Below are 69,672 nucleotides of genomic sequence, written 5' to 3' on the forward strand. Positions count from 1 at the left end.
TGGCTTCGCAGAAAAAGTAGTCCTGGAGAGTTTGTGTGTGTGTGTGTGTGTGTGTGTGTGTGTGTTTTCATGAAGCTCACTTGGCGTTTTTCCTCTCCTCCTTCAATCTCTCCCAGTTGGTGACCTCTCTAAACCTGACTTTCTTCCAAAGGGATTTATCAAACTCCCCTTAACACGAACAAACAGTTTACGGGAGGAAATGCCAGGGAGCCGGCTCGCACGGAGACGCGTGTTGTGCCTACCAGGCTGTCAGAGACCCACTGTGATCGCACTGCTTTGGCAGCACGTACATCAGAAATGAGGGAAGTGTGGGCATCTTTTTCAAACTTTAAAATGCATGTACCCTCTGACCAGGAATCCTATTTCTACAAAAAAAAAGAAAAATTCAGATATACACATACATGTGCACAGAGATGTCTGTACAAGGAGATTTATTACAGCAAAACACTGGAAACAAACTAAAGGTCCATCAACAGAAGACAGTAAAGAAAATCGAAGTAAATCCGTCACGGGGGTCCTTGGGATCCACGAGGCAGCTCCGCCCACCCCTCCCGGGATCGAAAGCCTCCAGCTAAGAGAAGCCGGGGCAGAACCATGTGTGCCGTGCCCTGTACACATGTGTTCGCAGAGTCTCCTTGTAGGAAATACAGTCCACCATTAACAATGCTCCCTTTGCAGAGAGCTGGGGACCAGTAAGAGCGAGGGGCGGGGGAACTTAATTTTCACCCATTGACCCATTTATGCCTTGAGTTTTATACTGTGCATAGGCATTCCCTGCTTGAATGATAGAAATTAAAGTTTTGGTTCTTTTCTCCTCACCCAAGGACATTTTTCTATTTTTTGTTCAGACAGGGCGGGAGGGAGAGAGAGGAAGAGAGAGAAACATCGACGTGAAAGGGGCACATCGAGTGGCTGCCACCCACACGACCCAACCAGGGCCGGGGACAAACTGCAACGGAGGTGCGTGCCCTTAGCGGGAACCGAACCCGGGTCTCTCCGGACTGCAAGCCGACGCTCTAAACGCTGAGCCAAACCGGCCAGGGTGAAATTAAAACCATTTTGAAACCGCTTTAGACTGCAGTTCAAAGGGAAAGTCAGGTTATGAAGAAGAAACAAAGGAGGCCGCAAGGGAAGGCGGCTGGGGCCCGGGCTGCGGACCCATGACCTCCCCAAAGCTGCCAGAACAGGGTTTCTCCGCTGCTCCCCTCATTCCATGCACTCTCCCTGACTCTTCCAGTCATCCATTCTCATCTCAGCCTCGTCCCTCCCTGGGGATCACCTCTCTCTCGTCCCCAACTTGGGGAGGAGCAGCGCCGCGCTGTTTCTGCTGCAGCCTGGTGGCCCGACGAGCCAGGTACACGCCGCGGGGCGCACGCAGCTGAAGCGGCAGCATCGCAGTGAACAGCCGCAGGCCAGCATCTTCTGCTGGAACCCGGCGCCGCAGAGGGTGGCGACCTTTAGCTGCTTCTCTAAATCCAGACAAACAGCTCTGACCAGGAGGCAGAGGGAGCATTTGGCACAGAATCTGGACGTCTGGACATGTCCCAGGGAGGGAGAGGACAGCAGGGCCGAGCTCCTTTGATCAGCTCCTTCCGATGACACGTCATTAACAGTGAAGCCAAAATTCCATTTGACACTGTTTACTAATTCAAACTCCACCAAACACCATCAAGTACTTTCATAAGCCACCCAGAAGCAGCGCTCGGACAGCAGGCGGATTTCCCAGCCCAGCTGACACACGAGCTGGCCGGCTCGCTTTTGTTTTTCGTTGGAAATGTTACAGATGATCCCATGCTGACCCAGCAAGTTTTACAAACTTCATCCATTTTTATGATGTTTGGAGTTATACTGGAAAGGAGGCAAAATAAATCGAAGTTATTTCTTGTTTGTTTGTTTGCTAATCCTCACCTGAGGATATTTTTTTCCATTGGTTTCTAGAGAGGGTATGAGGGAGAAGGAGAAGGAGAGACAGAGAAACGTTGATGTGAGGGAGATACGTCAATCGGTTGCCTCCTACATGCTCTCCAACCAGGGCCGGGGATCAAACCTGCAACCCAGGTACATGCCCTTGACCGGGAATCACCGACACTCTCTGGTGGTCAGGACAATGCTCTAACCACTGAGCACACTGGCCAGGGCAGTTACTTCCTTTTAAACAAATGCCTTTGTCAACCTCTGGTCTGGGAAAGTCCCTGTTTCTTTCCCCCAGAGGCACAAAGAGAAGGTCATACGTGAAGTCCTGCCGCACCCTGTGAGCGGGTCCCCAGGAGGAGAGGTGGTGCAGAACTGTCGGGACGGCTGGGTCCTCGTCCCTGCTCGGCAGCCCCGCAGACCCCTGCCTCCCTGCCCTCTGTCCCCAGACCCTGCCCGCTCTGCCATTCTGCAACATCCGTTCTCGGATAAAGAGGAGAAAGACCGCAGAAACAGAGGTCAGCGGAAGCCCGAGTTTGGAAACACAGTTCCACTGTCTCCTTGGTTTTCAAATGAGTTGAGAGACTATTTCACTGAGTGTTTTTGCCTCCCCTCTTCCACCTTCCGTGTAACTGCCTGCAATCATCTCAAATGCCCCCACCTGATTAGACGCTCCAGACTCCGTTTGGAGACAGCATTCTAGAAACCCAAGCTCAGCCCTGGCCGGTTTGGCTCAGCGGTTAGAGCGTCGGCCTGCGGTCTGGAGAGACCCGGGTTCGGTTCCCGCTAAGGGCACGTACCTCGGTTGCAGTTTGTCCCCGGCCCTGGTTGGTCGTGCGGGTGGCAGCCACTCGATGTGTCCCTTTCACATCGATGTTTCTCTCTCTCTCTCTCCCGCTCTATCTGAACAAAAAAAAATGGAAAAATGTCCTCGGGTGAGGATATAAAAAATATATATATATATAGAAACCCAAGCTCCCCTGAGGACACAGGTGTATCCTGAGCTGAAAACAGGGGCAGGTCTGGTCTCCGACATGACGGCCGCAGCCTCAGGGACCGGAGCCCCTCACGCAACAGGCTATGAGGCAGCTCCAGGACCGGGGCCCCGGGGAGAGGAGGCCACTCCTGCAGGCAGAGCGCGGAGCTGGGACCCTCCAGAAGGAGGTGCTGGAGTGGGGCCCGCCCCGAATAACATTGGAGGGCATATCTGAGTCGGGGTCTCCCTGCTGACCACACCCCAGCATTGCACAAAAGTGTCGGACGGGATTGATGACCGCAACCGTGGATGTTGCAGGGTTTCGAAGGTTTTTATTCCGCATTCAGGCGACTTACAGGACGCCTCCAGGAAGTGAGGGCGAGGAGGTGAACTGTGTCTCCGCTGGCTCCACGCCAACCACGTGGAGGGAAACTGTAATTCCCGGGATGCGCAGTCACACAGTCAGGAAGTAGGCTGACCCCGGTAAGGCCCAAGTCGTGGCCAACCACCCTGGGCTCAATTTAGAGACATAACTGTGGCCGTGGCCATGCCCAGTCGGTTATTAGGGGAGATTTATTGACGGATATGCTTGAGTAGCAGAGCCATTCATTGCAATTACCAGACAAGAGACTTTGTTCGTCTCAGGAACTGGATGCCAAATGCCCTAGCAACCTGAGAACCCCATTTGCTCTTGCTGGCCCCCACCTGCTTAGCCCCCGACACTGAGAGGACAGGGTGCACTCGGCACGGCCGCTGGGGAAACGCTGCAGGAACCCTCACAGAGCGGAGTGGGGAGGCCTCGCCTCCCGGTGCCCCTTTCCTGCCCACGGACACAGAGGGGCCTCTGCCTCCACTCCGCCAATCACGCTGGGCATCCTCTTTGGGACCCTCTGGCCCCGGCGCGCCCTCCACGGCGGGGCCCCGGCTCCGTTCTGCGTGTGGCCCCCGAGCTGGAACCCTCGATTCCTGGATCTCGCCCTTCTGGTCTCCCTCAGGACGGCCTCCCCCGAACACCCCACTTCTCCAAAACAGTGGCCGCCACCCCCACCCCGTACTCCTGCCCTCTCGTCTGCCCTGTTTCCTGACTGCAGCCGAGCTGCTGATGGACCTGCCTGGGCGCGTGTGAGGCCACAGGGCAGGTCCGCCCGCCACCCACTGCCGTAGCCCAGCCCCTGCACACAGCAGGTGCTCAGGAAGCATGCGCTGCATGGGCGGATGGGCTCGGAACACTCTGCAGCTGTGCTTGGGGAGCTCCCCCAGCTATATCACGGTGTTCCCTGTGGCACCCCTTCAGCACCGAGCACCTGAGAGGCTGGGGACCTCAGCTCCCATCCATGGGTCAGGCCGGCAACAGCACCTGGCCCTCCACTTCCTGGAGTAATCACCGCTACACGGACGCCACACTTCCTGCAGGGTGCACTCGCCCATGGAGCCACACGACAGGACACAGGTCTGGGCTGTTACTCTGCCTGTTGGATGTGAGGACTGGGCACAGAGGTGAGGGGCCGGGCACAGAGGTGAAGGGGCCGGGCACAGAGGTGAAGGGGCCGGGCACAGAGGTGAGGGGCCGGGCACAGAGGTGAAGGGGCCGGGCACAGAGGTGAGGGGCCGGGCACAGAGGTGAAGGGCCGGGCACAGAGGTGAGGGGCCGGGCACAGAGGCGAGGGGCCGGGCACAGAGGTGAGGACTGGGCACAGAGGTGAGGGGCCGGGCACAGAGGTGAGGACTGGGCACAGAGGTGAGGGCACATGCTCATGGCAACACAGCCAGTCAGTGACAGAGCCACAGGGCAGAGCCGGGCAGTCCAGCCCAGAACCTGGGCCGTAGTCTCTAGGCTGTGTTCTCTCCCGACTCTGAGATGTAGGCTCAATACCAAAACCGTCAGGAGAATGCCCAGGACAGGCCTGTGAAGACTGACACTATGTCCCCTTGAGCATTCCCACTCTTCTTTCGATGTAGATTGCACATGACCACTCTCTGCTCCAAATTGAGATGCCCCCTGGATAAAACAAAGTCGACACTAACGAGTCCCAGGAAGTTCCTTCTGCGGGGGAGGGAGACGAAGCTTGCGCCTCCCCAGAGCTGTGCGTGGGCAGCCCTCCCTTCCAGGGCTGCACCCGAACCTCGCCCGACGTGGATGGACTAAGTCCTCGGGGCACAGCTGGCCAACCAGGTGCCCTCTGCATTCCTGTGCTACTGTGCAGGCATAACCAGGCGGCTCAAGAAACTGGACTTTTCTACACTCGATCACTGGGGCCCAGTGATGTTAAATATCCACTTAAATCAAAATTCCCTCAGTGGGTCCTAGAACCTTGTATTTTTACCCATGTTGTCCGTCACCTACTTCTGTATTTTACACAATCAACTGGGGTCCTTTAGACTGATTGTTATGCCCCCCCCAAAATCCATATACTGAAACCTATCTGTGGGGGTGGGGTGTTTGGGAGGTGATTAGGTCACGAAGGTGGAGCCCTCAGGAATGGGAGGGACCTTTATAAAGGGGAAGCCAGAGAGTGTCCTGTCCCTTCCACCGGGAAGCAGACCTCGTCAGACTTTGAATCTGCTGGGGCCTTGATCTCGGACTCCCAGGCCCCAGGACTGAGAGAGAAAAACGTGTGTTGTTTATATGAGCCCCCGTCTGTGGTTTTCTGTGACAGCAGCCCGAACGGACAAGTCACAGAGGCTGGGTTCATGCACCTGAACCACCACAAGCATCTCAGTCACGGAGAGATCCCCTAGTCCTCATCCACTCGCCCACGAATTCATTCGGTCGTGGTTTCCTCCTCAGCACCCACGGGCGCCAGGCACTATGGGCGCCAAGAGCCCAGTGTGACGGCACGGGGTCAACAGCAATGCAGTGACCGCACAGACCGCAGCTGTGGCCGGCGCTGGGGCCTGTCACGGAGGTCAGGGGAGGCCCCCTGAACACTGGCCCTTTGCTGAGGCCGGAAGAGGAGGACGTGACAGCCACGTGAACAGGACAGAAAAGTGTCGGGAGGATCCCACTGGTGCAGCTGAGAAACCACAAAGAGCTCAGGCAGATGTGATGGAGCCTAAGCCAGGCTGGTGGCAGGGACTTCGCGACCTTGAGAGCTGGACAAAGGTCAGGATTTTGTTAGAAGCTGCTGCAGACTTTAGACACCATCACAAGGGGAAGGTTCGAGGGCAGTGCAGAAGGTGGAACGAACAGCCTAATGATACATCAGCCCTGCGCACACTACTTGCTAAGGCAGGAAACTGGACACACTAGAGAGAGGAAAGAGCTGAAAGGAAAATGATACCTGGCCCCTCTTCAGATAACTGGAAAGCTAAGTGGTCAGGGCGCATGTCCCCAGAGCAGGACCAGGGGCCAGGCTCAAAACCCCAGCTCAGTCTGCAGGCCAGAAACACCTCCCACCGAGGGTCAGCTCATGCTCACCATGGAGACAGGCGATGCTGCACCGCTCTCACTGGGACACACAGAAGCTACACTTCTTGTTCTGACAACAATGTTCCTATGCATCAGTATAATGGCACTAATTTTATTCTGCACAGAAATCAGAAATTCTCATGCTGAGAGGAAGCTTAAACATCATCTGAATCTTTGTGAATTTTTCCAGTAAGTTCATAGATATTTTATGTATAATTTATTTCCCTTTGACATGGATGTTTGGTGCCCTTTACATAAACATGTTTTTCACGGGCTTAACCCAGGTGTATTACCTTTCAGGTCCCTCTCATTCCCACCTGAACCCTGTGGGGGACGCACACACAAACAAGGCCGTACCCAGAAGCTGCTCAATGTACACTGTTGGTTGACTGATGGACCACAGACTACAGCTGCCTCTGAGTCTGACAGTCAAAGCCACAAAGTCAGGAGAATCATCCACTTAAGAGAATGTGGTAAAGCCCAGCTGGTGTGGCTCAGTGGCTGAGCATCGACCCTGCACCAAGAGGTCGCCAGTTCAATTCCCATTCAGAGTACTTGCTCAGGTTACGGGCCTGATCCCCCGTGGGGGGCAGGAGGTGGCCAATCAATGTTCTTTCTCATCGATGTTTCTATCTCTCTCTGCCTCTCCCTTCCTTTCTCTCTAAAATCAACAAAGGGGAAAAAAAATTTTTTAAAGAAAAGAATCTGGTAGAAACACGAGGTGTGGATGAGGTGAACCACCAGACTCTTCCCCTGGCCCATCAAAGAACGGAAAACACGGGGGAGCTGGAACCCGAGACCCCAGCTGTCTCCACATGGACAAGGTTTGAACAGGAGAGCTGGAAGGTGGCCGTGTCTGGCTAACAGGTTAGGGAAACGCACACACTCAGCGCCCCAAGAGCGACTGCACTTTCATGGGGACCGTCGCTTTCTTCGGTGACAGAGGGGCCGCCTCCAGCTTTTTCTTTCTTTGGTCCGTCAGCGTGGCCCGGGGCCACAGACCAACTTCACACAGTCCACACATTTCAGGCTGCACGGACGTGTTAGCACCCCTATTTTTCAAAATGTCGAGGATATACAGCTAAGATTAAACCTGTGGAAAACAAACCCTGGGTGTCATGGTTGCTGCTGAAATAGCAAATCATAAGCCTTTAAAGTTTTACAGCTGAAGAGACAAAAGTGTCCGTCTGAATAAGCCACTTAAATAATGCAAATTCAATTCACTTTCGATTGTTCAAAGCCAAGTCCAAAGGCTTCTGGACTTCGTAACCAAATGTGACTGAATCCCAGGGTGTTAGTGCGAATTCCGCTGCCAACACAATCTGCATGTCGGGAAGACAGGCTGAAACCCGGAGTCGGGCTGCGACGCGCCCAGCCGGCCTCACGTGCAATCCCGTGACTGACAGACGGTTTGAGAGGAGCGGGTGACTGTGGCTTCTCCTCCCCCGTGGGTCCCGTGGCATCGGATCCGTGCCCTGTCCCCCTGCTCGGGCCTGATTCTGGATGTGCCTATGGCTCGTTGGAGCTTCTATAGGCAGTTCCAATCCCACAAGCAGGAGGGATGTAAAAACCCCAACGTGGACCACCTCCAGGGCTTGTATGCGTTTTCCCTTCTCTCTCTCACTCACGTCTTTCTCAACGAAACAAACACCCCAGAAGGTCAAGCACTAAACAGTGCTCTGGTCGGTGTCCCTCCGCATGAGAGGACCTCCGGGCTGGAGGACATGAGCGGGAAGACGCTTGCCGTCTGTGGTTATCCATCGACTGGTGTCTTCAGGAAGCGAGAAGTGGAACTCCCAGCCAGCGGCGATGCCGCCAGGGGCTTCTGCAGTCTATCACCCGGGAGGAGCTGCCAACGTGACAAACGGCGCATTTTTAAGTCGTGGGATCGCCCCTTGGCCAGGCCCCCCTGGTTTGACGAGCGGTTACTTTTGCTCTTGGTGCCTTTTCTCATCTCCTCCTCCTTTTCATTTTCTCCCTCTGTGCCTCTCATCAATAAAGGTCACTGTGCTAAAGAAACGGCTTCCGTGGGAAGACTTTAACAGCATCCATTACAGGCGCGTTGTCTTGTTCAGAAGTAGGTGGCATCACCTGTCAGCCAGGCTCTGGACGCAGCAAAGAGCTGCCACCCAACTCAGCAGATGAGGCGGCCGAAGGAGGCAGCCCTCTGGAGGCTGCAAACTCTCATTTCCACCCCCGTGAGGAGACTGACTTATTGACAGAGACGACTGCAAATGCGTGAGCGTTCCAATAAGCAGCCTGCACTGAGGCAGACAGACAGTCTGGCGGAGGCGAGCTCCGTGCCCCACCGTGCAGCCCGGCCAAGCCTCACACAGCCACGCAGCCTGTGGCATATGCCAACCCGGAGCCTCCCGACACCCTCCAGCAGCCCCTCTGCACCCCCACTCCCAGCCTGCTGGTGCCTCTCCTGAAGCCCAACCACAGATCGACATGAACTCAGGGACTCTGCCAGAAACCAAACCTTCAGACTGATTCAGGGGCCCCGGGCTGGGCCTGGGTAACGCGCAGGGCAGTCTTCCCAGGGAGCCCTCTGGCCTCATGGCACGTTCCAGGTAAGCCACTAGATGTCACCACCATGGACTCTGGTGCTTGCTCCCAGGCCCTGGGTACCAGGCAGCGTCCCAGAGACTCAGGGAACTGTACAGAATTCCCTCACCACCTGGACGGCAGGGCTGATTCAGATGCTGCGACAGTCTGAGCTCCTCCGTGGGACTCTTCTAAACCAGTCAGCGCCTCAGACCCAGAACAGCGGAGCTGAAAGTTAAGCGAGACCCGTGTCAGCTAGAGCCAAGCCCAGCCCTCACAGCAGGCGCCCCGGTCTTCCTCCTGCCCTTCGTCGCCATGGGCTGCGGTGTGTCCTTCCGGCACATTCAGATCCGCAGTAAGAAACGAATGAACATGTGTGCCTTGCAGCACACAGCATCTTAGATGTCGGTGTGCTGCTGAAATAATGCAGGTCTGTGGCTTTTAGCCGAGAATGAATGACAGATGGGTAATTTATGATGATTCTTGAGACCCGAACTATAATTATGAAGTATTTCTAAGTGTACATTCAGGGTGCCAAGCGTAAAGAACCCAGAGCTAATGCTAATTTATTACTGATAGCTGTATATATAATAATATATCATGTCTTTTAATCTCACATTCCTTCTGACTTACATCAAGCCATCATTCCATTCATTAATAAAATCAAGCCTTGTCGTTATTTCTAATGACGAAGTCCCATTTTGAACCCGGAGGACTCCTGTAATTAAACTCCCTACTTCCATATACCAGACATCTGAAGAGCACAAAAAGGATGGATTGAACTCTTGTTTTACAGGCAGGAAAAAGACTCCAGAAACATGGAGCCCTCATGATCCCACGAGGCACAAAACAGAAAGTCAGGGAAAGTGTCTGTTTACCTTCTCAGCCACAAAACCACATTCTCTTTTCTCCCTTTTGGCCTTCCCACATCCACTTACTCTTCTACAATCTATCCTTTTTGGAGGCGGTATACTCAAAGTATATTTTTTAAAAGATCATGATAAAAATTACAACAAAAACAGATACAGGCTACCTTGTCTCCTCCAATTTTCTGTGCTGTGCCAAAGACTTACATGATTAATCCCTTCTAAAGAAATCTAATCTAATCTTATTACACCAAAGACAGGGTGTCCTTCATAACTATCATACCTGGAAACAAGTTGGTTTTCTAAGTTCCAGCTGATTCGGCATCTCATCCATCTCCCTCCCTGCACTGCCCTTCAGTGTTCCCCAAATTTAAACAGTGCTCTGGTTTGGGTTGTGAAGCAAACGCCATGTATTATCAGACTCCCCCACTCTAGAAGAGACAGACCCATGATGCTTGTAGAAAAAGTAAAACCTTTAACCTCATCAACTAATTAATGATCCCAAAGTGAAATAATGAGATGTGTGAAGATAGGGATTCAGTTGTCTGGGTCATTGCTCATGTAGAGACAGAATCAGATTCCACAGAGTAGGTGCTGATAATGAGTAAGCGAGTTTCCTATCTATGGCACTCAATCTTACTATGATTGGTTAATTAAATCATGATAAATAACATTGTGGCAAGTGGAAAGTGCTTAGAAGAGTTTCAGTGAGATATCTACAAGTCCAGTGAAACTATGTCTGAATGTCTAAATGTTTACTGTAATTCTCTGGACAGCTCGTGTATAGCAAAGAGAAATACTGAGGTGTGGCTGCACTGGCTTTTTTAAGTTACCTAGGTTTTTCTGTTGGACTCTGCACCTGATACCTTTCCTGTCTTCAGGGATGGAGGTGCTGATCCTTCCTTTAACATTCCTGTCTGCCCGGAATGGTTTCTTCCCATCAGTTCCACCTCTTCCAGTGGCATTGGTGAACAGGGGAGGCGTGTCAGCATATGGTGGCCATCACGCTACAGTGACGAACAGCTCCAAAACCTCAGTGACTTCTTCACCTTACAGATCCATCATCGTGGGTTGGCTGGGGCTCAGCTCCTCAGTGTCACTCTAAAATGTAGGCTGACAAGCCAGTGGGGAATGAGCTCTCTGGTTGAAATTGCACTAGCTACTGAACAGTCCAAGGTGGCACCCCTCACTTACATCACAGTTCATAGCCAGCACGTCACAGACCACACCTCAGAGCCAGGAGGGCCAGGGCTTTGGTCTAACCTGGTGCTGGATGGGGAGGTTGTAAATAGCTGGTGAGCACCAGAGATGACTCCCTAGACTATGATTTCTCTGCTGTGTTTCTGCACCACCACCACCACCACCCGACCACCCCACCACCCCACCCCGATCAACCAATTCTCTGATTTCTATTCTGCCCTCTTTCCGATTCATGGACATCACTACAGAAAAGCCTCTCTTTGGGATGTTATTAACTAGGGTTGTTTGTGTTGGCAGCAAAAGGGAAACGAGGGAGGCTGCACGTGGACTGTTGGACCTCACATTCTCCCTTTTAGGTATTTCTAGCTTGCCTCGATCTTCTTCCTTGCACCCTTCCCTGCTAGTCTCTTCTATTGAAAAAAATTACTTCAACCCTTCACTTTTCCTTCTTAGTCCAATTGGCAAAATATTCTCTTTTTTTTTCTTTTGCAAAATACTCTTTAAAATAGAAGAAGTATAAATGCTGGTTTCGCAACCCCCAACCTCAGATTGATGTGTCTGGAGACAGGATCTCAGGAAGTGCTGATCTGTCTGCACAGTGATTGTACGTCTTGTGGGCTCCTCCTCCCACGGACCAGACAGAGCCCAGCCTGCTGCGGAGACTCCAGTGCACCTGCTCGTCCCCAGAGGTGCTTCAGTCCATCACTGTGACCAAATCTTCCGTTTTACGGTCTCTCCACTGTTGGCGACCCGCCTGCTGAGTCCAGACCCAAGCACCCAAACCGTCCAGCGTCCTGGGTGGGGCGGAGAGCGACGCTGTTCTCGCCTCCCGCGTTACCCGACTGACCGCGGCGCACGGGCCTGGCCTGCTGGTCACGAAGCAGGTGCTACACGCGGTGCGCCCGGCAGACGGAGGGGAGGCGGAGGCTGCGTGGCGGGGTCGGAGGAGCTCTGCCCCTGAGCATCCTCCATCCCTCCCGCCCCCCTCGGGGCGCCCCTGGAGTCGACCTGGGAACCCAGCTGGACTTCGCTCTGCGCTTCAGCCACCAAAGGTCCAGCCCAACCAAAAGCCGGACCAAGTTCAGAGTCTGCGGCGACCTGGGGACACAGGCCACACGCGCCGACTGCGCCCCGACGACCCCAGGTCGGCGTCTGGCCTCGGGAGCCCCGCCCCGCACGCGCGCACGCCCCGCCCCCGCGAGCCGGTGGGCGTGGTCTGCGCGTCGCCCGCTCGCCCAGGTCGGGCGTGGGCGTGGCCTCGCGGCGCCCCGCCCCTCTGCCACCTGACCGCCCGCGGCTCACGTGACCGGCCCCGCGCCGCCATCTTGGAGCTCCGGTGAGGAGCGGAAAAGCGGGGGAAAAGGCGCTGAGCCGGGAGCGCGGCGGGAGAGGCCGAGGGCGAGGGCAGGGGGCGCCCGGCCCAGCCCAGGAGGCCCGCGGAGCAGCCGCCGCCGTCCGACCGCAGGTACCGCACCCCGGGGCCGCCCCTCGCCGCTGCGGGCGCCGCCGCGGGGCATGTGCGCCCCGCCGCCGCCCCCTGCGGTCCCCGAGCGCCCGCGGCTGCCCCGCACCGGCCCCGCCGCCCGGCCGCCAGCACTGCAGGTGCGGGCCCAGCGCGTGCGCAGCCTCCGCCCCAGAGCCGGCCGGGCGCGGGGCCCGGGGCGCCGCTCGTGCCGATGAGTGACAGCCGGGCCGCCTCTCCGCCGGAAGCCCCGCCGCCGGCCGCGCCCCGCAGTCGCCCGCGTCCCCGTTACCCGGCGGCCGCCGCTGGTCGCCGCACTTTCTCGGGGGCGCTCCGGGCCGGAGCCTGCGCCGCCGCTCAGACGGAGAGCCCGGCCCCGTGCCCTCGCCGGGGCGCCTGCTTTGCATGAGCTCCAGGGGAGGAGCGAGTGACCGTGACCCGCGTGGGGTGAAACGAACGAGCACCCGGCCTTTGAGAGTGTGTCCGGGTCGTGGAACAATCAGCAGCGAGGACACGTGGGCCCGGAGCCGGCCCTGCGTCGCGGGCGTGTGTGTCAGTGCGCCTGCGCCTCGGCCGGAGCCCCCCTCGCTCGTGGGGCCGTGGGAAGTGCGCGGTCACCCTGTGGATGGTCCCGAGTAAGGGAGTAGTTTGCAGTTCATGGTCCCTTGTCCGTGAGCAAGAGGTCTCAGGAGAACCAGTAGCACGTTCCGCCCATGAGATCAATCCCGAGCCGAAGCGGAAAAGACACAATCATGGGGGAAGTCTCCAGAGTTGTGTTTTTCTAACTTGTGCAAAGTCCTAACCTCAGTTTATTCGATAAGTTATGTAAATGCGCATCCTATAATTGGGTTCTTCTCGGCTTAGAATATTGAGAAATAGGTCACTGCCAAAAAAGTCATTACTTTGTTTCACCCAGTGAGAGAAAAGTTTGATAGAGTATATAGAATATATAGGTTCATTCTTGGCCACAGCTGGATTTTGAAGACTGAGCAATGGGACTATTAATTCAGGAATCGATTTGAAAGACACTGGCTCTGCCACTTAGCCATGTAACCTTGAGTAAGTCACTTAAAGGGCACAAAATGTTTCCTTCTTTGTAAAATTATTTAACACCTAGACCCTCCCAAGGACCACACACACTTACATGATTGGTAAAACCTAGCTGTGAAGGTCTGTTACTCTCTTCAGTATCACTACTTTTTTTTTCTTTTTTCGTCCTCACCCGAGGACACTTTTTCCATTTTTTGTTCAGATACAGCGGGAGGGAGAGAGAGGAAGAGAAAGAGAGAAACATTGATGTGAAAGGGACACATCGAGTGGTTGCCACCCGCACGACCCAACCAGGGCCGGGGACAAACTGCAATCGAGGTACATGCCCTTAGCGGGAACCGAACCCGGGTCTCTCTGGACCGCAGGCCAACACTCTGACTACTGAGCTAGACCAGCCAGGGCTCAGTATCACTACTTTCTACATGTTTGTTCTCAATCAGAAATAAGAGGAAATTGGTGTCTTAAGAAAGGATCGATTTGGAATCATATATCTTTGGATTCCAGTCATTAAACCATTTATTACTGTATATCTGTGAGTCTCGATTCCTCATCTTCATAAAAGAGGTTGTAGTACCAGGAATTACGTGAGTGATGCACAGAATCAGCACAGACACTGTCAAGGGCAAGGACCCCACCTACTCATCTTCACAGTCTCCAGCACCGTACTTGGCACATTGTAGGTGCTCAATAAATGTTATATCTTCAGTATTGGTTGACATTAGTTAGACCTTCTGTCTTCATTGTAGCTGCCAAATTACAATATTACCTCAGGCTAGATGCCAGCTAAGAAATTTTATACATATACTTGTGGTATTTATACTCAGTTTTGTCTTCATAGTAATTAATAATTACATTAAGCCCAGCTGGTGTGGCTCAGTGGATTGAGCATCATCCCATGGACTAAGATGTCCCGGTTTGATTCCCGGTCAGGACACATGCCCAGGTTGCAGCTCTGTCCCCAGAGGGAGGCATGTACACGCAGCTGATCAATGTTTCTCACATCAATGTTTCTATCTCTCGGTTCCTCTCTTTAAGAAATCAGTAAAAACATATTATAAAATAGTAACTAAACTAAGGAGACTTTAATTCAAATAACGTATAGCTGACATTAGTAAGGTAAATCTATAAATAATATGTAAGCAGTTTTGGGTAATTTTTTACAGATAAGTTTACAATTCAAGGACACAAATGTTCACCCAGCAACACTTTTGTTTTACATCTGCGTACTCTAAAACCCACAGAAACAGCCCTGGCCGGCGGCTCAGTCGGTTGAAGCATCGTCCCATACACCAAAAAGGTTTCTGGTTCAATCCCTTGTTGGAGCATATACGGGAGGCAACCGATCAATGTTTTTCTCTCTCTCGCTCTCTCCTTTCCTCCCTTCCTTCCCCTCTCTCTAAAATCAATTAAGGAACATATCCTCAGGTGAGGATAAAAAATAAAACCCACAGAAACATCGACTTCCTCAAGGTCACATAGCTAACCTCTTCCTCCAGAAGAGGAATCCACAAGTTTGTGTCCCTTGCCTTCTTTGGCTGAAACAAAAGCAATGTTTTTTATTTTAGAATTCCAGTAATCTAAGAGAATGGGGACTTGGCCGTTGTTTCTAGTTGGAAAGGAGCAAGTTCTTAGTCTGAAAAAGAGAAGGTTCTGTATAACTATTGAACTGTCTTTGTACATACATAGGAAAGTTACAGCCTTTCTCCATCCCACTGCCTGGAAGTAACTAATCAACTATGTAAATAGTCTGCAGCCATACTGCCCTGAACGCACCCGATCCCATCAGATATGTAAATAAACCAAATATGAGAATACAAGGAAGTAAAGACAGCTAAGCTAAGTTGGCTCTTTTCTTGCAGAAGATATTCGTTAAAAGCTTTGCCTGTGGAGTACTGTTCTTTGGGAGAGATTTGAGACTAGTGGAAAAGGTGGTAGAACTATTCTGGTCTGGAATACAACTTTTATTTATTTGTAATAATTTAATACATTTGATCTAATGTTATTATGTCTGAAGGCTGCAAACAAAACCCTGTTTGGTTGATGCCTCTAGTCTTTCCTCCTCCTGGCAAGTATTCCGATTCAGTCACATTGGTGTTTTCACCAGCCTCTCGATAACATGCTGCTTCTCACTCTGAGAATGTGGTGTTGCGGCTGCTCTCCTCATCACTCCCACCCTGTGTCAGCATAGCTGCAAGAGAGCGGACGGCACCTCGAACTGGATAATTCACGGAGGGTGTGTTTACAGAGATGCTCTAGGTGTAGGACTTGGGAATGCAGACCACAGGGATAACACGGTTACCCGGGGGCAGATCAGGAGAGGGAGAGGGACCAGAACCAGGATCCTGTAGAGCAGCCTGCCCAGAGGAGCACAGCCAGCTCAAGGGGACCTGGAGGAAGGCGGCTGGGAAAATGAGTATTTTGATATCACTCTGCTGCCTCCTGCTCTCCTGTCATGGCTCCCCATTGGTATAACTCCCCCAGAAACCAGAAGGCAGGGGTCCTAGTGATATACTCCCTCCTGGGACAGAGGGCCTAGAGGGACCAATGGATGACATCATTTGGAATTCAGTGTGTATTTTACCTCTTCAAGAAGCTTTTGCTTACCTTTCAAGATCAAAAGAGCTCTTCAGTCTCTTAGGATTTGGTAACTGACTGTGGTGGCCTTATGACATTCGACCTTGTGTATCGTTGCATTGTTTAAAAGCTGTTAATTCTGCCCTGGCTCAGCAGTTAGAGCATCGGCCTGCAGACCAAAGGGTCACAGGTTTGATTCCTGCTCAAGGGCATGTAGCTGGGTTGCAGGTTCGATTCCTCGCTGTGGTCAGGGTCATGCAGGAGGCAACCAATTGATGTGCCTCTTTCATATCAATGTTTCTCTCCCTCCCTCCCTTCCACTTTATCTAAAAATCAATGGAAAAATATCCTCGGTGAGGATCAACAAAAAAAGAAGAGTAAGAAGAAGCTGTTAATTCTTTTACACTTCTAAATAGGTGTCTTATTCACCCAACTCAGCTTTAAACTGTGAGTACTGTACATGTAAATTGCTCCATTCTTCCTGGTACTTTGCTTGGTGCCTTGCACATAATACTTTTTTCTGTAACTTTTTATTTTAAAATTTTAAGCATTACACAAGTAGATAGTACAGTGGACTCCTAGGTGCTCCTCACTCCAGTTACAAAATCTGCTCATCTTCCTCTGTCCTCTCTCCACTAGCCCCCCACCATGTAACATTTTTTACCGTTGCTTTTGCACTGATCTCCTGGAGACCACGCACAATATGCAGATTGTCATAATCCATGTTGCCATTATTATTAAGTCACAGATTGTATTTGTCATCCTTATTTTCACCTCTTATTATTCAAATACTTCACTTGACATGCGGTCCTGTTGGCATTAAGGTCTACTTAACGCCCTCTGTAAACTTTCATGAGCTGTTTATCTAACCTGTTTGACAGACACTTTATGTAAATGAGACTTAACTTTTGTGCTGATTTTTGCAAGTTCCCCCAAACTGGTTTTTCAGGTGTTCTTGGTGTATTTCATGTCATCCTGTCTGTTTTAGAGGTGCCGTTTCTGTACTTATCCTCAGCATGTGCTGCCCCTGCATTAGGGCACATGTGTGTCCAGGGACACGGGCAACGGCTGCAGGTTTCCCTGAGCACACGCTTTCCTCCTGAGCCTCTTGTCGGATTGTTCTGTAATGTGTTTTCCTTGAGGGAAGATAACTCCTCCTCCTCCTCATTTCACTTTGTTCTTGAGGTGTACACTGAAGTGACCACAGGGAGCAGTTGGCGTGCTCTGCCTCCCACCTGTAGTGTCATGGAGCAAAGAGGGACAGAGTGAGCCACCTTTGTGGCCGGTGGGTGTGCAGAGTTAATCTCCATGTTATCAGTCAGCCTACAGAGGTCACATCTTCTAGGAAAGAGGCCTTAGATCTGCTGTAGAGCACCAAGTCTTGTGCAAGAAATGGAGTGTTCCAGGATTCCTGATGTTAAGTAGCACCTGACCGGTGTGTAGTTAACAACTGAGCTAAAGAAAGAAAATCTTGAGTGAATTGCCCTGAAGAGGGATCAGTCGCCGTGTGAAGAGCCAAGCTCCCTTCACCCTAAAAGTGTGGAATTCACAGGTAGTAAAGTAACTTAGAAAGTCACAGTGGTTTTTTCTAAAAATTGTTCCCGCACTGGCCCCTCTTAGTAACTGAGGTTGAGTGCAGAGATTGAAGGTTGTTTTTTTTTAATCCTCACCCAAGGATATTTTTCTATTTATCTTCAGATAGAGCGGGAGGGAGGGAGAGGGAGAGAGAAACATCAATGTGAGAGAGAGAGACACATTGACTGGCTGCCTCCTGCACCAGAGATGAACCACAACTGAGGTACGTGCCCTGGACCAGAATTTAACAGCGACTCATTAGTCCACGGGCCAATGCTCTAACCGCTGAGCCAAACCGGCCAGGGCAAGTGTAGAGATTTAAAACACTTATTCTTCCTGCATGAGAAAGGTGTAAAGGAATACAGACGGCCCTTGGGCATGATTTTTCAACTTCGTGATGGTGCAAAAGCAGTACATTCGATAGACACCATGCTTTGAGTTCTGATCTTTTCCTGGGCTGGTGCTGTGTGTACGGTAGGTGCTCTGATTCTAGACAGCGGCAGCTCCTGGTCAGCTACGCTCGAGAAGGTGAGCAACCCAGACTCTGAAATGTAGCGTTGAGTGCTTTTCTGACTTGTGAGTCAAAGACCATCTGTGATATTTGGGGAGGTAATACCCTCAGGTTGTTCAGGGAAGAGGCACTAGCCCTGGATGCAGGATGGTCACCCCTGTTGTCACAGCTGGGGTGCATCCCTTCTGAGTGTGGTCAGGTGGGGAGGGTCATGGGAGAGAAGGGTACTAGAGAAGTCAAGAGTAAAAAGTTTGCACCTTCTCCTCCTGTGGTCCCAGACACAGAAAGTTAGTGTGCCTGAGAGAGCAGGAGATGAGAAGCCCCAACCTCTGCGAGTGGGTGTGGGAGACCGTGCTGAAGCCGTCTGAGCGCTGGGGTCTGGTGGGAGTTCGGGTACAAGTCTAGCAGTAGCCACGATTCACCTCCTGAAATACGAATTCAGAACCTGTGACTGGGGTTTAAATATAGTGTGGTCTTTGGTCTACAGCTAGTGCCTCTAAAAAGTTTGCTGGCGTTTATTGGATGTTGCATGATGCCAAAATGTAGAAAAACAAAACTTGTTGCTGGAAAAAAGGCTAAACCTAAAAACATAATCCAAGTCAACAAGTAATCTTACTTTAAGCCCAAGGGAATGTTTGAAATGAAAGTACTGTCGGGAAATAGTGTTTAGGCTGAAGGAGATTGTATTTTTTGTTGAATGACTTCCTTGGCCGTAACTCATCGCTGGGACGTGCACATGACACTCTGAGGGCGTGTGCCCGTGTGGAGCTGAAGCACAGCTCGTGTCCGGTGTCTTCAGGGCCCTTCCCTTTCAGGAAAAATACATGTGTGGTGATAGTTGACCACTAATATGACCTCTGGAAAAACCCACAATGTAGTTTGTGGTTTATCTTCAGGAAAATAAAGGAAGTAAAATAAGGAACTGGCTAAAGTTTCATTTGCATAGTACTTCTCAAAGTGTCCGTTAGGCCCTTTCCAATAAGTTAATTACTATATTTTCACAATTCCAAAGATTTGCAGAGAAAAAAACTACAATTCTACTTGGTATAAGAAGTTGCCTCAGTCATGTATCGGCTCCAGGGATGGTATTTCATAGTAACTTAGGTGGTTCCCATGCCCTGGGAATGGCTACGTTTGCTCAGTCAGTTGTGCAGAAGAGGGAGTACTGATTGGGTCCCACTAGATGTGTGGGGGGAAGGAAGTGAAGATGAAAGGAGGTGCAGATTGTAGTCTTTTCCAGAGAAAGAAATGAAGGTGGGGAGCTCTGCGTCCTCGGTCCTGGCAGGAGCCAGCGCTCCAGAGAGGAATTCTGCACAGTGTGCGTGTCTGGGGCAGCCAGGGCATGAATGCAGCGCTCCCCGTGGAGACTTGGGTCAGCTGACGCTCTGAGACTCGCGCGGTTTCCTGACTGCACACCTGTGACTGTCCTGTGACCTGGCGTCTCTGTTGTTTATCTCCCTTTCTAGATATGGAAGAGAGCAGCAGTGTCACCATGTTGGTGCCAGATATTGGGGAACAGGAAGCTATATTGACAGCCGAAACTGTCATCAGCTCTTCACTGGAAATCGATGAACAAAGTACAGCTAAGACAGATCCATTAATCCATGTTATCCAGAAGTTAAGCAAGATAGTGGAACATGAAAAGTCACAAAAATGTCTTTTAATTGGGAAGAAACGCTCACGTTCAAGTGCTGGAACTCGCTCCCCTGAAACCCAGGAGCCCTGTGAGATTCCAGCTAAAGCAGCCCAGCCGCCTGCTGCTGGCATTGGAAGGGCCGAGCTGCCGCAGATGCCTTCCAGCCCTGACTCTCAAACCCAGAGCGATGGGAAGGCTATGTCCTACCAGTGCAGCCTGTGCAAGTTCCTGTCGTCATCTTTTTCTGTGCTAAGAGACCACATCAAACAGCACGGCCAGCAGAACGAAGTGATCCTGATGTGCTCAGAGTGCCATGTGACGTCCAAAAGCCAAGAGGAGTTTGAAGCGCACGTGGTAAATGACCATGAAAATGATGCCAACAGCCACATTCAACCCAAAGCCCAACAGTGCATAAGCCCCTCTAGCTCCACATGTCCAAGACCCATAGAAAGGAAGAATGAAGCCACCCCTGACCTCCCTGTTAGTGCGAGCAGTCCACAGTCGAACGCCATCCCCAGCGCATCCGAGGCAGACATAGGGAGGAGGAAGTGGTATGCCTACGAACAGTACGGCGTGTACCGGTGCTTGTTTTGTAGCTACACGTGTGGGCAGCAGAGGATGTTGAAGACACATGCTTGGAAGCATGCTGGGGAGGTGGACTGCTCCTACCCAGTATTTGAGAATGAGAGTGAGCCCCTGGGCCTGCTGGGCTCCTCAGTGGCTGCTGCTCCCAGTGGGGTGGATGCCGTGGTCATCGCCATTGGAGAGAATGCACTGAGCATCCACAACGGGCCGGCGGTGCAGGTGCAGATCTGCAGCTCAGAGCCACTGTCCTTTGCCTCTGCTTTAGAGCAGGGTGCGGAGAGGGCCGCTGGTCTCGGTCCATCGGTGACCCTCAGCCCTCAGGAGGAGGACGTGCTTGAGGTGATTTCCGATGCTGAGGAGAGTCTGATGGCCGACAGCCTTCTTTCATCAGCACAGAAGATCATCAGCAGCAGCCCCAATAAAAAAGGTCACGTTAACGTGATCGTGGAGCGTTTGCCAAGTGCTGAAGAAACTGTGGCACAGAAACCTTTCCTCGTGAACGCTGAGGTCGAAGAGGGGAGCAGCCTGAGCCCGACACAAGCCCGGACGGGGTGTGAAGGGAGAGGCGAAGGGTATCGTGCTGATCAGTGTACTGTTGGTATCGGGGGGCTGATCATAGGCTGGAGCAGCACAGGGAAGAAGGAGAGTGAGCTAACCCACCAGGGACTGGCCCCTGACGAAAACGCCCCCCCAGGCCGGAGGAGGACAAATTCCGAGTCTCTGAGGCTACACTCACTGGCGGCAGAAGCCCTGGTCACAATGCCGATCCGAGCTGCCGAGCTCACCAAGGCCAGCCTCGGGCACTACGGGAACGGGAACCGGAACCTCTTAGACCCAGATACTGGACAGAGGCAGGTGGATAGCACACTGGCAGCATATTCTAAAATGATGTCACCACTTAAAAACTCTGCAAATGGATTAACTAGTTTTAACCAAAGCAGCTGCCCCTTGGTGGCCCTCCCCGAGGGCAGGCAGGAGCTGTCAGACGGGCAGGTGAAGACGGGCATCAGTGTGTCCTTGCTCACTGTCATCGAGAAGCTGAGGGAACGGACGGACCAAAACACTTCCGATGAGGACATCCTGAAGGAGCTGCAGGACAACGCGCAGTGCCAGCCCAGCGGCGAGGCGGGCCTGTCGGGCGGCAGTGTGGTAGAGTACATCCCGAACGCCGAGCGGCCCTACCGCTGCCGCCTCTGCCACTACGCGAGTGGGAACAAGGGCTACATCAAGCAGCACCTGCGGGTCCATCGGCAGAGGCAGCCCTACCAGTGTCCCATCTGTGAGCACGTGGCCAGCAGCAGCAAGGAGCTGGAGAGCCACATGATCCACCATTGCAAGGCCCGGCTGTACCAGTGCAAGCGCTGCACGGAGGCCTTCCACTACAAGGTGCGCATAGCCCCTCCCCGGGGAGGCTCGGCAGGTTCCAGCTGCCCTGCGTGGGGTAGATCAGACGGGCCCAGAAAGGTCTGGTAGTTAGTTGGCCAGAGGATCCCAGCTAATTAACATCATTGTTTGGACGGAGATCTGGGTCATCGGGACTTCTGGGGCACCTGCCTGCCACCTCCCTGACAGCCTCTGTCCTTGCTTTAGTGTGTCTTCAGAACATGTGAATTTCACAGCACAAGGGCATGTGCAGTGGAGGGCAGCACACACGCACACGCGTGCACAGATGTGGCCCCACATCAACAGTGCAGAAAGGAACAGTTTGTTGGGGTGTTTTTGCTCTGGCCAGTGTGGGTCAGTGGTTAGAACATTGGCCCATGCTCTGAAGGGTCTCGGGTTTGATTCCCGCTCAAGGGCACGTACTTGGGTTGCAGGTTCAATTCCTGGCCCAATTGATGTGATGGAGGCACATTGATGCCCCCCCCCCCCTTCAAATCAATGGGAAAAATACCCTCGGGTGAGGATTAACCAAAGTCAATAAATAAGATTCATCTCCACCCAGACTGCCCTTCTGAAATTTGAAATGATCCCAGGCCACCGAAGGAGGAGGGTGTTCAGATGGGTGTCAGGCACATTCCTTTGGTGACTGTTCGCGTGACTCCTTGGGTACAGCGGGAGGAAGGGGTGTCCTGAAGGAGCCCAGCAGTGACTGGTGGGATCATTTCTGTGGAATTGCTGAGCTCCGTGAGCCCTCTGCCCACTCCTCCCCTGAGCCTGTGCGTGGTGGTGAGCGTGCACATGCCACGCCAGGACCCGGACCGTGGCACCTCCTCCTGAGATCCTGGAAGGAACCGCCTTTCTGATTATCCCCCTGGGGTGTTTCTGTGAGCTGTCCAGTGTGTCAGGTGATCTTTTAGCACATTTGCTGTTGAAATACTGGTGTTCTAGGTTGCAGGCCATGAGAGCAGCTACTCCCTCCACAGCACCCGGTCTTGCGCGTGAAACTGCTGTTAATTTCTCTCAATTTTTAGAGTCAGCTGAGGAACCATGAGCGAGAGCAACACAGTCTTCCAGATTCCTTGTCAGTAGCGGCTTCTGCTGAGCCGAGGATTCCCAAGGACATAGCGGAGGTGAAGTGTGCCCAGGAAGGTACGTGTGCATTCCTTATGCAGGCTGCACTGACTCACAGACCAAGGAAAAAGCACCCTGAGTTGTCTGTCATGTGGGTCATTTTCAGGACTAAAGCTGCGTCTTTCCTCTGTTCTGTGCTGTGGATGTCAGCAGCTCTGGGCTCTGTTCCTGAAAGCTCCGAGTACTAAGTGAAGTACTCTAGCAAGTGCTCGGCTTCACCTTGTAGGCAGATATGACATTGGCATTTCTGCTGTCCTGTAAGAGCCAAGGGCCATATAAACCCTTAGGTGACATGCAAGCATGCCAGGGAAGCCACAGTGTAGAGACAGCCTGTCCCCGTCCCCCGAGTCCCAGCTGATCCATCAAAAACAGCTCACAGATGGCAAGCCCCCACTTCAGACTCTTAACTGAGGCCCCTGCTGTGATCTTATTGTAACAAATTCGACTGCCAGGTATCATCTGCACTGGTTTTTTCTGTTGTTGTTGTTTTTTTTGAAACATCTTTTTATGTACAAGTTATGTACCAGTCAGCCAAGTTACAGCTAATAGGAATATTAACAACCAAAAGATTTCATTGGAGCTCCATGAAAAGGCGGTTGAATTAGGGGTAACGCAGGCTGAGCCGAGCTTCCCTACACCCGCTCACTTAAATTGATCAACTTTAGTGTCTCCAGTGTGTGCATAGTGTTTATGGGAAATAAAACATCGGGTGACTTTCCTTTTTAGATTTCCTAAGAATTAAAGTTAGAAACAACTGCAGAGTAAAATGTTTTACTGTAATGTTCGCTAAATGATACCCCAGAATGCATAACCAACTCTAGAATGTTTCTGAAAGAACTGCTGTGACACCACTGTAACACCAGAATCCCTTGTAGAGCAGATGTCATCCGCGCCCACGTCTCCCAGACAAAAGGAGTTTATGACAGAGCATCTGCCTCTGCGGGAGACACTGAGCTGAAACTTTCCTCCGCCCAGAACAGCTCCGAGTGCTCCTCTCACTGCAGTTCCTTAGGCTGCACAGCCCTGTAGAGGAGGCCCTGAGATGTGGGACATTCTGGGACCGTGAGTCCCTGACGACAGGACGCAGTCGGTCCTCGGCAGCACCTGCGGTGAGCGCAGGGCTGGGATACGTCCTCTCAGCACCGTCCCCGAGGCAGTGATCTGACACTGCCTGAATGGGCTGTGAGCAAATGAAAACTCACAATCTTAATAAAAAGATTAAGATGTGGGCTCAGAATCCAAGTTCAGTATTTTATAGTGAGCTCCACAACATTAGTGTCTCCACCATGTTCCAAGTGGCAGCCACTGGGTTTGAGGGTGGAGCTTCCTCGCCCGGTCCCCTAGCTCGTCTGTCATCAGGGAGGAACAGTCCCGGTGGCAGGCGACCTCTACTCTCTCCATTCACAGTTAGAGCTTTCAAAGTCTGGTCCTCAAGCCAAAGAACAAGTTCTTCGCTCACAGAGAAGGGGAAAATTAGTCATTCGCGTTCACTAAACTTTAACTGTTTATAATCTCATTAAAGAAGAGGGAAGGCCTGTGCCCTGTTGGTCCCAGTCTGCCATGTTTTCTGCTCAGAGGCACAGGGGCATGGTACTCGGGCCATGCGCTCTGCCCAAGGCAGGAGCACCATCCTGAGCTGGATCTGGTCTCAGTGCTGGGAGCCCAGTGACCCAGACGGTGCCCAGCAGGGCCGCAGTGAGCACCTCCGTGTGCCCTTGTGAGAGCTGAGTGACCGTTCCTCACTGCGGACCTGCACTCCACCAGCCCTGCGGAGCCGCTGAGCACAACAGGCAGGTCCCTGCCCAAACGAGCCCACGGCCAGCGACATGCCGGAGACCTCACACGGAGGTCAGGGAACTGCCCCTGAGGTGGGGAGCAGTGCCCTCAAGTGCACCCAGAATGCACTCTGGGGCGCTCCGTAGTCGAGAAAACCAAGTCCCAGAGGGAAATGATTTGCCATGTCACGTGGTGCCGAGTGGCAGCAGGTCCTTGGTTGAACCAGCGCTTCCCTCTCGGAGCAGCCACCTGGGCAGCTCAGCCCCCGCCCCGCAGGTGGTTCCCGCGTTCCTCGGCTCACGCGCTGCGGTGCTGCCCACGCGGCCAGGCCCCAGCATCCACGCTCCTTTGTTAGCTGTTTGGAACAGTGCCGCTATAATCAAGTCCAGATTTTCAACCTACCAATTAAGAGTGATTCTTTAGATTATAATCATGATTAGTGTGTATATTAATGTGATAGATTTATACCGGGAAATCAGAACATTGTGTTCTGCCTGGCAACAGTAGTTACTAGCAAAAGAAAATTTCCATTTTAGAAAACTTAAATTTAACTTAAGGATTTTCTTTATTTTGTTAAAATTTCAGTGTGGGTTTGCTTTTGCACCTGCACTTCACCTCCGTGCGCCATGGCGTGCTGTCCCTAGGCTTCCTCCTGCTCTGCCCTTCCATGTCCATGCTTGCTTTGTTCTGCATACAGAGCAGCGGGGCTGTGGGTGGCTGTGGACTTGGTGCTCGCAAAGGTGGGCATCTCCGGGGCTTTTACAGTGCTCAGGTCACGCAGCCGTGTGGTTCAGCCTTTCTGGGTCCAGCTGCCCAGCCCTGTGCAGATGCGAGAGCGCACGTTCACGCTGGGTGTAACCTTTGTCCTCACGTCCTGCCAGGGTGCTGGGTGTCTGCGCAGCGTCCCAGGGCACGGACAGCACACAGCTGCTCTCCCCCGGCTGTATTGACAGCTGACCGTCACAACAGAGGAAGCCCACAGACTGAAAAGGCACTAGGCTGTTTGTATCCATACTTTGTGATACTGGATTCTGGTATTAAATTACAGCTTGTTGGTAAATCAGTGTTTCCTTTAAGGTAATGTATTTAAGATCGATTAGACTAACACCTTTCACGTGAACTGCGGCTCTCTGGTTAATTCAGCTGCTGGCGGTCATCAGGGCAGCTGGCATCAGGTTCATTGTATTAGAATCTTGTGCAAACCAGTGTCTCTGTCTACAGCTCAGGTGATGTTCAGTTTACATCTGCTGACAGTCCAGGTATAGGAGAGCCTGTGAAGCCACCTTCAGATGTGTTACTTGAGCAGAGAGAGCCTTGATTGAGACGTCAGTGCTGTGTTGTGCAAACATTCGTTTGCGGTGGGATGTAAGTGCTGCCATTGGAGTCTAATGAAAGCGTATCACTGAAACTCTGCAATGCCTTGTCTAGAGAGTAGGTCTTCAGTCCAGAAACAGTACAGATGCGACGTGTGTGACTACACGAGCACAACGTACGTCGGTGTCAGAAACCACAGGCGGACCCACAACTCGGACAAGCCGTACCGGTAAGTGTGACAATCATAGATTCGGATGCCCGTCTTAAAACACTTTATAACGAAGAAAAAAGTAGAAGTTATGAAAAATTCACACACTTGTTTGAATATAGGATAAGTGCTAAGAAACTTTCATGTATTGCTTTCATGAGTATTTAATTTGTTAAAGAATATGAATTTTCGCCCTGGCCAGTTTGGCTCAGCGGTTAGAGCGTTGGCCTGCAGTCCGGAGAGACCCGGGTTCGGTTCCTGCTAAGGGCACGTACCTCGGTTGCAGTTTGTCCCCGGCCCTGGTTGGTCGTGCGGGTGGCAGCCACTCGATGTGTCCCTTCACGTCGATGTTTCTCTCTCTCTCTCCCTTCCTCTCTCTCCCTCCCACTCTATCTGTACAAAAAATGGAAAAATATCCTCTGGTGAGGATTAAAAAAAAAAAAAAAAAAAGAATATGAATTTTGCCCTGACTGGTTTGACTCAGTGGTTAGAGCGTTGGCCCTTGGACCAAAGAGCTGAGGTTTTGATCCTCGGTCAAGGGCATGTACTTGAGTTGCAGGTTCAATCCCCAGCCCTGGTTGGGGTCATGCAGGAAGGAACCAATCGATGAGTCTCTCTCACACCGATGTTTCTCTCTCTCCCTTTCTATCCATTCCTCTCTGCCTCCCTCCCTTCCATGCAGTCTAAAAATCAATGGAAAAGTATCCTCGGGTGAGGACTAACTATATATATATATGTATGTCATATATATGTATATGTATATATATGAGTGTGCGTGCACACACACACATACGAATTTTAAGCTTGAGTCCTGGGCCTGCAGACATTTTGTTTGGATGGACCACGGGAAGATGCCTGCCTATCGGTTTCATACATTGTAGCTGTTTCGGTTATTGGGGCACTGAGTATTCAGTGTTCAGCGGAAGATTCTTAACACTTCAAAGCAGTAAAATTCCCTATGAAAGATTCTGTTAAAATTTTAATTAATATATTATGTGTAGAACAAGGTCACTTAATGTACTTTTGTTACTTGATTTTTCACAAAGGCTAATTCTAATATGTTTTCAGGAAATATCAGCATTCTCAGTTTATGGGTATAGACTGATAAATAGAAATTACTCCTAACTAAAGTTTGCCTCTTGAAAATAAACTGCTTGTATGTAGAGTAAGCTTGTCCAGCTGTCCCAGAGCAACTTGTTCTGCTGGTGGCTGTGCGGATACGGTCCCCACCTGAGCGAGCTGGGCCCCTCGTGACAGATAGCACTGACCCCTGGGTACGGACCCTCTCCCCTGGTGTCACGGGGCATCACTGGATGCAAGGCAGTTACTGTGTGACACCTAAATCAAACCTGGCAGAATATGCCTTAAGATGCATTGTTTCACCCTGCTCTGTGGCTTTCTGCACACATGGTTTCACATGCTAACATGTGCTCAGCTTGCTGACCAGCAGGCTTCATGACCCCCTCAGACAGCGTCTGCTCGCAGGGCCCACAGCCGTTGCTCCCGGAGGGTGAGCGCCTCCTGCTTTGTTTGTGCCGGAGGGAAGGACAGCTCTGTCCAGGGAGCACTCACGGGGTGAGGGCTGGGATCGAGGTAGCGTTCCAAGTTGTTTGTTCTAACTGAACACTGGTTAATAACATCATATAAGTTTCAGGTGTACAACATTATAATTTCATACACGTACACACAGCGCTCACCACCTGAAGTCTACCTTCTGTCCATCACCATAGATTTGGCCTTTCACCCACTCTGCTCTCTCCAGCTCCTCAGCATCGTCACATTGATGCCGAAGTTACTGGGAGGTTCCGTTCAGAATGTTCAAATAGCTGCCCTTGGTCTGGTTCACTGTTGCAGCAGCAGATCTCTGGTCTACATCCCCAGTGCCACGTGCATCCACACAAAACCTGCCCCCAGTCGCCAGGACTGCAGAGTGACCATGTGTCCTTCAGCAGGCGACGGACAGGGAAGTGTTGCTCAGTATGAGAAGAGTTCTCAAGCCACCGAGAGACATGGAGGAACCTGAGATGCACATGCCTACGGGGAAAAGAGTGTATGATTCCAACTTGTGATGTTCTGAAAAGGCCGTAATACGAGACAGTCACAGGGGCAGGGGTGGCAGGAAGGAGGGGTGAACAGGTGAGCACTGAGGATATCCAGGGCAGGAAATTATTCAGCGTGATGCTGTAATGGTGGGTACAGGACAGTGTGCAGTTGTCAAAACACAGAAATTGCACACAGATCGTGAGCTCTCATGTCAGCTACAGCCCACCCCGAGCAAGGCGGTTTGAGCTGCCCCGGACACGGGCATGCAGCTGGGGGTCCACATTTCTATCCCGTTCCCACCCCCGCTCAAGGGTCAGCTGTATAGACTTTGGCTGCCGATGTAGCAGTGTGGGCTGGCCGTGGGGCTGCCCACACTGATGCGGGATGCCACTCGAGGAGCTGAGTGACCCTAACAGTGCCCTGAAGAGTGTGCCTTTTCCTTATCCAGACGACCAAGTGCACCCGTGTGTGAGACCTTCTTATTTGGAGCATCTTTTTTTTTCATCCTCACCCGAGGACATTTTTCCATTTTTTGTTCAGATAGAGTGGGAGGGAGAGAGAGGAAGAGTGAGAGAGAGAGAGAGAAACATCGATGTGAAAGGGACACATCGAGTGGCTGCCACCCGCACGACCAACCAGGGCCGGGGACAAACTGCAACTGAGGTACATGCCCTTAGCGGGAACCGAACCCAGGTCTCTCTGGACCACAGGCCGACACTCTAACCGCTCAGCCTAACCGGACAGTGCTGGAGTAGCTTTATAAAGATTTTTAATGATCTGTTTTATTTATGAAATCAGTGTTGAAACTCTTCAGGACGACTTCCGTTTTCTGTGACATGTTGAAAATTACTTAATTACATTCTGCTTTCTTAAGAAATAGAGTGGTATAGAGTATTGATTTTGTATATTTGTGTGTGGTTAAATAATTTAGAGCATAGATTTAGTATATTACTAGGTTGGGAATCTTTCCAAACACTGTAATAGCTAAAGTAATCTAGGATATTTGTCCTGATTTCTGTACATTCTTCATGATATAAAATCCTCCATGGTTTGTAGCATGTCCTTTCCAGGACACTTTAGCCTCTGAAACCCTTGTGTCTCTTAGACTCAGTGAGATACAATGGCTGACGAGGCTTCCGGAGAAGGAATGCAGTCATGGGCATTAAACAGGCTGTGCCGTGTGGCTCCCCCCTCGCAGGTGCTCTCTGTGCGGGTACGTGTGCAGCCACCCGCCCTCCCTGAAGTCGCACATGTGGAAGCACGCGAGCGACCAGAACTACAACTACGAGCAGGTGAACAAGGCCATCAACGACGCCATCTCCCAGAGCGGCAGGTACGGACCCGCCCCGGCCCTTGTGTGAGCTCCAGGCCTCTTCCAGCCAGCTCATGGTTCGGTGCTTTTCTTTGGCCTTCAGGGTCCTAGGGAAACCCCCTGGGAAGACGCCCTTACCCAGCAGTGAAGAAAGAGCGGATCCTCCCACGGGAAGTTCCGACAGTGCAGTGTCAGCCCCGGAGCCTGTTCCCCAGGCTCCCACCGAGAGCGAGAAACTGAGCCCTGCAGGCCACACCTCGTGTGGCTCAGAGAAGACCCCCAGTGCGGCCCCCCCGGGCATGGAGTACTGTGTCCTGCTCTTCTGCTGCTGCATCTGTGGCTTCGAATCTACCAGCAAAGAAAACCTGTTGGACCACATGAAGGAGCACGAAGGTGAGATCGTCAACATCATCCTGAACAAGGAGCCGCTCTGAGCGTGGGCTAGACGCTCGGGGCTCACCCGACTCTCTCCCCGCTTCACACAGCTCACCAGACACGGGGAGGGGCGATGTATAGAGAGATGACAGGTGTGAGCAAATGTGTAATGTAATGAAAGGAATTCCAGATGGAGAGCAGCGATATTTAAATATTCTGAGTGAGGGGATGTGGGGAGCAAGCACAGATGCGATCCTGTATTGACCCTCTGTTACCTCGTTAGCATTGAGTATATTTATTATTAAAAGCTTATTACAGTGTAGAAATGTAAGCAAAAGTTAAGAAAGGGTTTTCAAGAACTAAAACTGTTATAAAAGTGTCACCGTCTCAAGCAGAGCTTGGTTTTCTTCAAAGTTTTACGGTAGCTCTGAAATGATCGGCCTCCTGTGGGCAGTGGGAGATGCTCTGGGCGGGCTGGGCGGGTGGTCTTCCAAGTGATCTGCCTAACCTTCCCCCAACTGGTAGGAAGTACTCAGATACTCAGTCTCAGATATGTTGCTTTACTCCTTAAAGAAAAAGGAAAAGAGACCTCTAAATCCAAATCTAGACTGTAAACAGACATTTAAGGAGTAAATTACTGTCTTAAATTTACAGGGGACTTCCTGTGGGCACAGGAAGATATAGGTGAACTCACAAGACTCCGCCAGACCTCAGGGTTTGTAAAACTGTGTCTCAGCAGAGAACAGTCGCTTCCCAGAGGTTCTGCTCTTTTTAGGGTTGGAGGGGTCACCACAGGGTCTCTGTAGTTACTTGGTTATCTGATCCTCTTCCGGACCAGACTGAGCTTTTACCTGAAGGAGTCTCTTAAAGCAACAGTCTGCGAGTTTGCATTTGATCATCCGGCCTTGGAAATAGTTTGATCTTAAATAAACACCATTTGGGAGAAGAAGGTTGAAATCCAGAATCCCCTTAAAATGAGGGCTGCTTTGAGATTTTACTTTCCTGGAATTTGCTAACTTAGCTTCGTACTCAGCCTAAGAGGTGCAGCTGAACGTGGCCGAAATACAGGGAAATTCATGTTGTTGATAGAACCTTCAGTGGCAGACAGCATGTGGCGGCCCGCAGGGCCCTCCCCCAGGATGGGAGCCCCTGGGGCAGCGCAGGAGCCCGGCCAGTGCCTGTGGCTTCTCATTGCACACCTCTGTGAGCTCAGTTCCGGAGTGAAGAGGGCGGGGCTCTGTTTGCATCTGTAGTTGGGTCTCTCTTTACACCTTTTTTGTTCAAGTGAACTCTACCCACAAGCCAGAGGCCCACCGCGCAGGCCTGCCTCATGGTGCTCTCTTGAGCCGCTCCCAGGACTGAGGGTCAGGGAAGGGGAGCAGGTTCTCAGTGTGATGCTCCAGACATATTGTAAGGGAGCATTCTCTCCCCAAAGTCCAGGCGCGAATTGAATGATTAGCATCTTTAAGTTACATTAGGAGCTGTTTTAGAGGGGCCAGGCATCTGGACACATGGATTTGTTTCTTTAATTCCATTTTTCGTGATTTTCAAACAAACAGAAGTCATTGTAACTTTGCATCTCTTTAATTTAGGTAGCTATAAGTTATTTATGGAAGTTACTCCATTTCTGGTATGTGGTTCTTACAAAGATAAAATGAACTTATATATAGTAAATTATATTCCCTAAGTCCACTGCATGTGGATTTGTATTCATTTTCTTCTGTTAATCAGAAGAAACAATTTCATTTCAAATTCAAATGAAATATTTTAAATGGTTCCATTGTCATCACATATTGTTACCACTCAGTCCGCTCCTCCATTGCTTGTAGCTATGACTCAGCATTTCTTTACAAAAATCGTATTCTGAACCTTACCAACTTTAGAAGGATATTGTTTTATAAATTTTTCTTGGCTTGAATTTTATGTAATTATTTAGAAAATACTAATAACCAGAAAAATCCCAAAATTTTCAACAGTAAATTTAAATCACCTTTCTTCATTCCCTTAAACCTCTCATTGATCGGCACTTAAATTTCTCATTTGGAATCATGGGTTTAAATTTTCCCTGGCTCATCAAATAAAAACTAACCCAGAAGTTCCAAATCTTTCGATGCTCATCTGGCCTAGAATGTCCTCATAAGCTTGCTGCTGGCCTGTGGGGGACCACGTGCCAAGGGCATTCTGCACCTTCCTATCATCATTTTGTGTCCAGCCTTAAGCATCTCTCCCAAGAACAGCTGAGTGTTTCTAAAAGTAATAAGACTAAGCATGCTTTGGTAACTGAGGAAGAAGTAGGATTAAAATAACCAGCAGGAATTCCCTTTCTAGGAATAACGTTTTCTTTACTGGCACTGACCTCTTGCCAGATGAAGCCTATAATATTTGTTTTCTACTCTGAATGCTTAACAATTCTAAGAGTTGATAGTCAGAATAGTTTTTCAAAGAAACTTCCTGGATAAGGCAAAGGTGGGGAGGGAAGATGGTGCACGGTGATCATTGTAAGTAACACTTCAGGCCCATCGTTTTCTCTTTCTCCAGTAATCAGAACACGGCTGGCTGCACGCGCCGTGCCGGCATTCCCGGTGGCCTCGCGGCAGTGCGGGTAGTGGCCCTGCCGCCGCTGTCCTGGGTCTTCATCTGTCCAGGCAGCTACCGGTGGCCTCGCTCTTCCTTCCGTCTTTCCTCACAAAGCAGGCGGAGGGCACCCAGGTTTACATTGTGTCTCCTGCAATGTGCTAGACTTGACAAAGAAAAGCAGACTCCCTGTCGAGACTCAGTATATTTTCAGTTTTCATAGACACTTATTTAATCTTTTTTTATTGTACAGCAAGGTGCTCTAAGTAATGTTCTATAAAATATATTTAATAGAAACTTGAGTTTGCTATTCAAGGACATGAATACATGTATTTTTTTAAGAAATAAGTATTGTGTAACACTATGGCATTGCTTCTGTAGCCAAAGTCTGAGAACTTCTGGAACACTGACATGTAAAGACTACAGTTAATTCTGACACTGTATCCTATTAAAAATAGGATGATTTGCATTTTGTAAACTTACCGCACAGCAAGCTGCCTGAACGCCTGAAACTCCAGACTGTCCCTGGCGGAGCAGCTCACCTGCTCAGCGTGGGCGAGCGCGGCCGCGCGGCCACTGCCTTTGGAAAGGCTGCACAACGTTAGAGTAATTTATTTTGCTTTATAGGAGTTTGTCACGCATTGAATTTAATATTGTATTTTGGTAATAAACTTTTTGTTAAAAACACTTGCCTCGAGGTTTTATTAACAAAAGGTTATATCCATGCTTACCTTGGAAAAATTAGTTTGATCACTTAGAAAGTTAGGTTTAGATCATGAACTTCCCAAAGGGTTCAGCTGAGGCTGTGATCACCCTCCGGTAGCCCAGTACACTGAAACTACTGTAAACATTCATTCTAACTCTGAAGCCTTTTCCTCCCCACATGGCTCTTGGTTCTGTCCTTCAGGTCACATCCTCACATGCTGTAAGCTCTTGTGCAGACAGATTACAGACGGGCTCTATTGATGACGATTAGCCCCCTTAACCGAAGGGACGCACCTGCCACCCCTTGGCCATTCTGTGGTCTACATCAGATGTTCCTTCACATTAGATCTGTTGCCTTGGGAAGTGACGCAACTGTCATCTGACTGGGTCGTTGGTCTGGTTGTCCATCTGTGCCTGAGTGTCCTGGGCCACCCGTCTTGACATGTCCGAGGCCAAATTTCCCTCACAGAAGCTGAAACTCGTCGTCCTGTGTCCTGAGAGCAACAGCTACATCCTGTGTCTCGAGAACCAAACTCCCCTGCGCACTGAGCTCCAGATTTCGTGTGGAAGTGCCAGCGCAGAACTTCCAGCCCGGAGTCGGGAGCCGCCAGCCACACGTGACAGCGGAAGGATGACTCGTCACTGAGTGCGAGACGGCTCAAGGACTCGGTCGAAAAATGAGCTAGCGCTCAGTTTTTATATTGCAGAAATGACATTTTGGATTAAATAAAAGATTATTAAAATAACTTCACCTATTTTTATTTTTTGACTGGCGACTAGGGCCCAGTTGTGCTGCTATCAGAGACGGTCAAATCTCAGCCCTTGGTCCAACCTGGCTGCCCCGTGTCTGTAAATACAATGGCTGGAGCACAGCCATGCCTTTGACGAATGTCTCGCCTGTGGCTATTTTCGAGGGACGGCAGCAGCTCTGAGAAGTCGTGACAGGTCATATGGCCGCAGGGCCCAAATTATTTACTGCATATTTGATGGTAAATAGTCCGGGAGAAAATTTGCAGACCTCTGAACTGGGGCAATGGTGTGATCTGTGCCTTGAAGCCCCCAGAAAGAAAGCTTTTTCTAGCAGTGTTTGATGACTAAATTATAGTCCTCCCTCTGTAATTCTTATAGTCTTCCTGGTCTACAGACCTCATCAATAATTCATAGCTCACTGCATCATCAGCTCTGCTATTTAGAGCCAAACACAATTTGTTTAAAATAACTTCACAGCACTGGCTGGATTGGCTCAGCGGTTAGAGCGGTCAGCCCAAGGACCGCAGGGTCTCGGGTTGATTCGCAGGTTTGATTCCTGGCCCCAGTCGGGTCGTGTGGGAGGCAGCCAATCGCTGTGTCTCTCTCTCATTGATGTTTCTCTCCCTCCCTTCTGCTCTAAAAAAAGAAAGTCAATGGAAAAATATCCTCAAGTGAGGATTAACCAAAAAAAATTTTTTTAAATAAAATAACTGCACAATTAAATAATAATGCTGTGAACAGGATCATCTTGTTTTCCCCCTGATCTCTGTGCAGCTTCAACAGTATGGTCCCCACCCCCAAAGGTCTAACTGGTGCAAGTGACGTCATAGCCTGGGGCACCATCAGCTTGAATAATCTAGCATATAAAGCAAAGAATCTTCCATGCACCTTTGTATGGTGAATGGCGTGTCTGAGTCAGCCGCCTCCCTGGGTCACGTGGAGGCTGCAGGTGGCTTTGGTGAACGGTTGATGACAGCGTGAGAAAATGTCACAATACTCTCCTTCAGAGATCTCTTCCCAGACAGCGTAGATGTCAAAGGAACATTTTTGGCCCTACACCTTGGAGAAGTCTCTGCTTTCCATTGGTGCCACACGATAAGCTTGTTTAGGTTGCGTGTTTTGGTTTATGTCTCAGAATCCAAGTAGCTACAATGACTGAATATTGGTCCCGATCCAGTTGGCCTCCTGTGCTGGCGGTGTGGGCCTCGATTTTCAGGGGGGTATGTCAATGAATATACTGTGCCAAGTGTCTTCATTCAAACTGCAGGTACTGATAAGATTGTGGCACGTTTGAATTTTTTACCTACTCATTTTTTTCACTAATGCTAATCACTATTTAAGTTGTTTGATTTACAAAAGTATATTATTCTAGCCTGGCTGGTGTCGCTCAGTGGTTGAGCATCAACCCATGCACCAAGAGGTCACTGGTTTGATTCCCGGTCAGGGCACATGCCCAGATTGTGGGCCAAATCCTCAGTGGGGGGCATGCAGGAGGCGTAAGTATGTTATTCTAGATCTTTCTTTGAATTAAGAAGTTTAGTTTTAGGCACCTTGTATAAACCCTTACCATCACATAAGGAAATCATCAGATATTAGTGTCTTTATTTCATAACTCACACCACATTTACACAGTGTGTCAGTGCAGATGGCAAAGGAGCCATCAAATAGCAGTTTGCAAAACTGGATATAAGACGGGCACTTCAGCAGTAATGTGAGGTACTTGGGAACTCTTTTGAGAGGACCTTTGAAGATGGGTTTTATTTACACAGATCAGGAAAGGATGACTTGACCATGAATTCAGACCCAATTAGTTTATCTTTCTGATTGCTCAGTGTTATCCTCTGTTAAAAGGAAAAATAATACTCAAAATTATCCATGCCGTTGCCACTGGCATCAGTACTAATAAAATGTTTTATTAATAAAGTATGCCATCTTAAATGTGTTCACAATGGGAAACTGTGACCTGCAGAGACCCTCAACAGAATAAAAAGTTACTCATTCTCAGGTCTTTTGTTGGGAATGAACAGCATCATTTAAAGGTGGTTCTCATAGCACATCTGCAGATTCTTGTTTTCCTTCTCATCGTGCCACTAATTTTAGTATCCACATTCCAGAAATAATGGGCTGCGTTTTCCTGAAATAGGCACATCCATCACATCTCACTGTTTTGTTTATATCTGCAGTCCTATTTCAGTCCAGTCTTCCCAACCACAAAGGTGTGAGAAACGCGACTCCAGGCTGATGAGAAAAAGCACAGCAGGTCTTGCTTCCCATCTGAAGTTGCATTTATTTATTCATGACGCTCTACTGCTAACCTTCCACAGAAACAGGTGTGAAAGGGGCGCACAGCAGGGGGCCACCAGTGCGTGCCGTGCCGGGTCCTCTCCCCTTTCCCAGCCATTTTGCACATGGAGCACGAGGCCACGGCTGGCGGGCAGTGCCTTTGTGATGACAGTGTGGGAGTCCATGCAGAGCCACCACACGGTTACAGACCAAGGCTCCTCGGACTCTGCTCCTGGCCGGAGCTCAGCGCAGATGTTGACGATGAGGCTTCAGTGCGCTCGCTGTGCAGCAACGTTTAAAACTCACTCTCTGCGAGGGAAGAAAAGTGAGCCTTCCTCACGGAGAAGCAGGGGCCTGTCCCAAGTGAGTCCTGGTAAAACCTAGCCAGTGAGATCAGATTTCCAGTTTCAACAAAAGAAATCTGTTGCCCTGGCCTGGCGTGGCTCAGCAGTAGAGCGTCGGCCTGTGGACCAATGAGTTGTGGGTTCGATTCAGGCCAAGGGCATGTACCTCGGTTGCGGTTCACCCTGGCCTGGTTGGGTCCACGCAGGAGGCAACCAGTCGATGTGTCCCTCTCACATCGATATTTCTCTCTCCCTTTCTCTCCCTCCCATTCTATCTGAAGATAAATAGAACAGTATTCTCTGGTGAAGATTTTAAAAATTAATTGATTAAAAAATCTGTTTTTCCATCAAGTGGGGGGGGGCTTACAACTAGGGAATCTGCATTTCATACCTGATCAGATGTCTTAGGTTGATTTGGACCGTTTGCAAACACTAATATCTATTAATTACTCTGTTCTGCTTGTCATAAGCCATCCCCACGCAACATTTATGAAAGAATTCTTATCATTGCTGTGCTTACAGCTTGTGATTGTCCCTGAGCCTGAACAGTGCACATGCAGCCTTACCCCTCAACACCCATTCTTTTCTCTTGGTGGTAGGGTTTTAGCTGACGCATCACAGCAAGACTAGTCCCCAGTGCACCTCATCGCTGGTGAGGGAGGCTATGCAATCCAATTATGGCTGATGGGATGAGTGCAGTATCTATGAAACTTCTGGCTTGTGCCCTTAACATTAAGGGGTGTTCTAGCCCTTCCCTTCTTTCTCTTTGCTGCTGCTGTTGTGCGAATGTGGTGATGATCCGCCACTGACCTACACTCACAGGTGTGACACCCTGGTGAGAGCTGAGCAGCAAGACACAGACACCTGGGTCTGACATTGGACCTGGACTGGTTCCGTGACTGAGAAGTAAATGCCTTGTTTAAACCCTTGTTTTTTGAGGTATTGTTTCAGCAGCCTGACCTGGATCCAAGTCGATTCTGAATCCTCGACATTATGTCTGGTCTGCCCCTCCCCCACATGTGTATAGTGAAAAGCCATTATTGGGAAACGTGTCTCCAGAATTCAGGCAGGGCTCCAACCACCAAATCTTAATATATCAGCATTTCAATCTTTCTTCATTATCACCCACCTTAGAAATTGTTTTTAGACATTTTTTTCATAATTAGTCCCTCCATGAAATTTGAATATCTTAGACATACTGTATATCTGTGCCCTATATGTAAAAATTTAAGATTTTTGCCCAGCCAGTGTGGCTCAGTGGATGGAGCGCCCTCCCATGGACTGAGAGGTCCCAGTTCAGTTCCCAGTCAGAGCACATGCCAGGGGTGCAGGCTCAATCCCCAGAAGGGTGTGTGCAAGAGGCAGCCGATGGATGTTTCTCCCTGGAACCAATGTTCCTATCTATCTCTCCCTCTCTCCAAAATCAATAAAAACTTTTTTTTTAAATAAGATTTCTTTCAACCCCAAAGCCAGTTTTCCACTGGGAGTAGGGGAAGACTGCTCTTACATAAATAACTGCTTGGTGACCGTCGTGTGTTCATTTCCTGGTTTCTTGACAGAAAATGTAAAAGGTCATCAAGAGACTGATTAACACCCTCAGAGTTGACTGTGGGCCTCACAGAACCCACCCACTAGTGTGCACACAGCTGGTGGAGTCGAGTCCTAGCAGCTTCCTGGCCTGGAGCGTTTGGATCAGAGTGCTTATGTACAGAGTCCTGCAGGCCGATTATCAACACCCCCGGGTGGCTCCAGAAGCTTTGGGGTTGGTGCAAACCCAGCCCAGGGTTAGATTAGCCATAATTTAAGGCATAAAACATTTGAATTTGAGAGTGTTAGAAACCCCTGTGTGTCTGGCTGGAAGAACCAGACAATCCAAAGCCAGACGATAGGCCTTGGCAGCTGCTGGTAGGAAATACCCACTTCTAGGATTTAGACACCTGTGAAGCATGTTTTTCCAAATGACATCAGAACAGTCTAAAGGAACCGGTCGGAAAGACCAGCCAAGGTCACCGGTTTGTGGACGAGAACAGCCAACACCCGGGAATCATCACCTTTGGCAAAAAGCTTACATGATAAAGTATCATGTTTTAACTGAATAACATGACTATTTGTGTCCTCACTCCAGAATATACATCTGTTATTCTAACCATGGAAAGGAAAAGGGTATCTATGGGAACCACCGATAGAGGTAAGAATACCAGATGTTAGCGAGGAAAATGAAACAAAATAGGACATGTTTAAGTACTCTGTTAACTTTACTTAATGAAATCATTGGATAATCGAGCACCTATGCTAATCGGCCTAGAAATGCCACTGCTCTACTCCAAATCTGGTTAGTAACAAAGTTGACCAAGGGAAGAGAAAAAGCAAGATGTTTCATAATGCCTTTTAAGAACCTTACAGGAGCCCTGGCCGGTTTGGCTCAGCGGTTAGAGCGTCGGCCTGCGGTACAGAGAGACCCGGGTTCGGTTCCCGCTAAGGGCACGTGCCTCGGTTGCAGTTTGTCCCCGGCCCTGGTTGGTCCTGCGGGTGGCAGCCACTCGATGTGTCCCTTCACGTCGATGTTTCTCTCTCTCTCTCCCTCCCACTCTATCTGAACAAAAAATGGAAAAATGTCCTCGGGTGAGGAACCTTACAGGAAATGTACTGACAAACATTTCAAAGGATGGGAGGCGGCCTCCAGTGTAATGTCAACCCCCGGCAGGTCTGGACGGGTCCCCCAGACCAAGCGCGCGGCCGGCTGGGGACCGGGCCACAGGGCACCGTCTGTGGTCTCCAGGGCGGGTCCTGCAGAACACGCCGGTCTTTGCACCGCGTTTGCTCCGAATGCGTGCACGGGTGTGTGCGCACAAGCGCATGTACACGCGGCGAGGGCGTAAGCTGTTCAATAAAGCACGAGGCCAAAGACCCGCGACGCGCCGGCCCTCGTGGGGAAGGCGGTGGAACGAAAACCGAGGCAGAACCGCTGGGAACCCGCGGCTGGGCCCGGCCGGGCAGTGCTTCCGCCGGCTCCCGGGCCCTCGCAGGGTCCACACGGGGCCGCCGAGCCCGCGGGGCGGTGAAGACACGGCAGGTGCGCGGCGTGGAGCCCGCGCTCAGAGGTCGGCGCTCCGGGGTGGCGGCGGGAACCGGGGACCGAGACGAGGGAGGAGAAAACGGCCCCAACACCGGCGGCCGGCGAGCCTTCCAGGTAGCTGGGCGGTAACCGAGCCCGGGGAGCACACCAGGCCCCCCACGCCCGGCCGAGCCTTCCGCACCCCCAGCAAGAGGTGGGCGACGCGGGCAGCAGGAACGGAGCCGCGCTCACTGCCGCCGCCATGGTGGCCGGAAGTGCGCTGCTCTCTTTCCGGCCGGCGCCTAACGGAGGGCGACCGGAAGTGCGCCGCTCTTTTCCGCCGGCGCCTCAGCGGCGGGGCGGGGCCGCGCTGACGGACGGCTCCCGGAACCTATGGGCGCGGCCGCAGCGGCCCGGCCTTCCCGGCGCGCCCCTTCCCGGGCCGCTGACGCCCGGGCCCATTTCCGGGGCGGCGCGCGACGCTCTGGGCTCCCGGTCGTCGGCGTCTCCCGGCCCCGTCCGCCGCGGCGCGAGGACGCTGAGCCAGGTCGGTGCTCCGCCCCTGCGCGCCGAGCCTGCCGGGCGCTGCCGTGGGCGGGACGCTCGCGCGGCTGGCACGGTGCCGGCCTAGCGGGGTCAGGTGTTCCGCCGCCGTGGCGCACGGAGGGCGGCCTCTGCGCCCGCGGGGTCCCGCTGCTCCGAGCCGCTGCCGGAGCTCGTCCGCGTGCCTCGGGGTCGCGTGGTTCTGCGTGAGCGAGCGAATGAATGAAGGAGCGGGCGAGGGTGGGCGCCTGAAGGGACGAGTGGACGGACGGACGAAGGAGGGACGGACGAAGGAAGGACGAGTGGACGGACGGACGAAGGGACGAGTGGACGGACGGGCGAAGGAAGGACGAGTGGACGGACGGACGAAGGAAGGACGAGTGGACGGACGGACGAAGGGACGAGTGGACGGACGGACGAAGGAAGGACGAATGGACGGACAGACGAAGGATGGACGGACGAAGGGACGAGTGGACGGACGGACGGACGGACGAAGGATGGACGGACGAAGGGACGAGTGGACGGACGGACGAAGGAGGGACGAGTGGACGAAGGGACGAGTGGATGGACGAAGGAAGGGATGAGTGGATGGATGGACGAGTGGACAGACGGATGGACGAAGGAAGGGACGAGTGGACGGACGAAGGATGGACGGACGAAGGAACGAGTGGATGGACGGACGAACGAAGCATGGACGAGTGGACGGACGGACGAAGGAAGGGACGAGTGGATGGACGAAGGATGGACGGACGAAGGGACGAGTGGATGGACAAAGGAAGGGACGAGTGGACGGATGGACGAAGGATGGACGAGTGGACGGATGGACGAAGGGACGAGTGGATGGACGAAGGAAGGGATGAGTGGATGGATGGAATAGAGTGGGGTCGATTCTTTCCTATGGAGCAAGTTGCCTTCAGGAGTTCTAACCCACCCAGAGCACCACAGCAGCACTGCTCACACTGGACAGATAATTAGGAGAGCGCCACCCACATCCTGAGGGTGGAGGCCCGTATTTGGGACCGGGGTCCAATGGACACCGCTCGGGGCGTGGGGAGCGCAGCATTGAAATTGAACCAGACACGATCCGTGGTTCAGCTCTTCACCAGCAGGCTGTCAACAAGCCTGCTCCTGGACACCTCTGGTGGCATGCAGCTGTGGAGGAATGCACGACACAGGTGATGCTGCACCGTGGCACATCCTCAGGAAGGGACAAGGGCAGCAGCTGCTGGGGTCTCGGCGGTGCTCCTGCCTCCTGCCAGGGTGCTTCACGAACACGGCATCCATAGGTTCTTGTGTTGGGTTCAGAGGAGCTTTGCTGTCTGGTGGAGATGTGAAGGGAAGACGGGAAAGCTGCTGAGGGGGTTGCCTAAGGCCAGGGCACACGGCGGGATGGTGCTGGCACGTGGGTGGCCATTCACTTTGTGCTGTCTCAGGTGCTCTCTGCAGGAGCAGCGGGAAGAACCATGCATGGGGGCCTTTGACACCATGATGTCCATCAGGCAAAGAAAAGGAGTCAGAACCACAGAAGTGTCTGAGGACGGTACAGCCCAGCAGGAGAATGTGACGCTGGAAAATAAACCATCATCCAGTAGGTGACAGATTAAAGCGGCATTTGGGATCGCTTTCATTTCTGAGTGCTACTGTCACTCCCACAGGATAAAAACTCAGTGCACCTTAACAGTCGAGGAAACTTGTTCTGACATCCTGACATTTCACTTCCATGAATAATTTGGTTGCAATTTGATAATATGGTTTTGCAGTTCTGATTGTACGAGTGATGGCACAGCTCGAATTGGAGCCCGTGATTCTCGCTGACCCTCAGTAGCTGGTGTTTAGGCCGGTTGGATCCTCCGGCTTGCTGGAGTAATACTCCCCTAATCTGGTCTCTGCTGTCCACATCAGACAGATTAATCTCATTAACATTGAAACATGAATCAAACATTTTTTATTCTTTCTTTTCGGTCAAATTCCTGGAATTTTCTTCTTTAAGTTTTTTTGGTGGGAAAAGGGGTCACAATTTGTAAGATGTTTATGTAATGGTGGAGACTCGACAAGTCTGTTTTCTGCTTCATCGCATGGCATTAACCACCAACCCCTTCCTCCAGGGGTCAAGATTTTTCAAGTGAGAACAAGAATTCCATGTCCGTCAACCACGTGGGTTCCAAACAGAAGTTACATCGGTTCTTACCAGCCACAGCTAGTAATTTGGGGGAATGGTATTATAAAAAAAAAGTAAGCTGTTTTGAGAAGCCAGGTCATCCAGCTCAGTTATAGCAATTTCAGACAAGAGAATACCTTCTGAAGACCTACGCAATGCAAATTCAAGTTTTGGGGGTTTTTTTTTTAAGTTTTTTTTTCTTTATTAGTTTTAGTGAGAAAGGGAAAGAGAAACATCAATGAGAGAGAACATTGATTGGCCGCCTCCTGCATGGGCTCCACTGGGGATCGGGCCCACAACCTGGGCATGTGCCCTGACCAGGAATCGAACTGGCAAACTCTTGGTGCAGGGTCGACGCTCAACCACTGAGCCACCTTGGCCAGGCTCAAGTTTGGTTTTGTTGTTGTTGTTATTTTTATTTACTTATTTTTATTTTAGAGAGAGAGGGAGATAGAAATAGAAACATCTATGAGAGAGAACATCAACTGGCCTCCTCCTTCATGCCCCCAGTGGTGATCGGGCCCACCACCTGGGCATATGCTCTGACTGGGAATCGAACCAGCGACCTCTTGGTGCATGGGTTGATGCTCAACCACTGAGCCACACCAACGGGGCTCAAGTTTATTTTTTTTACATTAAAACAAGTTTGAGGATGGTTTGTTTCACCAAAGCAATGTTTGTTTATGTTAGAATAAAACCTGAAAAGTAAACAAAAAAGGAAAGTAATACTCCCGCCTACCCATGTGTTCTGAGACTCCAACCCAGGACACTACACCTCATTGTCGAAACGTTCTCCACACATGTGTGCCTACACGTACTCCTGCGTGGTTTTACAAAATCAGTATCCTTCGCCCTGGCCGGTTTGGCTCAGCGGTTAGAGCGTTGGCCTGCGGTCCCTAGAGACCCGGGTTCGGTTCCCACTAAGGGCACGTACTTCGGTTGCAGTTTGTCCCCGGCCCTGGTTGGTCGTGCGGGTGGCAGCCACTCGATGTGTTCCTTCACGTCGATGTTTTTCTCTCTCTCTCTCTCCCTTCCTCTCTCTCCCTCCCGCTCTATCTGTACAAAAAATGGAAAAATATCCTCGGGTGAAGATAAAAAAAACAAAACAAAATCAGTATCCTTCATGCTGCATCTCTTTTAGTATGTTCTGGTCATGTCATAAGTCAGTCAACGGTTTAAAAATACTGCCAGTGTACAGTCATCGTGTGGCTATTGCATGCCTTGTTTTACCAATTCCATGTTGAACACTTAGACATTTTTCAGCCTTTCTCCTATACCAGCAGAACTGTGATAAATATCCTTGTAGCCAGATATTGGTTTAGAACTTTAATTATTTGAGAGGTGTATGCCTGGATTCAGTTACTGGTCAAATGGTAACTGGATCACAAATTGTAAGTAGATGGTTTATCTCCTGGACATGTAACCCATTATTTCTCCATTTGGCAAACTTTGTAGTAACACTGTGGTCATTTAACTGAGCCAAAAACAGGCTGTGGACAGAGGTGGGTAAGACTGGACTTCTCCAGAAGCCCACATTCTGCTCGGTGGGCAGTTAGATACAGCGGGGGAGCTGCAGCAAGAGCGTGGGACAGGTCTGCAGAATTGCAGAAGGAGCCTGGCTGTCCGCTGGAGGCAGGTCTGCATCCCCAGGGCAGGCAGCTGGGACGCAGCACATCTGAAGGTCTGCGGTAGGACTGTACAACCCTTTACCGACTCCATGATTGTCTGTCTGATTTTTCCAAAAGGTTGTACCAGCCGAAGATTATGGAAGATTCTGTCATTCACAGTTGGTGGAGCCATAGCCCTTTGCACTGGACTCCTGACTTCTGTCTACCTGGCCACTTTACATGAAAATGACTTATGGTTTTCCAATATTAAGGTATGGGAGTTCTACAAGCCTTGCACCAGTGTGTCCAGTGAGTGACCAACACAGTGCAGTTTCCCCACAAAGAATCCAGTCTCTTAAAAAGTTTGGCTGTGGAGTAAAAAGAGTTTGTGTTCGTTAGTTTAAAATAAGATCAGAATGTTTTCAATCAAGTGGATCTCACAGCTACTCCCGTGAAGCAGCAGGCACTGACCCAGCGCTTTTCAGACCAGATCGTGAAACTGCTGTGGGTACGAGTGACGTTTTCTTCATGAAATCAACTTAACTGTAGGTGTGCATGTACAAGTTGGGTCACAGTATACAAATTGGTCTTCTGTTGGGTAGTGTTAAGAACGAAGAAGAGTCCAGCTGGTGTGGCTCAGTGGTTGAGCGTCGACCCTGCACCAGGAGGTCACCAGTTCGATTCCTGGTCAGGACACATGCCCAGGTTATGGGCCCGATCCCCAGTGGGGGACATGCAGGAGGCGGCCAGTCGATGTTCTCTCTCATCGCTGTTTCTATCTCTCTCTCCCTTTCCCTTTCTCTCTCAAATCAATAAAGGGAAAAAAATTTTTAAAAGAAAGAAGAATTTGAAAGGCACTGCTCTGAGCCATGGCGTGTCTGCTGGTGACCGCAGTGTGTCCTCGTCTAGCTGGACATGCACTATGGTTGGGGGCGAGCCAGTCCTTCCCTGGGTTAAGGAGCCATAATTACCATCACACTCTTAGAAGGGTCTGTGATATTTTAACACCAGTTTCCTGTTGTCCCTCTTTTCTCTTTCTCTTTTTAAGCATTTCTAGATGTTCCTTAATTTATCATCGTTTTAAAAACAACTGTCTTATGCAAGGAAACTTACACACTGGCAGTGTTTTTGAACCAAATATCCCCCACCCCTTTTGATCCAAAGTGTCATGATCTTTGACCTAATTTACTTCTAATGATGCTACTTACCAAGATAGGCTTTGCCTTCAGAGGTCAAACGTATTCTCTGTGAGAACACTCCGAAGAATCAACGTGGAGCCTGAAGACAGTCCCCATGGAGCTCCCCAAACTGTTTGAGCTTTGTCCCCTTACTGGGACAACAGAGTCTCTGGCTGATTCAGAGTGTTCCTGGTGCAGCCTGTGCCAGTATGACTTCACACACACTCACACACGGCCACAGTAGCAAGGAGTGACAATTCTTTCCCTCCAGGCAGTTACTGGATTTTCTTATCAAGGAAAAGTTTTGACCCCTGTATCTTTATTTCATTTTATTTGTTTTAATCCTCACTTGAGGATATTTTCCCATTGATCTTCAGATACAGTGGGAGGGAAGGAGAGAGAGAAACATCAAAGTGAGAGAGAGATGTCAAATGGCTGCCTCTCGCATGACCGCAGCCAGGGCCAGGGATCAAACTTCAACTGAGGTACATGCCCTTGGCTGGAATCGAACCCGCAACTCTTCCGTCTGCAGGCCAGCGCTCTAACTGCTGAGCCAAATTGGCCGGCGTCACCTATATCTCTTTAAAATGGAGTGCTTCTAAACAGATTCCCTAGAATTGAGCAGTTTAATGCTTACTTATTAACTTGAGTATTTTGAATAAAGGCTCAAATACCCCCTGTGGGGATACAGCTGAAATCGAGTGCTGGCAACTGAATAGCAAGGAGACATGCTGAAGAGAGCACATCATCTCACCCTGGGTCTGGCTCTCTGATCTGAAGCTCGTATGGGGGCCCTGCCTCAGATCACCCATCATGAAGGGACCTGAGCACCTTGATTGTTCTCTTTACCCTCTCGGCTAAAGGAGTCCTCTGCTTTTACCTGATATTTGCTGAGCACTGTTCTGTGGGTAGCATGGGTTTAAACACTGGGAGCATGGAAGAAATAACAGCCACTGAGTTTGCCAGCAGACTTCCGAGTAGCACAAATGGATGTGGCCAGCGTACCCCAGCACCTGCAGTGTCCAGTAAGCACTGCTCTCGGGGCAGCAACCCCCCCAGAAGACAGCCCTGTATTCAAGCTGTCCCTCTCGAGCAAGACACAGGCCAGTGGGCAGTTATACTCACATGAAACCGCGCTGTGATGGGCTGACTTAGAGTATTGTGGGGGACAGGAGGGCAGACTAACCCCGGTCTAGAAGGTCAGGGGGAGTTGCTAGAGGACACGATGTCACTGACACCTGAAGGATGAGACAGGTTAACCAGGCAAAGTGGAGGAAAGGAGAGGGACACGCACCGGAAATTTGAGAGGCAGATAGCCTCCTGACTTGACTAGCTCCCCACCTTTCTCCACTCAAACCACACTGCCTCCCTGTTCCTCAGGGCGTGGGCTGGTCTGTCTGGCCAGCAGGCCGTTTCCACGTGGGTCGTGGCCTCTCCTCCCCAGGTCTCCGTTCAGTTGTCCCCTCATCAGCAAGGCCTTCCTCGCCCCCTCCCTCCCTGTCCCCACTCTCTGCTGTCCTTGCTGTATTTACTTGTTTGCTCTAGATTATAAATTCCATGAGGCAGAGGTTAGTGTCTGTTGCTCCCTGCTGATCCCCGCAGAGCGTTTGTACTGGATGGTTGGTGGGTGTCTGTGGAACAAAGGAAGGAGTTCTCGGAGGAAGAGACCTGTTGGAGGCACCGGGTCTCGTGGGGAGACTGAGTTAGTGCTTCAGGCGAAAGACTCATCATTCCCTCAGGCTGACACCGGTCTTTCCTTGAAGTAATTTTCTTGTTTTACAAATGCGTTATTCTTATTCAGAAATAAACCCCTTGAAATCAAGGACTGAATTCTTACACCATTTTGTTTCCCCAGCAAATAAGTGTTCAGTGATGAAGAAAGTAATTCTCACTTGGCTGAAAGCACTCAAGCAGTTCTTTTACTTATGCTAACATTTCCGCTCTCACTCTTACTTATTTGACCTCACAGAAGGTGTGTATCTTCCCATCGAATACTCTTGCAAAGATGTTGTCTTGGAACCGGTGGGGCCCGTCTGCAGCGGGGCAGCCACAGCAGGACCAGGACTGGTTGCCTGGGAGTCGCCCGCAGGGGTGCAGTCACTCCACCAGTCGTCGGAGTGCCTCAAAGCTCAGAGCTTGGCAGCCCTCTCACGTCGGCTTCCGTCGTTTCGAGGGCAAGAGTCGCTCATCCCAGCAGATGGGCCTGCATTAACCAGACAGCAAACCGTGTATGTGCCACGAATACGTTTGCTGAGGGCGTTGTTTCCCGGGGCCGGACGTTGGGAACAGCTGTCTTACTGTGAGCTACTGTTTCTTGGTGAGATGATTTGTTAACCTAATTCGGAAACAGATTCACTTACGCGGTTAATCGTCACATGGCTTCCCGCTACCTGCAGCCCAGTTATCTCGGGGGCAGTGTTTATAAAGAACAGTTATTTGCGTGAGATCTTTGAAAGCAAATGGTACGCTTCCTTTGAAATTGGTGTCGCTTGTCTAAAAGGGCTTGTCGCCCTTTGTGTGTTGCCAAAGAGGCAAGTCATTCATTCCAAGCAGTCGTTTATTTTCCTAATGCTTTCCTTTCGGTCTTCGTGCATTACGGTGCACACTCCTGCAGAACGCCCCAGCGGTGCAGCTCCTCAATACAAGTCTTTTGTCTGTCAGTCTGTCATCACCCTCAGAGAGGGCGGCTGGGTCTCAGCACTGCAGATCAAGCAGATTTGCTAGTTCTGCAGGCTTGAGGGACGACTCTGCTGTGCACTGTCCTTGGCCAGCCCGCCAGGCAAAGTATGAGCTGCCGTAAAACTGGAAAAGCGTTTGAGTGGGTGAAGCAGATGTTGTCTTAGCAGGAAGCAGATGCACAACTTGCAGATGTCTGTCTGATAAAGTGCAGCATTTGGTTCCATGCAGCTGGTGCCAAGATCACCGATTCATCATGTCTGAATGCATTTTTACTAATTACGACCCTCTGTTCTTTGCACGTTCTGGGCGTAGTAAGGAGGGGAAGGCACACAGGCTTTCTCCTGTTAGAGCTTCGAGCAGCATCTTTCTTTCCTCGTCTTCACAGAGTCGGTCTTTTATGCTCAGAGCCGTGTTGGGGTGAACCCCCGTGAGCAGGACCGATGCAGCTCTGTAGGTTGGTCTGGGGTGCAGGATTGATGTCAGAATGTTCCATCGACAGCAGCCGTTCTGTGAACACTTTAAGGCAGCTGGAGAGAAGAAAAGGAATGTAATTAAACTTAATGGTTTTTTTTAATGTGCACAGAAGAAAGCTAATGTTGACTCAGTTAACATCAGTTTGCAGCCTCTGTGCTTACTTGGCCAAGTCGGAGCTCGGACGTTCTGGAAAGCGGCAGAACCAGCTCAGCTTGATGCTGTCAAAAGCCAGAGCCGCTGTCCTCAGAGAGGAAGGCGGAGGAAGGCCTGGGGCAGCTGGGGGCCTTCCTGCTAGCGAGGGGCCTCCAAGCCAGAGCAGATGGGAGAGATGAGGAGCTTCGTTGTTTTATGTCGCCCTTTCTACAAAGCAAGTGTGCTGATGAAACTAAACTCCAGAACCTGACTGGGCCTTCGTTTTAATGTTGGTTTTTCCAGAGTAAATGTGTTTCCCATGAAAGGAAGCTCATTATATAAAATTTGCTACACTACCCAGCCACTCATATTTTGGAGAGTTGACAATAATAAAACAATAGTTTGTTTTTCAGGGTCAGTAATTGGATATTGATACTCTTAGATAATTGAGTATTTTTCCAATGCTTTAATTATGAATTGATCTATAATACTTTTTTTAAAGAATAGGAGAGCCCTGGCTGGTTTGTCTCAGCGGTTAGAGCATTGGCCTGTGGACCGAAGGGTTGCAGGTTCGATTCCCAGTCAAGGGCATGTACCTGGGTTGCAGGTTCGATCCCCGGCCCTAGTCAGGGTCATGTGATAGGCAACCAATCAATGTCTCTCTCACACATCGATATTTCTCTCTCCTGCCCTCTCTTCCACTCTATCTGAAAATCAATGGGAAAATATGTTCAGGTGAGGATTAACCAAAAAATAAAAAAGAATAGGAGAAATATTTATAGGGTAGAAGAAATAAATAATTTCCAGGTCTGAAGATAATAGCATGAGTGGTTCCTTTAATGAAACATTTATTACTGTTTTTGTTGTTGTTAACCCTCACCAGAGGATTTTTTTCCATTGATTTTTGTTTCATTGCAGAGAGAGAAAGGAGGGGGGAGGGAGAAACACTGATGCGAGAGAGACACAGCGATTGGTTGCCCCCCACATGACCCCAGTGGGGGCGGGGGATCGAATCTGCAACCCAGATGTGTGCCCTTGACTGTAATCGAACCCTCAACCCTTCGGTCCTTGGGTCAGTGCTCTAACCACTGAGATCCAGCCGGGACTTACCACTGTTTGGGAAGCAGGTAGCAGTGAGGGAAAACGGGTGGTGAGAGGAGCATCCAGGAGAGTCGGGTCTGCAGTGTTTCCCAGCTTGTCTTCCCCGAGCAGTCGTGCTGTGGACGTGGATCCGCCGTGACGGGAAGCAGATAGGGACACATTTCAGACGGCGCTGCAGGCCCTAGGCCTGGCCTTCTGAACGTCAGTGTGAATGAATGGACAATGACAGGTTGTAACCCCTCGCTCACTTACAGTGCTTTACATGTACATGTACAGGGCCTGAGGGTGCTAATTGGATTATTCCAGGAAGTCTGTTCGTCCTCACTACCAGTTGTCTGCATATTTGATGTTAATGCTTTACGTTTTATAAAAGCATCTTACATCCAAATTGACTAGTAGCTATTGTTTTAAATTTTAGTTCTTCTAAAGTCAACTGTTTATGATAAAGAAGTTTACGTTTCTTTTTTTTTATTATTTTTATTTTATTGATTTGTTTTTGTTACAGATGTTTCTCCTTTTTCTCCCATTGACACCCTCCACCCCGTCCCCCCACCCCATCCCCATCTTTGTTGTCTGTGTCCATTGGTCACGCATACATGCATGTAAGTTCTGTGGTTTGTCTCTTCCCAGTTCACATTTCTTGTATCCATTTCCTACATGACCATCTTTCCGCTTGTCAGAGTCAACTCCACATGTGAAAGGCTGCCCCTCTCACTAAGAACACCCTGCACTCCACAGTACAATGGACCTGCTCATCTCAAGCAGTTCTGTTAGCGCCAGGCACGTGCTGATGCAGTCACAGTTCTTTTCATTTGGATGATTTTTTATGCTGTTTCTATTTTGTTTCCCACAGATATTTTGTAAGAATGGTGGTGGGTTTTTTTTAAGTTTTAATTAGTGTGAAATACAAGAAAAACTTTAACTCTGAAACATCAGATAAATGGAACTAGTTTCCATTTTTTAAAATGCCTTGTTATAGAAAATTTTGAACATCCACAAAGTAGAGAATAGTATGATAAACCCCTATAATATACACCCAGCTTCAGCAATTATCAGCCTTCTGTTATTTTTATTTGCCAAGCTTTCTTAAGTTTGTTTTCTTTTTAAGTTGTTGTTCTGTTCCCTGTTTCTATGGTGACAGTAGATACTTAACCAGGTTGTGTAAACCCACAGACCTCCCTTCGTTGCAGGAGGTGGAGCGGGAGATCTCCTTCCGGACGGAGTGTGGGCTGTATTATTCCTACTACAAGCAAATGCTGCAGGCGCCCAGCCTCGTGCACGGTAATTCCGAATGCAGTGTGCGTTCTCCTACTGTGTCAGCCGAAACACTTGCACTCGCGCATGCTAAGTGCTCCACAGAACTTGTGTGACGGGGATCGTTTTTACTTGTTAAATAACAGTCCACGAAAATGTCTTGCTCTAGAAGAAGTTGTGTAATACTTCACGTGTCCCTCCTTTCCTTGCCTCTCAGCTCGGCTCCATCCCAGAGTTAATGTTTGTGGCTTCTTGGTTTTGCAGCTGACTTTTCTCAGTTTCTTGGAAGTGTCTTTGCAGGTGAAAGGGGCATTGTCTAAATGCAGGCATGTTGATAATACACGTGAAAATTGCTGTTGTCCTAGTGCCTCATTCCTTCCTTTATTTTTACCTCTTCCCCGTGTTCGGGTTTCTGAGTGTTCAGAGCCCATACTCTTGAATCTTCGCTCCGACTAATGGAGGCCCAGAAGGACCCCCTGCATCACACGTGCTGATGTGCTTAACAGGACACACGACGCGCCACCCTGTCCTGGACTCTGCTCGGGTTCAGATCTGTTTTTGGCAGATTCTTCATAGGTGATGTTCTGTACTTCGCTTGTATCCCAGGAAGAGGCAGGAGATTTTGCTTGTCTTTCTTTTCATGCCATTAAAAATTAATCAGTCAGTTCCCGTGTAGATAGGCAGTTTTACCCATAATAAGGTAAATTACCTATCAGCCAAAAGGTAATGGATTCAGCAGCCATTTGAAGATTATCACCTATATCCATTACTTCAGTAGAGTTGTAGTGACATTCTAATTTTGTCATCCCTCCTATATTTATTAGCTGAGACTCTGTTATATAAAAAACCTTTTTCTCATCAACTATTCCATGACCCACAGTACAGTCGATACAGGAAAGGCAGGATGAGGTGAGCTGCCGCCAGGCTGATTTAGGGCACTGCTGGCCAGGAGTCAGCAGTGTGGACTAAAGATGGTGTCCACCTGCTTCTGGGTCGGGGCTGCGTAGGGCGCAGAGCAGCTCCCTCACTGCGATGTGGACAGGGGGGTGGCGGGAGGAAAGGGAGGGGACCCTGACGGTGGTGTCTGTCCTCACACACGTGCCCTCAGCATGGACATGCATTGGTTGGGCAACCTTGGCCTCCTGTCCACCTTCTGTTGAGAATCACCAGGGCCTTTGGCCACCAGCTGGGATGGCAAAGGGGGTGGGGTGGGGAGCAACGTGTGGCCCTAGGGTCTGACACCAGCTCTGGCCTCAAGCACTGCACCCCCCCCCCCCCCAACAAACAGGATGGTGCCATTAATCAGACATGATGAGTCGGGCCCTAAATGTCAAAGTGCCATGGTGTTAAGGTGAGAAACTGCTGTGAAGGTGGATGTATGGTCTGTGAGTATCACTGAGCTCTGTCCATGTGTCACCTGTTAGGATTATTCTTTCAGAAAATATCAAACAGATGGAGAGATAGAAGTCCTGTAACAGATTGGATTTCCATGTCTTTACAGATTCTCAATTAGTTATTGAGATCAATAAAGCTCGTGTGTGGCAGTCATTTGCTACATCTCAGCATGTTTCTTCTCGTCAATAGGTTTCTTTCCATTTTTCTTGTAATTTTTGCTGAAAGCGGTTATTCATCTATAGTGGTTTACCACTTTCGGGATTATGCTGGATCTTCAGGGCCCATTCAGGGATCCTCTGCTGTCCGGTCGTCCTGTTGGGTGGTGGTGCCCGGAGGCTTGCTGGGAGGTCGGCTCTGGTTTGGGGAGAACACCTCCCGCTGGTGCTGTCCACCCCACGCAGGGCGCGTTCTCTGGCACGTTCTCCAGAATCTGCGCGTAGTTTGAATACACGGATCGTTTTAATTGTGATTATCTTTCCCTAGGTTTTCATGACTTAATGTACGATAACAAAACTGAATCCATGAGGACAATTAACCTCCTTCAGCGAATGAATATTTACCAAGAAGTTTTTCTCAGTGTTTTATACAGAGTTCTGCCCATACAAGTAAGTTGTGTTCCATGACACAGAGTTGCTCGTAGCAGGTGAGCGTCAGAACCGGCCCTTTTGGGTTGAAATGTCACCTGTGTTATTCTGATCTTTAGCCGGCTTGGTGTTCATGCAACAGTATTCTAATTATCTTCGTAAATATTGTGAACTTTGCTTTTTATTTGTTTTTTATAAGGTATTTTGTGCGTGTAGATGCTTCCCGGCTTATAATATATGTGTGCCGCCTGGAAGTGATATTTTTATGTGGAAACATGTAATCACTCCTCACGTATCTTTGAAATAAAAAACATTGGAAAGTTAGCAAACCACAATGACTACTTCTCATGTGAAGAAGGTAAAATTGGACAAAATGTAGTGTGAGCGTATCTAAGGAATGAGGGCAGGGTCCTCAGGACGCCCTACGCTGTCCACTCCTGTGTGGTGTGGGCTCATTGCTTGGATGAATCCAACTTCTGAGGACTGAATTTCTGCTGCCAGGGAGAAAGATTAGGGCTTCCCTAACAAACAATTTCTATTGTTCCCTTCTGCAGAAGTACTTAGAGCCAGTTTATTTTTATATTTACACCTTATTCGGGCTCCAGGCTGTCCACGTCGCAGCCCTGTACGTAACCAGCTGGCTCCTGAGCGGCACGTGGCTGTCGGGGCTCCTGGCAGCGATCTGGTACGTCGCCAACAGGTGAGCGGGAACCTGTCCCCTGTGTCAGATACAACAACAGCGCATCCCTCGCTTTCCAGCTCAGAGGAGGGCATCTGCCATGTCTGTGTGGGCGTCTCCCCCAGCGAGGTGGGAAGTCCTGTGTTTACATGTTTCAGGCTGAGGAGCAGAATGTTGAATTGCAGGTCATGAGGGTCACTTGTCATGGCCTATTCCATCACAGGCTCACCGTGTGGTCAGTGTTCCTCCAGCCACACACCTCGCCTCTCAGAGATGTTATAGTGTCTTCATTGTCGACCCTGACGGTGTGGCTCCTCATGACGAGCGAAGCGTAAAGCTCTGAGATGCAGGGGACTCGTCACCGTCTAAGTGTCTGTTCTAGACCCCGGAGCACAGTGAAGTCGCTTCTATAAAAATATTCAGAAAACATATTCACGCCCGGCCAGTGTGGTTCAGCGGTTAGAGCATCGGCCTGTGGTCCAGAGAGACCTGGGTTCAGTTCCCGCTAAGGGCGCGTGCCTCAGTTGCAGTTTGTCCCCAGCCCTGGTTGGTCGTGCAGGTGGCAGCCACTCAATGTGTCCCTTTCACGTCGATGTTTCTCTCTCTCTTCCTCTCTCTCCCTCCCGCTCTATCTGAACAAAAAAATGTCCTCGGGTGAGGATTAAAAATATATATATATATATTCAAGCCCGGCCACTGTGGCTCAGTGGTGAGTGTCGGCCCTTCACCAAGAGGTCGCTGGTTCAATTCCCGGTCAGGACACATGCCCAGGTTGTGGGCCCGATCCCTAGTGGGGGGCACACAGGAGGCAGCCAGTTGATGTTCTCTCTCATCGATGTTTCTCTCTCTCCTTCTCCCTTCCTCTCTCTCTCTAATAACAATAAAGAAAAACATTTTTTTATTAAAAGAAAAAAACGTATTCGAGATAGAAAAACTGCCTGACCTACAGTGGCAACACCAGTACTGAGCAGGAGACTCACAAACTCAAACACAAGTTCTAACATTGATTCTATTTCATGATTCTAAACAAATCACTTTCTGTTAAACCACTGAGTAATTACTATATGTCAAGCATTTTGCAAAATGCTTTCATGTGTCCTCTTAACAGCCCTATAGAGGAAACACTGTTATTATCACCGTTCTAGAAATGAGGACATTGAAGCTTGGGTTAACATACAACACTGTCATATACAAGTGTGTGTATATGTGAGAACATGCGCATATAGATGAAGGCATGTGTATATTTATATCGGTATGCACACAGCCAAGTCTTGGTCAGAGTTCAGACATAGGGTGCGAGACAACTATGTTATACTGCCTCTTAACATTTTAATCTAACATGTTATTCCTGCTAAGAGTAAATGAAAGTTTTTTTTTAATATGTTTTTATTGATTTTTATTTTAGAGAGAGGAAGGGAGAGGGGGAGAGAGAACCATTGATGTGAGTGAGAAACATCAATTGGCTGCCTCCTGCACACCCCCACTAGGGATCAAGCCCACATCCTGGGCATGTGCCCTGACCAGGAATTGAAGTGGGACCCCTCAGTCCATGCGACGATGCTCAGTTCACTGAGCCACGCCAGCTGGGCAATAAAAGGTATTTATTGAATGCCTAGTGCGTGGGGATGGTTCTTGGTACCCGGTGCACAAAGATGAAAACTGACCCGTGCTTGTCTTCTAAGGGGTCACATTCTAGGGAGGCAAGGAGCTCATAGAGGTCGGCAGTGACCAGTTCAGGACTCGGGTATAAAGCAGCGCGGAGCACAGGGACCGTGCACTGGGGCAGTGGGAAGCAGGGCGGTCAGCGTGGACACTTGTACTCGAGGCCCAGATTCACCACTGGACTGAGTGTGTGTGGACAGGGTACCTTAACTCTCTCCATGCCGAGTGTGTGTTATGGGGATGACGGTGAGGAGGAGAGGTTATTACCGAGAACCAATAACCAGGAACCTCCGTGTGACGTAGCTGTCACTTGGGGCGTCTGGAGGTAGTCACAGTACAGACGCAGCTGTGGCCACTGTCCCCTTTGCAGAACAGACACGACCAGGGTGGAGTTCACCATCCCCCTACGGGAGAACTGGGCCCTGCCGTTCTTTGCCATTCAGGTCGCAGCAATCACGTATTTCCTGAGGCCGAGCCTGCGGCCTCTGTCCGAGGTAAGTGTCCATCATCCCTCATGTTTTTAACCTGTCTTGTCCAAGCTGAAGAAGTTGTGATGCGCATGGTGTCCGAGTTAGTCCACGACCAACTTTTTAACTTGAGTTCAGTGAAGTCTTCTGAGCTTTCTCCTCTTTTGCAAACGAAAGGGTTTCATTTTTGTTGTTAAAAATGTGCTCTATATAATCTACCCTGAAGGAGTTGCAGCAAATCCCAGACAATTTCTGCAAAACTGTCAGCACCCCTGAGCCATTGCTCTTGCACTGTGATCCGGCTCACCGTTGCCCCCACGCCGGTGCGGTGTCCATGGAGCACGTGCGAGTGCTGACGTGCCAGGGAACCAGAGCCCCGTCTGTGTTCTGTGTCTGATTCCGGAGCTCTGGCTGCTCTCGAACTCCAGTGTGCACGACTTTTTATCACTAGTGACATGTAAATTGCACCGGGTTTTCTTCTCACAGAGGCTGGCCCTGCTCACCATCTTCCTGTCAACATTCATCTTCAGTCTGCTGTGGCAGTTCAATCAGTTCATGATGCTGGTGCAGGCCCTGGGGCTGTTCGTCCTGGACGCCCTGGACATGCTTCCCGCCCCGAAGGTGAGCGCCAAGGGCCACGCAGTCCCGACGGTCTCACTCAGCGCCCTGTCCTAGAAGGGGCAGGTGCCCACTGCCTGACCGGAGCCGAGCTGCCGTCAGCCGAGGGAAGGTGCCATTTCAGGCCTGTGATTCACACAGCCTCTTCCAACCACCTTACGTCTTATTCTGCTCATTGTGTGTTAAATGATGGATTTATTCAGAGTACAAAGTCTAGATCAATTGTCTTTTATAGGAATGACTTAAATTTTAATTTATAAGACAGGTCTTTTATTCATTTATCTTTTCCTTTATTGATTTTGAGAGAGAAGAAGGGAGACAGGGAGAGAGAAATGGAAACATGGATGAGAGAGAACATCAATTGGCCGCCTCCTGCGCACCCCTCACTGGAGATCAGGCCCACAACCTGGGCAGGTGCCCCAACTAGGAATTGAACTGGCGACCTCCTGATGCATGGGTCCATGCTCAACCACTGAGCCACACTGGCCAGGCTATTTTATTTTTTTATTTGAGGCATTTTTGTATGTCCACGTGGGTTGAGTTTTGCTTCTTTCAGTTTTTATTCCATTCAGAGCTGTCGTTGGCGAGAGCTGCTTAGGGCATCTCCATACGTGCCCGTGCCAGTCCCCACAGCAGGGGCAGGTGTGGGCGTCTCGCCTTCCCGACGACCGGCCCCTCGCGAAGGCCGTCCTCCGTGCCGCTCCGTGCCGCTCCCACACAGCTCTCAGTCCCTCAGAACTGGCACACAGATCAGATGAAGCGGTGTCCGACATGGTCCCGAGGTGGGGAAGTTAGGAAGGATGGAAGATGATGAAATCTGGTGGTCGGCTGTGGACAGTTACGGAAGGAATTAGAGGGAACTGAAGACTATACCCTGCGTTCTCCTGTTTCCAGGGTGTGGTTACAGCATTGTCTGCTTCCCTGCTTTATAGTGTCCAGTTTGGCTCCTCTTTAATTAATGTTACAAAAGTTTAAATGTTTTGTAGTTAAAGTTTAAGTAAACGGAAGTCTGTGATTTAGTGTCCTTTTTCAGTGTGCTACACAGAATCGGTGTGTTTTCTGTTGTAACTTGAGATGGCGCTGGCCCCTGGTCACCTGCCTCACTCCGGCTCTCGGGCTCCCCTTTGCAGGCCACGTGGCTGTACGCCATACAGATCGCCGCTTTGCTCCTGGTCTGCGCGCTTCAGTTCTTCAATTCCATGATTCTTGGATCCTTGCTTATCAGTTTTAACCTTTCAGTATTAATTGCAAGAAAACTTCAGGTAGGGGGTGTGTGTGTGTGTGTCTGTAAACTTTAAAGGGTGTGGTTTGTAGGACTTATTCTCATGCAGTAGTCAAAGGAAGACGCATGACAAATCCCACTAGAAAGCAGGGAGGCACCACCGGCTGTTTGGAACTTCGAGGTCAGTGCTCCTGTTTGTCGTTTCTCTGAGGGTCAGAGTCTTAGTTCAGCTCAGGAGTTCACCAGAGGCGCTTATTTGGATGCCATTGATTTAAAGTTGAAACAAAAGAGAGAACAGTTAAACTTTTTTTTTCTTTCATTATTCATTTTAGAGAGAGAGGAAGGGAGACGGGGAGAGAGACAGAAACATGGATGAGAGAGGACATCGATTGGCCGCCTCCTGCACGCCCCACACTGGGGATCAGGCCCACAACCTGGGCATGTGCCCTGACCAGGAATCAAACCAGTGACCTCTTAGTGCAGGGTCGACACTCAACCACGAGCCACACCGACCAGGCAGAACTGTCAAACGTCTGTCCTTACGTGAACTCGAGAGGAAGGGTGTGGTGTGCAGGGCACGCTCTCTACCTCCAGATGGCGGTCGCCTCACACTGCCATTGCCCCAGACCCCGACCTTTGTTACCGACAGTGAGTTAAAATGGACTCTTGAAAATCCAGATAAATACCTTTAGAACTAATGGGACATTTCCTAGGGTACTGTGTTTAAACACATTGACCTGATCTTTTCACTTTATCACCTAATCAGAGCTCCTTACATCTGCATGAGCATCGTAGCTTTTCCTTGATAAGTCCTGAAGCCTGAGCTCTTTCTCCAGAGCGTGAGCACTTGTGTCAAGAAGGTGCTTCGTTTTCCACTTTGGGAAGAATAAACCCTTTTTCTTTTCTTTTCTTTTCTTTTTTCCTCACCTGAGGACATTTTTCCATTTTTTGTTCAAATAGAGTGGGAGGGAGGGAGGGAGGGAGAAACATCGACATGAAAGGGACACATCGAGTGGCTGCCACCCCCACGACCCAACCAGGACTGGGGTCAAACTGCAACCGAGGTACATGCCCTTAGCGGAAACCGAATCCGTGTCTCTCTGGACCACAGGCCGATGCTCTAACCGCTGAGCCAAACTGGCCAGGGCAAACCCTTTTTCTTATTAGTCTTTGGTAAGAGCTGCTATGGACAAACTGTCATGAAGATGGTTAGAAGCAGGCTTTTCGTTGATTCAGAAACATTAGTTCTCCTTCAGGCTTTTAACCTTAATTGTAAGTAAACATCACTCATACTTGAACTCTTTAGATGCTGTCATATTTGATAATCTGTAAAGTTCCCTGAGGAGTATAAGAAAACTAGTGTATATCAAAGAGCACAGCTGACCTTCTTTCATACCCACAGATCTTTCATTTAAGTGGGTGGCAGTCTGTGATTCATGACTTGATGGAGAAATGACCAGAAGATGTGTCACATCAGTGCATCCTGAGCACCTTCTCCAAAGCAGACTTCACACTCTGGTTGCAAAGGTCTTTAAAAAGACTAGGATGTCCTGGCCGGTTTGGCTCAGCGGTTGGAGCGTCGGCCTGCAACCAGAGAGTCCCAGGTTCGGTTCCCGCTAAGGGCTCGTACCAAAAAGAAAAAACATTTTCATGGGATACATTTTCTCATTTTATAAAGTTTCTTATTTAAGGATTCATTTACTTTTAGAAAATTATAAATGTTGAAACAATGTAACCTCATGAACGTTAGTAGATTGTAGTTTTCACATATTTTCTCTATATATTGCATGATCCAATGTTTTAAATCCTTACGTAATCTTAAGTGATTTGAAGTTGAATTAAAATTTAAGAATTAATACTCAACTCTTTTAATTTCTAGAAGAATCTGAAAACTGGAAACTTCCTTAATAGGCTTGGAAAACTATTGTTACATTTATTTGTGGTTTTATGTTTGACGCTTTTTCTCAACAACATGATTAAGGTAGGTTAATAAAATGACATATTTAATTTAGCTTTGCTAAAGAGTCACCAGTTTTACTTTAAACAGTTGGTTTTAACTTGTTTCAGTAGCAGGATTATTTTCTTGATTTTAGTCCTTGCTTTCTATTTATTGTTTAACATGTTCTACCTTGAACTCACCTTTTGAGCTATTAAACTTTTTAGAAGCTCAACTTTAAAAACATTAAACAAGTATTTTTCTCAATTTAAAAAATTCTACTTCTTAGAAATCATTTTCTGCACTATGGAACTTTTTAAAAAGATGGGATGATTTTTATTGGGTTAAGTTGGTAAATAAACTGCTTTACTCTCACAGTCACATGTCTTACTGAGGTGACCTGTCCCCCATGAAAGGCCCGTCTCGGGCCAGGACACGTGAGCACATGGCAGAGTCCTGCACGGGCCAGCAAACCCTCAGCTGTGTCGGCTGCCACAGAAAACCCCTCCTCTCAGGCCTTTGTTACTAAGTCCTTAATCCGCGTGCAGTTCCGTGCCGATCAAAACCTTACTTGAGCAGAGCAGTCAGCATTTCTGAGAACCCGGCGGGGCTGCGCGTTCATCCGTCTCCCTGCTGTAGACACCAGGGTCCTCCCTGGCACGAGCCATGTGAGAGCCACATGCTGGGGCCACTGACTCCCCGAGAATAGCATCTGTTCAGTTGCCCTTGATGTGTTGCCGGTGACCTACAGTGACAATGGCAGGACCTAGAAAATGCAGCCTGTGGGACTCCCTGCTGCTTCTCCTGCGTGGGAGAAACTCCTGCGCCTCAGATCAGCTCACTGGGGTCTCCTTGAGCATCTGTGTGTGCTGGTCTCATGTGGATCACGCTGCGGGTGTGAGCCTCGTCACACATCTCTGCGTGTGTTCTCTGCACCCACCTCACTTCTTGACTTGCCTCACGTTCCTTCTGTCCTCATCCCTTCATCTGATACAATGTGTTCTCCGTTTGTGTTGTGTGGAGTGTTGTGAGTCATACATCAAAACTGAAACTGCACATTGAAGTTCTAGTCACTGACGATAAACACGCATCTGTCCACTCACCCGAGTGTGGCTATGTCTCGACGTGTCCGCGTGGCAGGTCCTCAGAAACCCGCAGCCACACAGGCCCTGGGCTGGGCACTCCTGAGGCTGCAGGTTGTCAGAGACAGACCCCGTGGGCTCCAGCCACCTCCCTCTCCCTGAAGCCAGAGAAGCTCGTCTTTGTCTGCTTTTCATGTTGAACTTGCCCATAAGATTCTGTTTGACAAAATGATTCTGCTGGGAATAAAGGGGGGTGCGCAGCTTCTGAGTCCCTGCCCCAGGACCACTGGGAGCACGTGCGGCCACCTGCCCGGTGCTGTGAGCTGGGCACTGAGCCTGCAGGGTGGGCGCGGGGCCTGGGCACTGATGTGTCTCCGTGCTGTCCCAACAGAGAGCTCTCAGCCTGAAGTCGGATGAGCACATATTTAAGTTTCTGAAGGCAAAATCTGGATTCGGGGCAACAAGGTATGACCGAGTTTTAAATCTGTTTGTTTAACTTTTTCTTTAATAAGTAAAATTCATGTTTACTTTTTACATTAAATCAGCAAAGACTGAAAAACTTATGTGCCTGCAGCATTCATTTCAGGCTCATTTTGAGGAAAAATGTGTTGTTCACTGATACTGAATTTAGCCTGTGGTTTCGTGTCCCCAGAGACTTCGATGCGAACCTGTACCTGTGTGAAGAAGCATTTGGCCTTCTGCCCTGGAACACGTTTGGGAGGCTCTCGGATACCCTGCTTCTCCACGCTTACGTGTTTGTCCTGCTGGTCACAGTGACGGCAGCACTGGCTGTCGCCCTCCGTAACCTCAGGTGCGATGGGCTCTGGAAACCCAGCGCTGCGCCTCTGCAGACAGTCTGTGTGCCGGGAAGTTGCTTGGCTGGAAGGGAAAGTGTGGGCCGGAACCAAGTGCAGTGTCAGCTTACCCGGGGCGTCCGGGGGTGGGTCCACCTCGTGCAGAAGCCAGAGTTGGGGCTGCAGCATGTGATGGTCCAGTGGGGACCAGCACCAGTGGGCAAATCACCTCAGCGCATCATTTTCACTTTCTCGGGAATCCGGGGTGTGGACAAGGATTTCTGGGAGATCTGAACTCTGGTTCATAGCATCACACACCCAAGTGTGAGGCTCGCAGAGAGGTTCAGGCCCTTAGAAAAGCATCACTTTATCTTAAAGTGGGGCCTTTGTTGCTTCCTCCCCCGCCCACCCACCACGGCCACACCCACTCTGCACACCTAGGTGGAGACAGGCTGACAGGCTGCTTCCCGCTGCGCTCGGAGCTCAGCCTCTAGATCAGTGCACATGTGCAGGGAGCATGGATAAGTCGGCGTGTCCCCACGGGGACTGTAGGGCGGTGCATTTTCTTCATCCAGTAAATGGACTTATGGGGTGGGGGGATCTCACTGAAGATCGCTGGAGAGGCCTTGATGAAAGGCCGTGGGAAGACTCAGGTCCCGGGTCAAGGAAACCCCCTGAGAAAGGCCCGTGGTCTCAGGACTGCTGGCTGGCGGGTGCGGTCACTGCGGGCTGACGCTCATCCACGGAGGGACTGAGTTATGAGGTGATGGTGCGTTTTCACTTCTTATTTATAAAAACTTGAAAAATACTAGTAACTTGTAAACCATCTTTCAAGCTCTCTTAGTTTCAGTGATTCAAAAGGGTTTTTTTGCTCTTCTCAGGTAAAGGGTTGATGCACTTCAAATGTTTACTTAAAATGAAATGCGTTAGTTACATTTTAGTTATTCTAATAATGCGCCTCATAAACAAATGTAAATCATCAGTGGTAGTGCTTAGGTTTTATCTCAGGGAAGTAATACCTTTCTAAATATACGAAAGCACAAGTTTATTGTATCTAAAAAAGATTTGACTAATTAAACTTCTGGATCCAGTTTGTCCAGTGCTTCTCCCGCCCAGCCACCCCTGGGGCAGACGGGGAAGGGCACGGTCAGCCTGGGAGCAGACGCCGCCTACAGCCTGGCGCACACCGTCGTGTTCGGGGCCTTGGCGCTGAGCACAATGAGGTATCTCTGCCTTACCTGTGGTGTGTTCTGTTCACCTTCCGCCGGCCTCATTCAGTGATCCCATCGTGTCACGTTCCCGTCAGGTGTCCTTGTTACTGTCTCCTCCCAGAGCAAACCCAGCCCAGCACGGCCCGTTTCAACTCCTGTGCCTGTTCTCAGAGGCAGGGCCGCAAACAGCTAGCCCGTGGCAGCCGTTTCTGCCCGGTTTGCAGGATGTGAGCACAGGCTGTCTCAGGCTGACCTCTGCCCCTTGTCCTCACAGAATGAAGTACCTGTGGACGCCACATGTGTGCGTGTTTGCAGCTTCCGGCCTGTGCAGCCCTGAAGTGTGGGGGCTACTTCTGAAGGTCACCCGTCTTTATAGCCCAGCCAGGGTCAGTGCGTCCTCCACACCACCTTCATGACTGCGTGTTTCTCTCGTACCAATGCTGTTGTTTTGTTTTGTTTTCCTTTACTGATTTTAGTGAGAGAGGAAGGGAGAGGGAGAGAGAAACATCCATGAGAGATCATCGATTGGCCGCCTCCTGCACGCCCCACACTGGGAATCGGGCCCAAAACCTGGGCTTGTGCCTTGACCAGGAATCGAACCAGCGACCTCTTGGTGCAGGGTCAGCGCTCAATCACTGAGCCACACTGGCCAAACCCAATGTTGTTTTATTTAGTAGTTGTCTGTCCATCAGTCTGATGAAATGAATACCGAAATTTGAAGCGAAAAGTAGGTGATGGACACATTATAATTTTATAGGGAATTTTTTTATTTTATTTTTTAATTATTTCTTTTTTCCCAGACCATACATTAAATATGCTCATTATACAGACTTTGGAAATAATTGAAAAGCACAAAAAGAAAAATTAAAAATCACCGATAATCCCATTGTCCAGAGTTATCACTACTGCAGCTACAGTGTGTTACCCTAAAAGTCACGGTCCGTGAGTGCCTGGTCATGCTTACTAGCCTGCAGGTGCGGCCCTGAGCTGTCTGCCCTCCGGCATCACGGGGGACAGCACGGTAGAGGCCACAGCATCCAGACCCTGGCGTTGACGCGGTTGCTTCGCATGTTGGAGACTCCACTCAGCTCCCTCAAATTATATTTCTGTTGTTTAAAAAAGTCATGTTTACAAAGCAAAACTCTTGAGGCAAAAGTGCTCAAAATATTTGTAATCTGAATGATGTCTTCTTTGCGTAGATGTGTGTGATGCGGTACGCAGTTCCGATGCTAACACTCTCCTACCTGTGCTGCAAGGTAAGACCGCGCTTCCTCGCTCTCGGCCTAGCTGTGGAGCCGAACAAGCGCTTTGACTAGTTTTTCCGGGGTGTTTATTGGCAAACACTAGACTGTGGAGGTTATAAATATTTCTGTGGTCTCTGTGGCCAGTTGGCTATGAGGAAGGCTGACCCGGTTCCCAAAGAGTAGTTATGAAGTAAAAACAGCAGCAATAGCGGCAGTTTAATCATTCTCATTAGTTTTGGTTTTGACTTACTATTCAGCTGATGCAAATTCTGAAAGTAGAGATGTTTGCAGACCTATCGTGAGGTGAATACGGTAGGAGAACTGTGTCCCCTGTTATCTGCTCTCTGGAAGGTGACCCCGGCCCGGATGTGGCGTTGGGTCGGTCACTTTGAGGGGCTGGCCTTGCCGGCCTGGTGGTTTTGGAGGAAATAGGGGTGCTCTCCATGTTCTCGTGGACTGACTGACGAAACAGACAGATTGTGCTCGAGTCTGAGACCTCCCATTGAGAAATGCCCGTCGTTGGTCAGCCGACGACTGTCACACTGTCACATCTGATGTCAAGAGACTCGAATTACCACCTGGGCAGGTAACCCAGCCTGTCTTATCCAGGTGAACTCTCCGCCTCTCTTTTAAATAGAATCTTACGTAGTTTATAAGTTTAGATGATTTTCTTTGAATTTTGTTTTAATGTGACTGGGTTTTAAACTGTCCGTGTGAGCCCTGGTCTGGCAGTGACTCACAGGGACTGGCCCGGGGTTGGGGTAGCAGCTCCGCTCACGTCCCTTTGCTCGCTTGCACACGAGGTTTTATTTGAGCAAAGCATTTAGGCTAAAAATAACCGTTAGATGGTCACCATGTTGGGTGACTCTGTGTAAATACTTGAAACACCGTGTCCTGCCCTGTCCTGTCCATCCACACGTCTGCTGTCACAGGCAGGCCCTGTGCTAGCTCCAGACACGGGAACTGTGGAGCTGGACTGTCCCACCCGCCGCTGGGGAGTCCACACTCGTTCATACACGAGACTTCTTACAGCATCCGAGATGCAACAGCTACGATGAGGCAGACGCAGCCTCAGTGATGAGCGAGGTGACCTGCAGTCAGATCCTCCGCACAGGAAGCCCCAGCGCACCCCGTCCTCACCTCACCACTACGAGTGCACACCCAGACCCCGCCCCGCTGTCCCGGCTGAGGTCTCTGCTGTCTCAGCCACTCACTTCACATTTTGCTGATTTTTTTTTTTAAGCTGTTTGGGGCCTTAAGTTTCCTGTTCTTTTTTTCACTTGATCTGAGCGAAAGAGAGAAGGGAGAGATGTCGATTTGTTGCCCCAATATGCCAGGGTTGGGGGCTGACCCCCGGTCAGGGCACATACAGGAATCAGCAGTGAGTGCATGAGAATGTGGACACAGGTTGATGCTACCCTTTCTCTCTCTCAAAATGAACACATTCAAAAATAAGTGAGATCGCTTTTAAATAAAGAAAGTAGACTAGCTATTCCAGCTTCTCCACGCGGGTGCACATAAAGTCACAAAGGAGAGAGAGGTGTTGTGCATTAGTGGTCACCCCAAAACAGGCTTGTTTCCCAGCTGTCAAACAGATTTATCTGTGATACAAACTCATATTTCAAAGCCTGATTTGAGTTTCACATTCAATTGTAATGAAGATTTCAAAGTTTCTTGTTCATAATACTAATTTTGCTGTGTGTCTTTTTAAGATAATTCTCTTTATTTTTATTTATTTATTTTTGTTATCCTCACCCGAGGACATTTTTGCATTTATCTTCAGATAGAGAGGGAGGGAGGGAGAGAGGGAAGGAGAGAGAGAGAGAAACATCAACATGAGAGAGACACATCGAGGGGTCGCCACCCACACGACCCCAACCAGGGCCGGGAACAAACTGCAACCGAGGTACATGCCCTTAGCGGGAACCACACCTGGGTACGTGCCCTTAGCGGGGACTCTCCGGACCACGGGCCGATGCTCTAACCTCTGAGCCAAACCAGCCAGGGCAAGATAATCCTCTTTAAAAGAGAAAAGCATTTATTAGTTTCCACTCTAAATTGAAGAGTTTAATAATATTCTTACCTCGTGTAGATTAACGTTTGGATTGCTCTAACCCCGTATATACTACTGCTGATCATTTAGAAACAACATTTTGTTAATTCAACACTTATTTTCCTATTGGTTAATGATTTTAACATTTTCAGAATTAATAACAGCAACTTTCAAACTAGAGAAATGTGTGATATCCATTGAATTCACAGCTTTAAAAATGTTTTATAGCAAAAGAATTAGAACGTATTGTTAAAAAGTTTGTTTCTATTGATTATCAAACTCCTAGGGATCGTGGATAGCTGAAGTATTGCAAAAGCATCATTTGATCAGGGTCTCTTCTGGAACCCAGAACTGGCACCAACACTCGGTGGCCCACCTTCACCAGGAGACGAGGTGAATGAGCAGTAGAAATGGCCTCAGACGAGAGGACAAGATAGGAAGGGACTGGGACAGCGCGGCCGGCGTGGCCCTGGTCACCCACACCCAGGAAGCAGGGGCGCCTTTTCCCTGGCCTTCCGTCCCGTCAGGAAGTGAGTCTCGCTCTCACCAGACGGAGACGACAGAGTCTCTCGGGCAGCTGCCCTTTGCTAAGCCTTTGGCATGTGACCTGCTAGAGTGAGACAGGTGCGTCCTGTTGGAGGGCAGGGTCTCCGAGCTGGAGGCGTGAGTGTGGTGCTCAGACGTACCCCTCGGTCTGCGGAGCCCTGTTTCAGATGCTGCTCCCGCCATGGTGCCTGTAACTACAGTAATGTGAAACCACTGTCCAGATGTCTAGGACAAAGACATGACACGTGCCCTGGCCGGTTTGGCTCAGCGGTTAGAGCGTCGACCTGCGGTCCAGAGAGACCCAGGTTCGGTTCCCGCTAAAAGCACGAACCTCGGTTGCAGTTTGTCCCCGGCCCTGGTTGTCTTGTGCAGGGTTGTCTTGTGCAGGTGGCAGCCACTCGATGTGTCCCTTTCATGTCGATGTTTCTCTCTCTTTGTCTTCCTCTCTCTCCCTCCCACTCTCTCTGAACAAAAAAATGGAGGAATGTCCTCAGGATAAAAAAAAAAAATATGACACATTCTCACTACAAGTAGGAGAAGGAGCTGGATTGGGAGGCAGGGCTGTGCTGACTCTGAACCGAGGTCCGCAGGTCCTGCCAGGGGAGCGACAGAGTGAAGGTGCCCCTGCGGCATCTGCCCCCAGGCGCCGGGAGAACAGAGCAGCTCCCACGCTGTCTGCAGCGCGGGGCGCCCGCACCAAGGGCAGGTCGGTGTAGTCGCGTCTCTAGTCTGCCCTGAACTTTCCCATGGTGGTTGCTTCTCATCTCCCAACTAACGTTTGATGAGATTTCAGCAACACACACCATGGCATTTTTATCGAGTGAAATAAGAATTCATTCTAAAAAGTCGACAACACTTATAGTCATAATTAGCTTGGGTGCAGTTGATTTTGGACACATCTCAGACGTCAGCGACTTGGGCAGCAGGAGGGTGAGGCAGTGCCCACGTCCCCGTTGCTGCGGCCCAGCTCGCGAGCGCACGCAGTCCCTGCTCTCACCGTTCCACAGTGGCAGCTGCGGGTGGATTTTGGTTGGTTGGTTGTGTTTTTGGCTGTAGTTGTGGCCAGGAGTGATGGATGAGCTGTCGGAGCTGAGGGAGTTCTACGACCCAGACACAGTGGAGCTGATGCACTGGATCAGGTAAGAGGGCCGTTGGTCCAGCCCGCTGCGCCGCCCCACCCCCACCCTGCCGTCTCCTCGATCCGGGGTCTCGCCCCAAGTGCAGGTCACTGGACACCCTCCGGTTTGTTTTCCGCTTTTGGCTGAGTCCAGAGGTGAGGATGCATTCATTCTCAAGTTTGTCCTTAAAACTCTGCGTTTGGAAATCTTTTTTTTTTTAATCCTCACCCGAAGACATTATTTTCCAATTTTTGTTCAGATAGAGTGGGAGGGAGAGAGAGAGAAACATCGACGTGAAAGGGACACATCGAGTGGCTGCCTCCCGCACGACCCCACCAGGGCCGGGGACAAACTAACCGAGGTACATGCCCTTAGCAGGAACCGAACCCCGTCTCTCTGGACCACAGGCCGACGCTCTAACCGCTGAACCAAACCGGCCAGGGCTAGAAATTTTTTCTTTTATTCAAGAACTGCTCTCTGCAGCACAGCCGGTGAAGGGGGGACCCCCATGGGGAGGGAGCTGCGGGGAGACTGTCGGACCTGAGTTGGGGGCTCTGCCCTCGGCCGGTGTGTTTTCACCACTGTTCCTCTCGCACCCCGGGAGGCTCTCAAGGAGCCTTCACATGGAGCCACGGGCTCGGGCCCATGCGTGGTGGCGAGGTCCAGAGAGCCTGGGGAACACCAGGGCTGCTGCGGCCGCGCACTGCTCCCGGCCACGTGGGCTCCCGGCCACGTGGGCTCCCGGCCACGTGGGCTCCCAGCCCCCAGCCCCTCGGCCTTCAGCGCCAGAGCCTGGCACACCCTGCCTCCTGCCAGCAGGATCGCGTTCTGCCCAGAGCGGCGCCCGCCAAGCCCGCCAGGTGGTCTGCGCCGTGCTGCCCATCGACTCCACTGGGAGATGTTAGAGGCTCTAACCGGTTTTAGTTGAGAAACTTTTTAGGGTTCTAATTTTTAGTGATAGAGAAGATTGTTTTTAATGCTTTTCTGCCTTTAGTTCCTTAGAGATCTAAATTTAAGTATAAAACCAAGGATACTTCAGGACTAAATTTTTCGTTGACCTGCAAGGACATTTGGTTGACTCCAGCCCCGGCTCTTCTCTGGAGAGCCAGGTCAGTTCAGCCAGCCCCACGCCCACCCGGCCGAGCCCTGCGTGTGTGCGTCTTTGCCGCTTTGCTGAGAGTGTCTCCTGGATGCAAAGGTTAAACCCCTGTGTTCTGACCCTCTTTCACCAGGACCCAGGGGGCACTGCCTACGTCTGACAAGCCCTCAGAAAGCACTTACCCAGCCAGGCCAGGGGGCTGTCCCTTCTCCCTCTGTGTCCTCAGAGTGTTTGCTCTCTGGTTCCTGGGGTCCCTCTTTGACAGGAGCAGTTCAGTTAGACCCATAGGTCTGAGTGCTTTGAGGTGTGACATTTTAACTCTGGCTTTGGGAGTTTCACTAGAAATCATCTCTTCCCGGGACGAAGCCTACATGTGCAGTATTTCTCAGTGTGTCGAGACAAAGAAAACGGACAACTTCCTTTGCACGTAATCAAACAGAAAGAATTGTTCTATGTATTTTAAATACGAGGTGGGTTAAGTTCAGGCCTTAAATGCCTATAAGTCACTTTATATTTAATGAATCACTTTGTAGTATTTACATAATTCTATAAATCTTTAAAGTGTAGATAAAGCAAGTGTAAACACATAATGCTCAGTTTACTGATTAGTTCAACCGTAATTAACTTGTTGAGGCTTAGAGCTTTAAAAATAAATGAGCATATTTGTTCACAATGCCGTCAGGTCATTTTGGAATGACATTTAAATTATATAATGTAAATCCACTTGACCTGTGAGTCCTCGTCATTATTTAGTGACAGTCCTTACGGAATAAATCATTTGCAGGTTGGGCACCCTGCTATGGAACTTGACAGAGAGCCATAGAAACAAATTACCCTTCTATTTTATACATCATTTGTTCAAACATTGGTAAAATTGCTTTTCCCTCTAATAGAGAAGTGTCATTCGGTGGTTAAGAGCATGGCAGCTGGTGCAGACACAGACCACAGGCTGTAGCAGCAAACAGGTCTGTGGAGAGGAGCCAGCCTGCGTCTGTCTGTCCAGCTGTGCTTTTACGTGGCGGACAGAGTCCCTTCTCCTGTGCCGCGCACCTTCCCACAGAAAACGCAAAATGCAGTGACTCTGGCTCTGAGGTTCAGGAAATGTGTGTGTCTTGTTTGTTGTAACTTTGCGCTTGCCTTACGGCTAAACTGCGCCTCCCCCTTCTCATTAAACCTTGTTCCCCTGACCACGCGGCACAAGTGTCCAGAGCTCCCTGAAATTGCTGGTTCCAGGGACGGAGCGAGCACCTACCCGTGTGTCGCTAGGTCTGCTCGTCAGAG

General features: G+C 50.1%; 2 protein-coding genes across 11 annotated transcripts in view; both read left to right on the top strand.

The window, feature by feature from the left end:
• Positions 1–12,338: 12,338 nt before the first annotated feature.
• Positions 12,339–34,060, top strand: ZNF507 (zinc finger protein 507). Of its 3 annotated transcripts, XM_036275155.1 has the most exons (7): positions 12,339–12,374; positions 19,548–21,688; positions 22,717–22,834; positions 26,021–26,135; positions 29,356–29,490; positions 29,573–29,862; positions 33,904–34,060. In XM_036275155.1, the coding sequence occupies exons 2-7, from the start codon at positions 19,550–19,552 to the stop codon at positions 34,053–34,055; spliced, it is 2,949 nt and encodes a 982-aa protein (XP_036131048.1). In that variant the 5' UTR covers positions 12,339–12,374; positions 19,548–19,549; the 3' UTR covers positions 34,056–34,060. The 3 variants fall into 3 exon arrangements, with proteins under 3 accessions (XP_036131048.1, XP_036131049.1, XP_036131050.1); XM_036275156.1 differs by lacking the exon at positions 33,904–34,060 and having other exon boundaries at positions 29,573–30,295; XM_036275157.1 differs by lacking the exons at positions 26,021–26,135; positions 29,356–29,490; positions 29,573–29,862; positions 33,904–34,060 and adding an exon at positions 25,814–25,987.
• A 5,981-nt stretch (positions 34,061–40,041) lies between these two features.
• Positions 40,042–69,672, top strand: part of DPY19L3 (dpy-19 like C-mannosyltransferase 3) — a 35,338-nt gene continuing 5,707 nt past the window's right edge. For 2 of the 8 annotated variants that reach the window (XR_004961104.1, XM_036274448.1), the window contains exons 1-16: positions 40,042–40,102; positions 41,532–41,686; positions 44,002–44,135; positions 50,618–50,708; positions 52,560–52,681; positions 53,215–53,360; positions 55,372–55,495; positions 55,955–56,089; positions 57,217–57,348; positions 59,188–59,289; positions 60,718–60,791; positions 60,979–61,137; positions 62,212–62,343; positions 62,606–62,717; positions 63,531–63,587; positions 67,231–67,313. Coding sequence is in view for 7 of the 8 variants with exons in the window: in XM_036274448.1 (XP_036130341.1) it covers positions 41,566–41,686; positions 44,002–44,135; positions 50,618–50,708; positions 52,560–52,681; positions 53,215–53,360; positions 55,372–55,495; positions 55,955–56,089; positions 57,217–57,348; positions 59,188–59,289; positions 60,718–60,791; positions 60,979–61,137; positions 62,212–62,343; positions 62,606–62,717; positions 63,531–63,587; positions 67,231–67,313 (1,724 nt within the window). In the remaining variant the exon portion in view is untranslated. Of the gene's footprint in view, positions 40,103–41,531; positions 41,687–44,001; positions 44,136–50,617; positions 50,709–51,968; positions 52,033–52,559; positions 52,682–53,214; positions 53,361–55,371; positions 55,496–55,954; positions 56,090–57,216; positions 57,349–59,187; positions 59,290–60,717; positions 60,792–60,978; positions 61,138–62,211; positions 62,344–62,605; positions 62,718–63,530; positions 63,588–67,230; positions 67,314–68,733; positions 68,862–69,672 lie in introns of those variants that run through there. The other 6 variants (XM_036274454.1, XM_036274449.1, XM_036274450.1 and 3 more) reach the window with 6 other exon arrangements.

The sequence above is a fragment of the Molossus molossus genome, unplaced genomic scaffold (assembly GCF_014108415.1).
Source record: "Molossus molossus isolate mMolMol1 unplaced genomic scaffold, mMolMol1.p scaffold_m16_p_21, whole genome shotgun sequence".
Taxonomy (NCBI): Eukaryota; Metazoa; Chordata; class Mammalia; order Chiroptera; family Molossidae; genus Molossus; species Molossus molossus.

Bases quoted from the DNA above. Each gene is read 5' to 3' on its own strand.
- ZNF507 (XM_036275155.1), top strand. From the start codon at position 19,550: ATGGAAGAGAGCAGCAGTGTCACCATGTTGGTGCCAGATATTGGGGAA. The intron at 26,136-29,355 runs GTAAGTGTGACA...CCCCCCTCGCAG, and splicing joins AACTCGGACAAGCCGTACCG to GTGCTCTCTGTGCGGGTACG. The intron at 29,491-29,572 runs GTACGGACCCGC...TTTGGCCTTCAG, and splicing joins GCCATCTCCCAGAGCGGCAG to GGTCCTAGGGAAACCCCCTG.